At 39.6% G+C, this 69,908-nt stretch overlaps 9 protein-coding genes across 12 annotated transcripts; 4 read left to right on the forward strand and 5 right to left on the reverse strand.

Annotated features, from left to right (window-relative positions):
• Positions 1-406: 406 nt before the first annotated feature.
• LOC104112205 (late embryogenesis abundant protein Dc3-like) lies at positions 407-1,385 on the reverse strand. The gene is made up of 2 exons (XM_009622063.4): positions 1,227-1,385; positions 407-1,070 (listed from the first exon to the last, which is right to left on the reverse strand). Exons 1-2 carry the CDS (start codon positions 1,278-1,280, stop codon positions 624-626), a joined length of 501 nt encoding a protein of 166 aa, XP_009620358.1. The 5' UTR covers positions 1,281-1,385; the 3' UTR covers positions 407-623.
• A 4,711-nt stretch (positions 1,386-6,096) lies between these two features.
• Positions 6,097-6,618, reverse strand: LOC104112216 (uncharacterized). The gene has a single exon (XM_070199164.1). The coding sequence runs from the start codon at positions 6,616-6,618 to the stop codon at positions 6,097-6,099; it is 522 nt and encodes a 173-aa protein (XP_070055265.1).
• Positions 6,619-8,845: 2,227 nt separating this feature from the next.
• LOC104112217 (uncharacterized) lies at positions 8,846-10,157 on the reverse strand. The gene is made up of 2 exons (XM_009622080.1): positions 9,932-10,157; positions 8,846-9,795 (listed from the first exon to the last, which is right to left on the reverse strand). Exons 1-2 carry the CDS (start codon positions 10,155-10,157, stop codon positions 8,846-8,848), a joined length of 1,176 nt encoding a protein of 391 aa, XP_009620375.1.
• Positions 10,158-15,142: 4,985 nt separating this feature from the next.
• Positions 15,143-16,353, forward strand: LOC104112206 (uncharacterized). Its single transcript, XM_009622064.4, has 3 exons — positions 15,143-15,540; positions 15,641-15,715; positions 15,807-16,353. Exons 1-3 carry the CDS (start codon positions 15,484-15,486, stop codon positions 16,119-16,121), a joined length of 447 nt encoding a protein of 148 aa, XP_009620359.1. The 5' UTR covers positions 15,143-15,483; the 3' UTR covers positions 16,122-16,353.
• A 403-nt stretch (positions 16,354-16,756) lies between these two features.
• On the forward strand, positions 16,757-19,826 carry LOC104112208 (zinc finger CCCH domain-containing protein 39-like). Of its 3 annotated transcripts, none has more exons than XM_009622066.4 (3): positions 16,757-17,739; positions 18,201-18,294; positions 19,320-19,826. In XM_009622066.4, the coding sequence occupies exons 1-3, from the start codon at positions 17,130-17,132 to the stop codon at positions 19,408-19,410; spliced, it is 795 nt and encodes a 264-aa protein (XP_009620361.1). In that variant the 5' UTR covers positions 16,757-17,129; the 3' UTR covers positions 19,411-19,826. The 3 variants fall into 3 exon arrangements, with proteins under 3 accessions (XP_009620361.1, XP_009620362.1, XP_009620360.1); XM_009622067.4 differs by lacking the exon at positions 18,201-18,294 and having other exon boundaries at positions 16,813-17,484; positions 17,557-17,739; XM_009622065.4 differs by lacking the exon at positions 18,201-18,294 and having other exon boundaries at positions 16,821-17,739.
• Positions 19,827-20,479: 653 nt separating this feature from the next.
• LOC104112209 (PHD finger protein At2g01810-like) lies at positions 20,480-23,642 on the forward strand. The gene is made up of 3 exons (XM_009622068.4): positions 20,480-21,010; positions 21,123-21,372; positions 21,575-23,642. Exons 1-3 carry the CDS (start codon positions 20,713-20,715, stop codon positions 23,235-23,237), a joined length of 2,211 nt encoding a protein of 736 aa, XP_009620363.1. The 5' UTR covers positions 20,480-20,712; the 3' UTR covers positions 23,238-23,642.
• LOC104112210 (uncharacterized) lies at positions 23,501-26,035 on the reverse strand. Of its 2 annotated transcripts, none has more exons than XM_009622073.4 (3): positions 25,897-26,035; positions 25,042-25,755; positions 23,501-23,953 (listed from the first exon to the last, which is right to left on the reverse strand). In XM_009622073.4, exons 2-3 carry the CDS (start codon positions 25,747-25,749, stop codon positions 23,672-23,674), a joined length of 990 nt encoding a protein of 329 aa, XP_009620368.1. In that variant the 5' UTR covers positions 25,750-25,755; positions 25,897-26,035; the 3' UTR covers positions 23,501-23,671. The 2 variants fall into 2 exon arrangements, with proteins under 2 accessions (XP_009620368.1, XP_009620367.1); XM_009622072.4 differs by having other exon boundaries at positions 25,042-25,784; positions 25,897-26,033.
• On the reverse strand, positions 25,800-28,322 carry LOC104112211 (uncharacterized). Its single transcript, XM_009622074.4, has 4 exons — positions 28,145-28,322; positions 27,542-27,773; positions 27,094-27,352; positions 25,800-26,235 (listed from the first exon to the last, which is right to left on the reverse strand). Exons 1-4 carry the CDS (start codon positions 28,237-28,239, stop codon positions 26,162-26,164), a joined length of 660 nt encoding a protein of 219 aa, XP_009620369.2. The 5' UTR covers positions 28,240-28,322; the 3' UTR covers positions 25,800-26,161.
• Positions 28,323-29,005: 683 nt separating this feature from the next.
• LOC138908492 (uncharacterized) lies at positions 29,006-29,551 on the forward strand. Its single transcript, XM_070199165.1, has one exon. It carries the CDS (start codon positions 29,006-29,008, stop codon positions 29,549-29,551), a length of 546 nt encoding a protein of 181 aa, XP_070055266.1.
• Positions 29,552-69,908: the final 40,357 nt, after the last annotated feature.

Raw genomic sequence — 69,908 nt, forward strand, 5'->3', positions numbered from 1 at the left:
CAAATTTTGGATGGGAAACGAAATTAACCAAATTTATATCTACTTTTTTTTCCTTCAACCCTGGATAATTTGAAATGAAACAAGAGAACCAACGACAAGTCCTCGTGGAATCTGCACTGCCGATTTGGTACGTAGTAGACGATCACAATGACGATATATTTAGCAAACAGAACTGGTAACAACTAATGACATACCCGAAATTTGCCGTGCAAATTGGTGGCTCCGCCACGCAACGCTGATCGACTGCATATACGTAGCAGTTCAACAATCTTGTACAACCTACTCCGAGGTAATTTACTAAGGTGAATTTGACGTCCCCATTTACTGCATGAAAAATAATATAATCTAAACACTTTCCGGAAAATAATAAATTAAGAAAAGCAAATTGAAGGGATATCAAGATGTCTTAACTCGAAATTCCACGGTATCGATTATACAGACCACATCACATGGATTACATTTTTAGCAGCTTGATGTCGAGGTCACAGTTCAGACTACAAAAGCTAAAACCTTTTTATTATTACATAAACCTTTACCTCCTCACAGGGAAGCAAACTACAAAGCAAAAAACAAGCTAAACACAAAGAGTACAGGAATCCCTCAAGAAAGAAAGAGATCCAAGTCTAAAGTTCTCTGCTTTTTGTAGCAGTAGGATCTTCATCAGTATCGGCCATGCCAAAGGTATGCTTCACTGCATCAGCAGCACCCTGAGCCATGCTCTTCACTTGTTCTCCAGTCTTTTGAAGGATTCCCCCAGTTTTCTCTTGCCCAGCTTGTGCAGTTTCTTTTGCAGACTCCATCATTTCTGAGGCCTTCTCTTTTGTAGCCTTAGCTGCTCCGCTGGCCTTCTCTTTGGTTGCCTGAGCTGCTCCGCTGGCCTTTTCCTTGGTTGCCTGAGCTGCTCCGCGAGCCTTCTCGTCGGTTTCCTGAGCTGCATCTGCTGCCTTATATTTGGCGGTGCCTGTCTTATCGTGAGCCGTTCCTTTGGCCGACTGCGCCGTCTCAGAAGTCTTGTCCTTTGCTGCTTGCGCCTTGTCCTTCATGCTTTCCATTGTTTGACCAACCTTCTCCTGCACTCAAAACAAAAATATTAAGAACCACCAAAAACTTCATAATTCGTCAAAAATCTATAACGATAACTAGATAGAATTACATGGATATAAAATGGTTGTTTAAGTTCTTCTGAATCAAATATATATTATTATAGAAACTAAAGGGAGAGATACCTGAGTTCGGCCCTTGGTTTCACCAGCTCTGTAGCTCTGTTCGTGGGAAGCCATTCTTAAAGTTACAAAAGTAAATTGATATGGATGTAAGTGCACAAAAGTAGAGAGAAATAGAAAGATCAATGAATATTGGTTGAAGTGAGATTGGAGCAATAGTTTTGCATGGTTTATAAGGACATGGTCGATTGTTACATTGTTGACACGTATCCTGTTAACTGACGCGTGTAAGGCACGTGTCACCGTTTAGTTAGCTTCGGTTCATTCCATGAGGATCAATACCAATGACGAAAATGATTACGGATAACTTCCTGCCTGTTTCCATGCATTAGAAGGTTGACATCCTTTTACGTTTGGTCTATTGCTAAAAAAGTGGGAATTGATAGTTTAAATTATTTACTATTCCTATATTTTTGAAGTTGTTAAATTAATTTACTACAATTGATTGTCTTTTATTAACGTACGTACGTTAAAATCTTTGTATACGCAGTATATTTTGAATTAATACACACTGAATTTACAAATTTGCAGGAAAAAAAGTTGATTTTTGTTCCAACTTATAGGTGTAAGACTTATGTTATTAAAAAAACTTTTTAAAAAAAATATTCGTTGTGTTTTAATTAAAAGCAGCTTGTCAAAAATATAAAGGAAATATTTATAGTTGAAAAGCAACGATAACTTAGGAAGTAGGATTATGATGGAAATTCTTCTCTAGACTTCTATATTCACTTTTTCAGACATTAAGAGTCCATTTGGACATAAGAAAATTTCTTTTTTTTTTTTTTTTTTTTCCGAACGCTTTTTTTCGAAATCAGCGTTTGTTTATAAAATTTTTAATTTTCACTTGAAGATACATTTTAGAATTTTTTAAAATTTTAAAAAACTCCAAAAAGTTATTTTTTAAAATTTTTACTCACATTACTCATAAAACTTAAAAAACAACCCAAAATTATATTCATGTCCAAACACAACTCTAATTTTCAAATATCATTTTCACTTAAAATTTATTTTCACTTTTTTTTTTTGAAATTTTACAATTCTTATGTCCAAACGCCCACTAATTAGGTAGCTTTGAAAGAATGGAAAATGGCTATATGTGTCCCCGTACTATCAAATATTAGTTATATATATATATATATATCCTTCATTATACTATTCGACACTTTTTATCCCTATCGCTACCCATTTAAATATATTTACCCCTCAATCTAACAGACCTATGGACCCAGCCTTCCTATTACACGTGGTTTCATCTTAAGCCCCCACCCCTTTTTTTATTTTCGATTTTATAAAGCCCCATCTTAATATTTATTACCCAAATTAATACCTCTTAATAACCCACCCCAAGATCCATCCTAAAGGTTATTAAACACTTGCCGACGCCACCGCCTCAATGACCGCCAACATCTCCACAATGAAATTTCTCTCTTTCCTATCTCTTCTATTTTCATCCCTCCAACAACCTTCTTGCTCTCCCGCGATGAAACTTAAGACCTCTCATCACCTTCAACATGGACTATCATCGGAAAATTTGATTTCTATACTCTAATTCCAACTTCTTAGAAAACACAGAATATCTACAACTACTAAACAAATTATAATCGCACTCATTTCGTTCCGAAATAAACCCATACCGAAGTGATCAAATCAAAATCTTAAGATTCTTCAAATTCTCCACGATGAATCTGTGTCTCCATTAATACAATTATTTTTTGTATTCACCAAAGAGGTATTATAGAAAAGGAAAGAAAATAGAGTTTGGCGTATATAGAACTTTGAACATTTGTACGATTTAAATAACTTTGTTTTGAATATGAAAAATCAAGTAGGCAAGTAGCTAAATAAAGCACCAAGGAGGAAGAGAAGATCAATTGAGAAGCTACCATATTTAGTGAAAAAAGAAAGCATATTATGTGCATTATATATTTTCCTCTGTTGAGCATTGAGTATAAATGAACGGAGTGGAGGAATACGATCAAGGCCTTTAAAATTTAAGATTGGAGCTAATTTGAACCTCAAGTACTGGAGCTACTCTGGAGATTCAATTACTGGGGTCTTTGGGGTGGGTTATTAAGAGGTATTAATTTGGGTAATAAATATTAAGATGGGGCTTTACAAAATAAAAAATAAAAAAAGGATTGGGAGCTTAAGATAAAGCCACGTATAACATGAAGGCTGTGGTTTAGGGGTCTGTTAGATTGAGAGGTAAATATATTTAAATGGGTGACGACATGGGTAGAAAGTATCAAATAGTATAATGAGGGGTATATATAATTAATATTTAATAGTACAACAACAATAACAACCCAATAAATTCACACAGTGGGGTCTGATGAGGGTAGAGTGTACGCAGACCTTACCCCTACCCAGAGAGTAGAGTGGCTGTTTTCGAAAGACCGTCGGCTCAAAAGGACAAAAGAGACAATATATCAGTACCATCAACAAAACTATATGAAAAATAGCAACATCATAAGAATCAGAAAATAGATAAAAAAAAAATAACAAAAACCAGTGAATAAGGCCCGGTACTATGAAAAACGAAAGAATAGTGTGGACACAACAATAATCACTAGCAGCCTAGGACAAAACCTTATCAGACTAGCCTCCCACCCGGACGAACCTTATCAGCTACCTCCTAACCTACCACCCTAATGCTCGACCACCACACCTTCCTATCAAGGGCCATGCTCTCAGAAATCTGAAGCCACGCCATGTCCTACCTAATCACCTCTCCCCACCCTAGTGTCGGGGTCCAGATGACAAGTCCGGCTAAGTGCACGCTGCCATGCCATGATTTTCTTCTCGGATTTGGCATTCTATGTAGCAATGGCGTCCACTTGAGCTCCAAAATCAGTGATGGAAGTACGCACCCCCGCCATCTCTTGCTCTAAAATGCTCATTCTCGTTTCCCATTTGCCGCCTGAAGGTTCCCGACACCCTGCTTATGCGGTGGAGAAGCAGCGACATCCTCACCGTGCACCTCATTTCCCTCGTCAGGCGCATCAGATTCCTCACTATCCGCCTCAGCATGCCCAGCAAGTTCCTTCTCAATTACCACTTTATCAGCCTTGAATTTCTGTTCGCGTTTGACTTTCCCATCCGTGGCCCTGTTTTCCGGCACTCGTGCCTCATGGCATAACCGAGTGACTAATGAGGGGAAGAAGAACCCATACCTCTGCACAAGACAACGAATGGTCATCTCATTTTGAATGACCTAAGCCACATCAAAATCGTGGTCATTGATGAAGCACCAAATCAGAGCAGCCCGGGGACCATTCACCTCAGTGGTGTTGCCTGAAGGCAGCAAGCTATTATTGACTATGTAGAGCCAGCACTTCCCTTCAAAAGTAAGTGAAGCCGAGTGAAATTTGTGCTATTCTTTTTGCCACACTACCTCCTTGTCAGGTACACAAATGGTTGCAAAGAACATGCACCACATGTATGGTTTTCTGCTGTATGTGGAGTAGTAGTCACCTGTATAAGGGTCTTCCACGTACTCCGACAAATGATACGCCCTTCGGATGGCCTCCTTGGAGAAGTCCACTCTCTTTCTCCAGACTGTGCAAACATGGTCTTCATGTGCCGGACAGTTTGCATAAAACTCCCGAACAACCATTAAGTTTGCCTCATCAGGTTCTTCAAAGAATACACCCAAGCCTCGCCTGACCAATTCATTATACACTGTGGGACAGTCATTTTGGAGAGACCCAATATCAATTCCCCTTTCCGGTATGGGCTTTTTGCTTGCCTTGTTTTTAAATCGTTCTTGGGCTTCCCATGAGACAAATTTGTTTTGATCATACGGGCGAGCGGATACAGAATCTCGCGACCGGGACATGCCCGCTTGACTACTTGTGGAGGCACCTGCAGTTTTTCTTTTCTTGTAGGGTGCCATAGTACCCGTAACAAGCCTCCAACTATCAACTAATGAATCACTTGGCGAACCAAGAGAGGCTACTCAGACTTCACCTTCACAGTTGATCACCAAAATCACACCCTCAATCTCATTGTGGCATTTACACAAACACTTAACATGCACAGCTGGTCCTAACCTCCCACAAAGCAATTTTAGCTCTAGCTGGACTATATAAGGATACCTCGCTTTCACTCCTAGTAACTATCTGGTATGTTTCCATGCTGTAACTCAACCTTCACCCACATGAGAAGGAGAACAAAAATAAAGAATCAAAAATAAATTGCTACACACAAGCAAAATAAAACAAAAAAAAAAAAATAAAAGAGAGAGAAAACATCTCACTAACCTGAGGTGTCTCTGAGGAAGAAAGCTCGTGAGGATAGGTGAAGGGAGAAGAGTAGGGGGGTGTTTTGGTATTGATTTTACAGAGGGGAGATGAGAGAAGGAGGGGGGAGTTAGGGTTCGTTTAGTGTAGGGGGAGGAAAAGGAAAAATTTAGAATTGGGGGTTTTGAGGGGGGTCCGAAATTAGAAGGAAAAAGGAAAACTTACCTGTGCGCGGTCGGGTCATCCCGTGCGCGGCCGCGAATGTTTGGTAGTATACTAGTGAATGTGCGCGGTCATGTGCGCGGTCAACCCTTCAGGTGCGTGACCGTGCACATGCCGCATCGGCTGACATTATCTTTTGTGCGACCATATGTGTGAGGTGCCCCACCAGGTGCACGGTCGCGCACAGATACATTCAAAAGGGGCCTTTTAAACACCTCAGTTCCAACCGTCCGCAACATGTACCTTACTGCACCTACCACGTAGTAATATATACACTAATTTCTATCTATTCTACGCTATAAACAAAAGTGAAAAATCTAACTAGTAGAAGAGTTAGAGGTAGTTCTGAGTTATACTCGTTAGCTTGACTCAACCGGGCATCCTCAACTGATTTTGATGCTCGAGGATTGCTAAGCAAATCCTCTAGCAAGATACGGTTTTAGCCTGTGCCCACTCACTTTGAAGCTCTGTGTTCCGTCAATGTTCTGAATCTCAGTTGCCCCATATGGTGATATATGTTTCACCACATACGGTACCGTCCATCTAAACTTAAATTTTTCGGGGAACAATCTGAGTCTACTATTGTACAGTAAGACTCTGTCCCTTTCATGAAACTCCTTCGACTTAATCAGATGATCATGCCACCTTTTAGTCTTTTCCTTGAAAATCCGCACATTTTCATATGCGTCCAGTCTAAACTCCTCCAATGCATTCATCTGTGCCAACCTATATTCACCTGCAAGACTAAGATCAAGATTAAGCATCTTAATTTCCCAATAAGCTTTATGTTCTATCTCAACAGGTAGGTGGCATAATTTTTCATACACTAGCTTGAACAGTGAAGTCCCTATGGTTGTTTTGAACGCAGTTCTGTACGCCCATAGAGCTTCTTCCAACTTTACAAACCAATCCTTACGAGAAGCACTAACCATCTTTTCCAGATTCGTTTAAGTTCACGGTTAGCCACTTCAACTTTCACACTAGTTTGGGCATGGTACGGGGTTCCTGTTTTGTGTGTGACCCCATACTTAGACAGCAGTGCAACAAACTGCTTGTTCACAAAGTGTGACCCATTGTCACTGATAATCACTCGAGGTGTCCCAAAGCGGGTAAAGATTTTCTTCCTTAAGAACTCACACACCACCCGGGCATCATTGGTCCTAGTAGGGATTGCTTCGACCCACTTAGAGACATAGTCAACAGCTACTAGGATATACTCATAAGAATGTGACGATGGGAACGGATCCATAAAGTCAATGCCCCACACATCAAAAATTTCACATACCATAATGGAGTTGAGAGGCATTTTGTCCCTCTTGCTAATATTACCTGCCCTTTGACATTTGTCACATGCAGCTACATACACTCTTGCGTCTTGTACAAAGTAGGCCAAAAGAAACCGGCTTCCATGACTTTTGCTGCAGTGCGATTTCCACCATAGTGTCCTCCAACTGATCCATCATGGCAATGAGACAGAACGCTTGCCATCTCTCCTTCAGGCACACATCTTCGAATTACACCATCTGCACACAATTTAAACAATCAAGGGTTATTCCAAAAATAACTTTTTGTCTCACCTTGAAGCTTCCTTCTTTGATCACGAGAGAGGTCACGAGGTAACCATCCACCAGCCAAAAAGTTGGCTACATCAGCATACCAAGGTGGCCTTTCGGAGACCGCAACAATGGAGAAAATCTGCTCATCAGGGAATTCTTCCTTTATTTCAACTGTTTCAACCGGAGGTCTCTCAAGTCGAGATAGATGATCCACGACTTGATTTTCTGTGCCTTTCCTATATTTAATCTCCAAGTTAAACTCTTGGAGCAACAACACTCACCGCATCGGACGCGACTTGGACTCCTTCTTACTCAACTGATATTTCAAGGCTGAGTGATCCGTGTGTACAATAACTTTACTCCCCACCAGGTATGATCTAAACTTGTCAAAAGTAAAGACCACAACAAAGAACTCTTTTTCAGTAGTGACATAGTTGACTTGAGCATCATTCAACGTCCTGCTTGCATAGTAGATGGGCCTAAAATTTTTATCTTTTCTTTGCCCCAGAACTGCCCCACAGCTATATCACTAGCATCACACATTATCTCAAATGGCTGGCTCCAATTAGGTGTCACCATAATAGGAACACTTACAAGCTTTTCCTTTATCAATTCGAAGGCTCTTAAGCACTCCACATTGAAAACAACCTTGACATCTTTCGCTAGCAATGCAGTCAATGGGTTGGTAATGCTGGAAAAGTTTTTGATGAACCTCCTATAGAACCGAGCATGTCCCAAGAAACTCCTTATGCTCTTCACAGAAGTCGGTGGAGGGAGCCTAGAAATCACATCAACCTTCGCTCTATCAACTTCAATTCCTTGTGCAGTTACTTTGTGGCCTAAGAAAATTCCCTCCTTTACCATGAAGTGAAACTTCTCCGAGTTAAGGACCAAATACGTGGCTTCACAACGTTCAAGCACGAGCTCCAAATTCTTTAGGCAGTCCTCAAAGTCATCACCAAAGAGGGTGAAATCATCCATGAATACTTCTATACACTTTCCGTTTAAATCAGAGAATATAGACATCATGCACCTCTGAAAAGTGGAAGGTGCATTACACAACCCAAACGGTATCCTCCTGTAAGCAAAAATACCTGACGTGTAATGTGGTCTTCTCAATATTTTCACGGAGCAATGTGTATCTGATTATAGCCTGAGTACCCATCCAAAAAGCAGTAACATCCATATCCAGCCACTTTCTCGAGCATTTTTCACTACTGTCATGCCCTCCTTCTTAGGTACAGCTTGTACTGGACTAATCCACTAGCTATCAAAGATAGAAAAAATCACTCCCCTATCTAGCAATTTGATGATCTCCTTGTGAACTACCTCCTCCAAATTTTTGTTTAGCTTGCATTGGGTCTGCACCACTGGCTTGCTATTTTCTTCCAACAGAATTTTGTGCATGCAAATGGCCGGACTAATTCTTTGAATATCAGCTATACTCTATCCCACGAACTTTGTGTGCTTTTTCAGCAGCTCCACCAGCTTTCACTCCTGTGTACCTATCAAGTCCGCAGAAATAATCACAGGAAAATTGTTAGTTTCAAGAAAAAAAACATATTTTAAGTGAGTGGGGAGGACTTTCAATTCCACATTAGGCTTAGCAGCTTCCTCTTTTAGTTTCCTCCTCATCAACCACTTGATCCTCAGTCTCAAGAGCTTCTGCCTTTTTCTTTATTTCAGGATCTTCATTCTCCACTGTGCTAGACTGAGTAATACACCTCTCTATAGTATCCCCCACAAGCTTGTTGAACTTGTATTTTTTATCCAATTTTCCAACAATGTCCAGCTTGAAACACGAGTAGACGGACGCCTCATCACTGGGGTATTTCATCATCCTCTTCATCTGAAATACCACTTTTTCGTTGCGCACTTTAAGCATAAACTGCCCTTCATAGATATCAAGGATAGCTTTGACTGTACATAAGAATGGCCTCCCTAGAATTAGAGGTGCCTCCATGTTCACCTCCATATCCACCACAATAAAATCTACGGGGAGCACAAACTTTTCCACCCTCACTAAAATATCTTCAATGATTCTCTCAGGTAGAATGATGGTTTGTTCGGCAAGTTGTAGGGAGACTGGAATTGATTTGATCACTCCAAGCTCACCTTCCAGTTTCCTAAATACAAATAGAGGCATTAGATTTATAGACGCACCAGAATCACAGAGGGCCTTATCGAATGTTTCACTCCCCAACGAGCATGGTATAGTGAAGCTTCCTGGGTCCCCACACTTTTGGTAAATTTTATTTTGCGAGATGGCACTATAGTGGGCGTTTAGCTTGACCACTGTTGTTTCCTCTAATTTTCTCTTGCTAGACAGGATTTCCTTTAAGAACTTGGCATAAGCAGATATCTGAGTGAGTACCTCTGTGAAAGTAATGTTCATATAAAGTTGCTTGAGCATCTCCAGGAATCGCCCAAAACATTTGTCAAGTTTCTCCCGCTTTATCTTTTGAGGGAATGGTAGAGTTGGCATATGTCTACTTTCTTCAATCTCCTTTTGTACCCCGCTACTCTGGCTCTTTTGCTCTTCACTCTCTTTCTCTGCTATGTTTCAATCTGCTTGCTAACCACCTCAGGTCTAGCTTTCACCTCTGGGTCAGTCAATACTTTGCCACTTCTCAGAGATACAACTTTGATTATTTCCTTTGGATTTTTTCAGTGTCAGAGGGAAGAGTACCGGGAGTCCTCTCAGATAACAAATTCACAATCTGTCCCATTTGTCTTTCTAAATTTCGGATAGTCATGCCCTGATTCTCAAAATTTTCATTTGTTTTGTTGATGAATGCCTTCATGAGATATTCCATACTTGACTGAATTTGCTGTGGTGGATGGTATTGCTGCTTCTGGTGGTTCGGAAAACCTAGTGGTCCATGACCCTGGGTCTGAGATTGTTTTGCTGCCATGAGTTCATGCTCCCATTAGGTGAACTCCACGAAAAATCTGGATGTCTTTGATCCATAGCCTTATAGTTGTTCCCACCTTGGTAGTTTTCTCTATTAAAGTTCCCCCACATCATTGACTTTCTCAGCTGTAGCTTGACACTCATGTGTAGGGTGCCCCAATCCACAAATGTCATATCCCACCGACGATTCTACTTGGTTCCCCACAGCGTTGACTTTCTCAGCTGTAGCTTAACAATAACTGCAATTTGAGCCTGCATTGCTACCGACGATTCTACTTGGTGCACCCCTACTGATCTTCTTCGATCCCCTTGGTCAGTGGACCTTTGTTCTGCGTCTTCAGATAGTTCATTCAGAAGAGTTACAATCTCTTTGGGAGTTTTCTTCATCAAAGGACCTGCAACCGCACTATTCAACAATCTCTTTGATGACGGGTTTAACCCGTCCCAGAAGTACTGGAGTTGCATCCATTGCTCCATTCCGTTATGAGGGCACCTCCACAATAGCTCCTTAAATCTTTCCCATGCCTCGAACACTGTCTCCCCTTCACCTTGGCTGAAATTGTGAATCTCTTTCCTCATCTGTCCAGTCTTAGTCGCAGAGAAATATTTATCTAAGAACTTGGAAGTCATCTCTTCCCACGTACGGATTGATCCTGTAGGCAGTCTTCTCAACCACTGCTTTGCATCATCCTTAAGTGAGAACGAAAATGCTCTGAGGTAGATAGCATCATGTGATGCTCCATTGTAGCGGAATGTGTTCATAATTTCGTCGAAGTCCATCGGATGGTTGTTGGGATCTTCATTGGGTTTCCCTCTGAATATGTAATTATTCTGAATGGTCTATATGACTCCCTGTTTGAGTTCAAAATTATTGGCATCAATGGGCGGGAGCCTCATGCTAGACTGTTGTTGGTTGTACACCGATCTGGCATAATTTCCTATAGACCTCCCAGGCCTAGGGGTTGCATTTTCAAATTCATCTTCGATCATGGTTCGGTTGAGATTGAACCTTCTATCCTCGTCGATTGTTTTATTCGCAACTCTACGGGCTGCTTCAACTGCTAACCGTGCTTCCTGCCACTGAGCTGCCTCTCTCGCAGCTAGGTTCACCTCCTCTTCGTTGTTCACTATTGTATTCTGTGTTGAAGGCTGACCCAACAGTAATCCGCTCGATCCTTTCTCCCTTCTCAACTGCCGTAGGTGCTTGTCTAATTCTGGATCGTATGGCACCAATTCCTTGGAAAAAGATCGAGTCATATACTGCTAAACTTAACCCGTTGCCTGCACACAGATAAGAGGAGCGTAAAAAAAGAAAATAAAATAAAATTGCTCCTAATTTAGCACCGAAAATTAATTCAAACACTATTAATCGCCAATCTCCGGCAATGACACCAAAATTTGACGAGCGCGAAACTGGTATATAAAACTTAGGCTCGCTAGGCAAAGATAGTATAGTATTAAATCGTCTCCACATGGATTGATTTAAATAATATTCTAATAAATCTTCACCTCAACACTATTTAGGATAATAAATCTTTGATTTATGTTATTATCGACCACTAATAACACTAAGATTATTGATTGTAAGAAACTAATGGCAATCTAATGACTAAGTAGCAACGATTGAATATCAAGGTGAGAAGTAAGGGCTGTGACAAGATATGTGATCAACTATTATTCTGGGTAACTCTGTGTTAAGTTCACTCTTAAATTCTATTGACTCCTTCGATTTTAACAGATGATTAGGCTATCTTAGGGATTCAAATTCTTCTTCCGAATGAATGAGAGTTCCCTTAATCAACCTAATAACAGGTCCTATGAACATATGCACAAATACAGTGAATGAATGATCTTTCGAAGAAAGCCTCTCGACTATTCATCTAAACTGGGTTAATAGATAACTCTCTAAACTCTTTCGATTACCTATGAGAGATGTAAAATCAACCCAAACAATATGGCACAATGCGAATTGCAGCAACACTTCTCTTTCGATTAAAGTAGAACCACAATTCGCTTTGCAATTCAGTTAATAACTCATTCAATGAATTTGAGAAATTAACAGAGAGTAAAACCCAAAACAATAGTCAAATCACAATATCCGTCAATAACCCTAAGAAATATTATACCATAGTGGAGAAGTTATTCATCACAGGAGTATTAGAAGAACAAGAAGACATTACAATTCCCCAAAATCAAGCAAACTTCCGTATTGAATGAATTGGATGGAGTATTATGAGTCTCCGTGTTTCCTTGCCTTCTTTTCTCCCAAAAGTTCCTCTAAAAATCCCAGATACCGTATTTTTAGACGAGCTAGGCTTCATATAGGTCAAAAGGAGTCGCCTCCGAAATCACGAAAATAGGCTTGGGAAAAGTTTTCGGAACTGGACATGTGCGGCCGCGCACTTGGAGGTGTGACCGCGCATATGGTCGCGCACCTCTGGCAGTATACTGCTTTACTTGCGCGCTGGAGGGGTCTCAGGCGCAGTCGCACACATGGGTGAGCCTCCTGCTCAATTCTTCGTTTCTCTCGCTAAGTGCACTATTGTCCGTTGATCCCCGAACACGATCCTAACTTAATCCTTTGGCTTTTACTCAGACTTCAAAGTTCCAAAATAGCTCGAATTAGCTCCACGACCTCATCGTAACTCGGAATCGCTCCTACAAGGCATAAAACACACACTCAACGCCAAATAATACCATTTAAGGCTCAAATATTAGTAAAGTGCAGCAAATTAGAGTGCAATTAATGACAAAAAATACGTAATTATAACCTACCATCATTAACGCCGCTTTGCGTCTCATCAATTAGAACAAATATTTAATAATAGAGAGACATATACAACCCTTTTCCATTGAAAGAAATCTCCGAAGAATATGAATTGAAGCGCTCTAATTGACAATAATTGGATGAATGTCTTCGGACAGTAGAGCATGAAAATCCACTTATAGTCATTGCAAAAAATTTCTCTTCGTTGTTTTCATGTAATTTAGACTTAATAATGAAGTCGATAACAATTCCGTGGTTAGGTTTTGACATTAATTTATTTGGAAAAATTACCGAGTTAAAAAAAGGTTTTGACGGGACCTTTACACAAATAGACGGTCATATTTATTGTTTACTTTTTCTAATTATATACATAGATTATACCTTGATATTACACAATAATACACATATAATATATAAGTCATGTATATATTATACTTTCACCGGCTATTTTTAATTTAAGCGGTTGAGTGGATTGTTATTTGGGTAAATTCTGACATAGTTTAATATAATCAGCGTTTTAAAAGGCGTTTTCAGGGCGAGCTCTGAGGCGAGGCGTACCAAAAACGCCCCGAGGCGATGGTGTGGGGCGAAAGTCTCAAGAGGCGTACACCCAACAATTCGGGGCATACGCCCGGCGTTTGAGGCGCGTTTTTTTAGTGAGACGTAAGTCCCAGAGACTTTTTCAAATTAAAACAAAATTTGTTGGATAAGTCATTCATATAATACCCAAATTTTCAAAAGTCAGCTTGGTAATTACTCAAAAGTTTTAAAAAGGAACTGAAATGTATTAAATTTAAAAGTCAAGATTGAAGTCCTAATTCATGGTCTTTCACAATTCTTTATCTTGTCCGCTAGTCTGCTAGTATCTCCCAAAAGCAACAAATATTCAATTTTTTTTTTAACAAATACAAAGAGAACTTCATTCTCCTTCATAACAGCAAGTTCAAAGTTCAAATTGCAGGTTAGTCATCCTTTTTGTTCCTCCATGTAGAAAATTTTATTCTTTTAGACTCAAGTTACTTTAACTTGTAAGTAGAGTATAATAGATTGTTTTGACTAGTTTTTTATGGGGATGACGCGCGCGCGCACACACACACACACACACACACACACATATATATATATATATATATATATATATATATATATATATATATATATATATATATGCAATTTTACCTGTTTATAAATATTTACTGTAATTATATTATTTTATAAAAATATTAAAAATTAAATACCTATGGGGCTTACACCTCGCAAAAAAAATATAATATATATATATATATATATATATATATATATATATATATATATATATATATATATATAGTTTTCTTCAATTTTATACAATTTTACCTGTTTATAAATATTTACTGTAATTATATTATTTTATAAAAATATTAAAAATTAAATACCTATGGGGCTTACACCTCGCTGAGGCAAATGTAATATATATATATATATATATATATATATATATATAGTTTTCTTCAATTTTATACAATTTTACCTGTTTATAAATATTTACTGTAATTATATTATTTTATAAAATATTAAAAATTAAATACCTATGGGGCTTACGTCTCGATGAGGCAAATATAAAACGCCTCGCCTTACGCTCACGCCTTTTAAAACACTGATTATAATTAGTAGCTGAGTTAAAAAAAGGTTTTGACATTAATTTATTTGATATCGGAACCGACTGCCGTGACGGATTCATGGACGTGCCCAATTTTGCTTTCAAGTTTTATCTAGTTGAGGATTGAGATCTGCTTTTTATTGGTCGTTTATATTTCCCCTTTTTTGGGTGACTTATTAGCTCCTACTTTACCAGTGCTAAATTACCTACAAAATAAAAAAACAACGGGGCATTGCTCTCCCTGTCATGTTTCTTTCTTTCTTATTTCACGACGAGATGACAACTTTTGGGAAGAATTCTAATGACGTTAACTTTTACTTCGAAATTGTAAAATGACAAAAAAAAAAAAAAAAAAGCTCTCTTTATCATTTCAACTGAAATAAAAAGAGAATTTTGATGTACAGTCAACGTAACAATAGACCAACGGCCAATGTGAATATGTTGTAAACGAAAATGAAATTGAACTTATTTTACTGAGAGTCAACAAGTTTGTGCTATCCTTTGACTCTGCACAGACTGTTGTACATGAGAATTACCAAGAAAACATAAACTATAAAGAGAAAGGACAAATAAGCTAAGAGAAATTATTGGCTTGTTAGTCTTTATAAGGCTCTTCACCGAAGCATTTGGTCAGTAACTATATTTCTCATCAAAACTCTCCCCAAAATAAACGGATGAATAATTCTTTTGAGACATTCTTGTCCGAGCAAAACCATCCGCCACGCTAGGAGAGATCAATACTTCTTGCATTGTGCCATGTGTTAGAATATGCATTCATTGAGGTAACCAATTGTGCATTTTTGAAGCTTATAAATTCACCAATCCAACCATTTCAAAATCCATTCCGTTTTTGCATTTTGATCAACAATTACTACTGCTACTTCTAAACATAAACAAGTTAAGCAACAAAAACCAATTAACATGGCAAGCCAAGGACGTGACAACCTTCATAGCATCCAAATCCCCGGCCAAGCCCAGGTTTTCGTTTAAATTCTTAACCTTCCTTTACCCATATGAAGCTCTGCCTTTTAATTCTTTATACTAGTACTAACTTTTTTTTTTTTTTAATTAATTGTAGATGAGAAGGGAAGACTTGTTGAATCAACCATCTGACATCCATAACCAAAGCCAAGCAACCAACTTGCTTCAAGAGGTTAAGACTTCTAAATTTTCTTGCTGATTAATTAAGAGATTAAGATGGAAATTGAAAGAATAATTAAGTTGTGATGTTATTAATGTTTCAGACGGGGACACAAGTGAAGAACATAGCACAAGGAGCAGCAGATATGGCTCAAGGAGCAGCAGGAAGTGCAGTGAACATGGCTCGAGGAGCTGCAACTGGTGCAGCAAACATGGCACACGGCGCAGCTGATGCAGTCAAGAATACTCTAGGAATCAATCCTGATTCCCACAACACCACTGACACCAAATATTTCAATCATCCCGGCACCATCAATTACAATGATGCAAATGCTAACACCACTGTTCCAGGCGATACAAATTATCCTGGCAGCTTGAACTTTCCTACCAACTCAATCAATCCCAGCACCGGCATTTAAACTGTCATTCGAGAATTCTTGTCATAGTTTTGATTATTGCGATTCATAATTTTTCTTCCCTGTTTTGTTTTCTTCTTCTTTTTTTTTTTACGGGAGATTGCAGACTGGAGGAGGCATGTTCTTCTAATCTCAATCCTCCATTCCCTGGTATAAAATAAGCTTCAATTTTTTCCCCCCTGAAAGAATACGTTGTCAAGTTGAAAAATGTTGATTGACCTACTAATTTTATTTATATCCTTGTTAATTTATTTGTTTAAAGATGTACCTGACCTGCAACGTTTGTTTTTATTTTGAACCTTGCTATATTTCCTCCTTCGATCCCCCCTCCCCACAACAATCACAACATTAATTATACTAGTACAACTCAATCACAAGTTAACTAGTTGGGAACAAAAATAGATTTAGATTAAGTGATGGAGGGCTTTTGACAAAATAATAGTGATAAAAGTAACAACACAATTATGATCTATGAATTTGCAAATTTACCTGTTAGGAAATCTCTTGATGATAATGTGGTCACGGCGGATTCAAAAGCAAGATGACACTTTTAATATTCAATAAAGGCTAAACCATAAGTTACACGTATAATAGTTGTGATATTAAATACTAATACTAAGCCTCAAGTTATACTAGTTGCTTAGATTGATTTAAGAAATTTTATTAGTCTCTTGGTATTAAATATTGCTCAGTTTTGACAAAGAAGACCCTTTATTATTCCAAAGCAAATGGTTAATGGTAGAATGATATGAAGAAGACCTCTTCGACGTCGTTTTGGTCATCTAAGAAAGAGGGAAGAGTATAATAACACCTGTTCAGTCGATTTGCCACAGTCCCACTACCGATCGCCTCATTTCGCCCATGTTAACAGTCATTCTCTATGTTTCAAATTTTTATTCCTTTTTAGATAGAAGTACAGTTTAGCACAACGACCATCTGGGTCACTCGATTTTAAACTCCCACAAACGCGATCAAGCAAGTTTTTCTGATTTTTTCAAAACCCGGGTGAGTATGCCTGCTAATAATTTTGGAATTTCCTATAAACATGAGGATGAGGAGAATTATTCTAACCATTGGCCTCGGTTTATCACGAGTGGCCAAAAATGTGGGATTAATTCTAACGCCGAATATCAAGCTTTTAAGAGACCCAAAATGATGAATTCAAAAATGGGGCTAGAAGACAACAGGTCAAATGTGGCTATGACCGTTGGTCCTCAACCACCATGCTTACAATTCAAAAGGTGGGGTAGCTGCAGTTATGGCGACGAGTGTCGTTATGCTCATATTACTGGGCCTTTGAAAGGCATTAGGGTTGAGGATCAAAGAAATCTCAGTAAAGTGAAATCATGTCATTTTTTCGGTAGTGGTAAGGAGTGTCCTTATGGAAATAAATGCCATTTTCTTCATGAACGTAATCAAAAACCTGAGGGGGGCGTAGGTTTTTGCAGGATCAGCTCTGCGATAAGCATTGCGACTATTGGGCGTGAAGTGAGAAACAACACTTCTTCTGATGCTGTGGATTTACGTATCAAGTTGCTGAAGACCAGGTTTTGCATCAATTGGGAAAGGACTGGTACCTGTGCATATGGTTCAAAGTGTCAATTTGCTCATGGGAAAGCAGGTTTTTCCACAACTATTAGTTCATTATTGAATGCTTATGCCCCTGTTTTTTTGTTCAGTATTTGATTAGTTGCTTGAGTTGATTTTCAAGTTGGTTAGTAGATATTCCATGTCTTTGTCCGTAAGCTGTTTCTGAAAATACTTTTATGTCAGTTAATGATTTATTACGAACAACATGTGAAAGTTCTTTCATTATGTATATTAGGTGTTGGATTTTTTCCTCAAACCTTTTGGCACTTCCAAAATGATATGCATAAAGCAAATTGTCAAGAGTCATTTTGGTGATCTGAATAAGAAGCTTAGGACACATGGTTAATGTGCAATTTCCTGGTTTCCAACTTCTATTTTCCGATCTCTAACAGGCACCTTTTTCTCTTTAAATTTCTGTTTAATTTGTTTTTGTACAAGACATTTTGGCGACAAACATGCTAATGCCAAAGTACCTGCCTGTTTATATGTCAGTTGATGAACTTTTATTGGATGCCAACTATAAGGATGGACATGTATTACGAGTCTATGTTCAAACATGTCATGGACACTCATGTCTGTCTTCCAAGTAATCACTTTAACCTGCTATCTATTTATGTAAAAGATCACACTAAGCTGCATATGCTTTCTGCTCTCAGCTGATGATTTGATGCTGATACTTGATTCCCATATAGCAGGGGAAGATTCAAATACTGCATTGAATTGCTATTGAAGCTTTCTCTTCTAGAAATTCCTTGAGCTTATTTAATACAACACATAATGATGCAGTTTATTGTTGGATATTTCTAAAAAGAAATTGTCTGTTCTATTCTTTGATTTCTGCCAGACCATTTTCTTCTTTTCGTTTCTGTTAGGCATGTTTTTTGTACCATACATATTGGTGACCGACATTCTATTACCAAAGTACCTGCCTGTCTAAATGTCGGTAGATATACTTTTAATTGGATGTCAACTATAAAGATGGACATATATGCTGAATCTATTTTCATACATTTCATGGACAGTCCTGTCTATATGGCTTCGCCCTGCTATCTATTTATCTGAAAAGATCACCAGATTAAGTTGTCTCGAGTTTCTGGCCTCAGCTGTTGACTTGGTGCTAATACTCGATTCCTTATAGCAGGGGAAGATTCAATTATTGCATTTAATGGCTAGTGAAGCTGCTCTTTTGGAAATTTCATGAGAATAGTTATTAACACATGTTGCTGCAGTTTTTTCTTGGATATTTCTAAAATGAATTGTGACTTCTGCTGCCAGAATTTATAAGGTGCTGACATTGTAAATTGCTGTGTGATTAGGAGGTGGAGTCTTAAGTTTTGGTCTTAGGTGTAGAGGATTAGAATGGTTTTTGTGTTACAAGTTTTTATGTTTGTTAATTATGCAATGTGCTGTGTTTAGACCTCAGTCAAAAACCTATATCTCAGAATTCCTGAAGATGCTATTGTGTGAAATTCAGCACTTCAACATAAGATGGTAGAGCCATGCAACAATTTTTCTTTCTATATATGCTTTTTTTCTCTTTATTTTTTTGATTGTATTCATCTTGTTTTCCTTAGACCATTTCTAATTTGTGATGCTTCTCAATATTGACAGAACTGCAGACTCTTGGATCTTCCAATACACTGGAGTCGTTGGGAAGCGCTGGCATTTGTGCTCCAGCCAAAAATGCAGCATCCGAGTGTAGATTCTTATTCAAGTGGACTAACGTACAGAAGATCAGCCAGATCTATGCTGACTGGATTGAAAGGGTACAGCTTGTCCCGTTATCATCACACACAGTGGAGAACTGAAGAACCTGAACTTGTGGAACTTTGATCAATTTTTGAAGTGGTTAATTAGGTGACCTTTTACGTATGCAGGGGCGACAGTTTTGATAACTCTTTAAGTTCAAAATGCTGCTTGCTTGATGCATAGCACTTCGTTTTTAATTTGAAGAAACCTGCCTTGTTTTTGTCTTGTGAAGTGAATGTATAGTGTCACAAATCAGAATTGGCTCATAGGTTCAGCAATGTATGGTGAATGATGCAAGTCAAAAGTACAGTTTCTACAACAATAGGTTCAGCAAAGATATACACATCTACCGGAAGAGGACTTCGTGAATGTGGGATGTCTTGTTGTTTAGCACTGTCCATGGAGTTTTCTATTTTTCCAATTTTTCCTAGTCTCATTGATCTTTTTTGATTGCATCCTCAAATTTTCATAGTCCTTTTGGAATCTGGAAGCTTAATACTTAATACATTTCTTTCTTTTTCTTCTGGGAAAGAGCTGTCCAAGATTGCAATTACAAGCTTTTTCAATTGCATTCAAGGAGTTAATAGGCCCTCAAGATGGGAATGTAATAGACTAGAGCATTGATAAAGACCATGACTCATCCCAAAACAAGCCAACACAGATTAATCATCTTCCCAAGTTTCACAATTTCACATGCATGATTAATCATTTCTTTTTATATGTTTTATAACACATCAAACATTAATCAACAGCCTTTAGGTCTAAGTTAAAAGCACACATAAAGAAAGAAACAAAATTTCCACAATTTTTTTATTAACTTCAACTTCAAAAAACTCTTTTTTCTTTCTTCAACTGAAAAGTCTGAAAAACTTAAGCATTGTTATTCCCCCCCCCCCCCCCCCCCCCCCCCCCCAAAACCCTGGTTGGGAAAGGTCAGAAACTCTCACGAACACGAAACAAGTATTGTTCCAAACCACGTGAACCAAAAAAAAAAAGTGAAAACAAAATCAAATATTCAAAACCTGTTGAACCTCATTTACCACAGTACCCTTTTAAAAAACTTCAAAACCCCACATTCAAACTTACCTCACTCTGCATTTTCCCAGGGCTAAATATGTAAACTCAGAAGTGGCATCATCAATATAGAGCGCCAAAACGTAAAAGAACATAACCATATAATCTCAACACACTCCCAAAATCCAAACTGACATTCTCAACAATTTGGCCAGAAAAACGACTCAGTGTAGTTTCTGCCATGGCTTCATCCACCATTATTGAAGCCTGTAAGAGTAGAAAGAGAAACCGAAAGCCATTTGTATTAGAAACATTCGCAACAGGAAACTCCATTGACGGTTTTTCAGGACCTTTTAAAGACAATATCCGAATGTTCCTCCAAGAATTTTCTAATATTGAAGATTACACTGTCTCTGGTTTTCCAATTTGGTCCACTTGGTTGATTTCTAACTCAACCGGTGCAGTTTTCCCACTCTACACCATTGAAGAAACCACTCAACTCTCTCTTAATCCTTTCTGTGATCACTGCAAATTCTCTGGTAAAATAAACTGAATACTCAAAATTTTTTATCTGCAAATTGGTTATTAATTTTGTTTGTGCTTTTGTTTGTTTGTAATTATTATTGATTTTATTTTTTTGGGTTGTTGAAGGCTGGGGTCACCATTATGTGTCAAATAGAAGATACCATTTGGTAATACCGGCAAATGAGAACTGGGAAAAGCCATTGGGAAGTGATTCTTTTGAAATCAGTACTCACGTTTTGCATGGTTTGATTCACTGCAATGGTTATGGCCATTTGGTGTCCATTAATAATGGCGTTGTTAAAGGGGATTCAAATTTGCTCTCTGGAACTGATTTCATGGATTTCTGGGATCGTCTTTGTACTATCTTCAAAACCAGGTATCAAACATCATACTGATTAATCTTAATCCTTTTTCATAGTTTTCCTGTGAGAAATTGTACTAACAATACACACTAGTAAAATTTGAAGTAAACAAAGCTATATTGCTAAAACATTGAGTAGTATTATTTGTAGTGTTTTTCCTTAGTACATGGAGTTGAAGAACCGTTTCTATCATTATTGTTATTATCATTTTGGCAGGAAAATTTCAGTGAATGATGTGTCAAAGAAGAGAGCTATGGATTTGAGGTTGCTTCATGGTGTTGCATATGGACAATCCTGGTTTGGGAAATGGGATTACAGATTTGGATGTGGAAGCTATGGAGTGACAGAGCAGAAATATGAAATTGCTGTTCAACTCCTAAGCTCATTAGGACTTGATAAGATTTTGAATGATTTCAAAAAGGATAATCCGAAAAGACTGAAAATCAAGCAGATTATCGGTACCTACAGAGAATTGAGTGAAGTTCCATTGATCACAATCAGTGACTTGTTTCAATTCATGCTTGCTTTTAAGTCTAAAGCTCCATTTCATAGTAAAAAGAAGCTTGAAAGTAGTGATGATTATTGGTGTGATCCTGATATAGGAGAGAAAAATAGGCCAATTAGTATGGATACATTTGTGAATTTGATGGCTAACAATGATTGTAGATGGCCTGCTAGAAGGCTAGAATTTGTGCTAATAGTGATTGTGAATTTGCTGAAAGAAAATCAAGAAAATGTGAACAGAAATTATGGGATGACAAGGCAGGACTTGAGAGATGAGGCAAGAAAATGCATTGGTGACACTGGTTTGATTGATTTTGTGCTGAAATCTATCAGATGTTTTCAATTGGGAAACCAAATTATTCGTCGATCTATTAACCCAAATACTAAGTTATTAGAATTCACTATCCATGAAGCTGCTAATAAGGAAGCAGAATCAATAAGTTTTCCAGTTTTGGACAAGGATTCTGGTTGCAGGTGGACTGAGAGGAAGGTGAAAAAAGCTGCAGAGTTCATTTTGAAAATCTTGAGAGCAGACAATGGTGATGGTGCAATGTCTAGGCAGGAGCTGCGTGACAAAGCTAGGACAACTATCCGTGACACCGGGCTGATTGATTACGTGCTGAAATCCATTAACAAATCCATGTTGGGAAACAAGATCATTTTTCGATCAAAAAATCCGTCTACTAAAAGAATTGAATTTGCATTTGAAGATATTGTCGATGCAAGCAGAGTTGACAACATTGAGTTAGACTTCAATATTGATCAAGATCTTGAGTACTTGTATGAAACAGTGCTTTTGAGTTACCCAGGATCAGACTCAGTGAGTTTGGCTACTCGGGTTGTCTTGGACAGCAAGAAATTTGTTAAAAAGTGGAAGCTTGAGAATCAAGAAAGCCAAATAATGGCATTAACATGTAAAGTCTTGCCGAGTTTCGACGAGTTAGAGAGTGAGTTGACTCGGCCATTGTCACCTGGTGTGGTTGTATTTGTTCCTCCTTGGATTACAATACGTGAGCTTAAGGGGGTGGCACAATTTGCATTAAGGGATACTTATTGCATAATGCAAAACTTTGTAGTAACACAAATTGGTGGTTTGAAAGGAATAGAGGATAAAAGGATGCTATCTTGCGCAGTGGGCAGAGATGCACACGTTTGGGTTAGAGGGCGTGGGCTGGACTTGGATACTGAACTGAGGTATGAAGGTGGGCCCATAAAGTTAAAGGTGGATTGCATTTGTGGGGCCAGGGATGATGATGGGGAGAGAATGGTAAATTGTGATGCTTGCCAAGTATGGTTCCACACAGTGTGCACAGGCATTGATGATCATGAGGAGGTACCAGCAATTTTCTTGTGTGAGAGTTGCAGAAATTTTTAATTTGATATAAGATATTAGTAGTACAAACTGAATTATCAAATCTAACACTATAGATTTATCAAAAATATAAACATATTCATGAATTATGTTGACTGGATTGGAAGGGTGCAGCTTGTCCTGTTATCACTCACGCGCAGTGGAGAACTGAAGAACCTGAACTGGTGTTTATTAGGTGACCTTTTGTGTAAGCAGGGGAGAGTTTTGGTAACTCTTTAGTTTAAGATTCTGTTTGTTTGATGTATAAGCACTTAAGTTTTTAGTTCTCGAAGAAACATGGCTTTGTTATCGTCTTGTGAAGTGAATGTATTACTTTCACTAATCAGAATAGGATAAACCAAATTACTAAAGAATTACAAATGCTACCATGATTTGATCACTACACACTATACTTGCATCTCTATATAATTTAATCCGTAAATATGTTTTGGGTGTCTTTATGCATTCCTTTCAACTGATTTTGCAAATTCCACAGTTGACCTAGCCAAAGCATCCATTGGGTCGACACATTTCTTCAGAAGAGGATCGTCTGGAGGTAACAGGTCACGCATGTCATCTGAGGCAATTATGATAGTGTTAACTGCCCTCACTAGGAGAACCTGTAGCGCGATTCTTAACAAATTCTGTGCCCCTTCAATGTCCTTCCTGTTTAAGGCTTCCACTGCAGGGATTACAGTGTGTTCCATGGTCGCCTTATCAGGCAACACAACTTCAAAACCCTACACTCAGTAAGAGAGGCATCAGATATTGATAATCAGTCATAACTCGAAATAATAAATCAAATCGTCTAACACATTAGTGTCATATCCAAAACTTAAAAGCTTCATAATTAGGGAAATGATAAGAAGATTAAAGCACTGTCTTCCAAAAACCTATCCCAGCATCTTTCATTGTGATACCTAAAAGAGTGTGCTTTCCTTTTTGTCTTTGAGACATGCCCCGAATTCAGTCCATAGCAACAATACACAAAATCTTGCTTAACCAACATGCCTACATTAGACAGATCTATACAATTGAATGTCAAAGAAGCAACCCCATGGAGAAAAGTTCGAAAATGGAACAGAAGCGGCAGTAAGAAAGAATACAAGAAAACAGGGAAAGGTTCCTCACTGCAATTGCTTCTTTGATTACTTGAAGTGGAAAAAGGGGAGCGGGTTGGTCACTGAAAACTAACTTTTACTCGGTTCTGTTTTCTGAATGGCACTAAACATACTTGGATTCATGCAGGGCCGGCAGTCTACAAACTGAGGGACTAGAAAATCCTATGAACTTGCAAAATACTGCTCTATAGCACCGAAGGAAAATAAATGAAATGAAACTGCTGAAATATTGGTATCCTATACACTATCACATGAAGAGGCGCATAAGACTACGTGCCGGAATGGTAAAAGATGCTGAGCCGAATAGTTTCATTGTAATGGTTTTTTGACAAGGATCACAGGAATCTCATCTTGACAAGTGGGATTGATATATCTCAGCACAACCAGATCGATAACAAGGGATGCTAAATGGATATTTCCTATCTCATGGCACTCAAAGCACAGGACTGACAGACAACTTATCCAATAACATACCATCCCCCAGACCCCAACAGTCCCAATTATCGAACATAAATTCTTGAAGCACCACAAATTCACAAGTTAAATGGTTGTTAAAACAGGGTAAATAATGGTTGGTAACACAGACGATGGGAAACTTGGGTGTTTCTTACACTAGTCACATACTGAAACAAGAGAGACATTTTCAGATTGTTGAAACAATCACATAAAAGTATGACATAAATAGTTCCAAGAACCACTATCAATACCTCATTTTGAAGCTTCTCCTGATAAACTCCAGCACTCAAAGTTGCATCAGAAGCTAGAACTCCAATTCGCAGAGTACTCCCAGCTTCTAGTGGTCGCAAATTTAATTCTTTGAGCTCCTTGGCCACACACTCGCCCATATGAAGGACAGGAACTGAAGAACCTTTTGCAACCTCATCATACCAAGAATGTGATATGTGACAAGGCATGACAATGCATCGAGCGCCAGATTTCTCAAGAAAGATCCTTTTGTCACTTAGATTTTTAACAACTAAAGCATGATCCTTTTGTAAGTTCTCATTTCTACCAACGAGTAACAAACTAGGTCCCCTTTCATGGAATGAAAGCTCTTTGTTAAGAACTGGATCAGAACAAAGAACAAAAGGAAGGCCATTGCCTCCATCTTTGGAACTCCATGTGACAAGTTTTCTCACAAAATTGAGAGTGGTTCCAATGGATAACCCCCCAATGATCCCTACCGCATTTTCTTGGGTGAGCAGAACAGCAGAATCAGGACGCTTTAAAGCGGCACCTAAAGGAGAATTCTCCGTTGTATGGGCTAAATTGCTGCTTTCTTCAGTTTGTGAGATTATGGATGAAGGTGGTGTGGCCAGAACTGAACCTTTTCTGGTTCTGTTATGGCTATGGTGGCTGCTCATACGAGTCAATGTACATGTTGAATAATTCAATGAGTTTAAAGACATCATCATTGTTCTCTACAAAGTTCAGGCCAACTCTGTTAGACCTAAGAGAATAAATCTTTCTTGTTGGTTCAAAATGTACATTAACTTAGCAAAACTGCAGAAGGGGTAGTCCTCTTAGATCTGATTTCAATGTAAAAATTACCAATCTTTTACCTGAAAAAGAAATCTTGGATTTCTCAGAAAATCTTCCTTTACCCTCAAGGTAGAGAAGAGGACTTCTGCAGCAAATTTAGAAACTACCCAACATCAGCTAGATTTACACTGGCTAGCCATTAGAAGCAAAAAAACACCTCTGCAAATGCAAATCTTCTGATGATTCTGCTAATATCAGCTTCCATGGATGTAGCACACTCCTCTAGTTGGGGGGCTGGGGTGTATGGAACTCTTAAGTTCGAGATTCTTTGTACCAGAGAAGAATCTAATCTAAAAGGCACCAACTTTTCCAAGTCAGTAACAAGCTTTTCCCAAAAAGAAATTCAGAAAATGCAAAACCTGGTATGAAACGAAAACTCAATCACTTTTCTTTGTAATTGAGAAGAATACCTAGTTGGAAGGAAATATATGCAAGTGAGTCGGCTCCAGTAATCACTATTCACCAATCAATTACTTCAAAGGAATCTCTTTTTATGTTTTATCTTTCTCTATCACGCTTTTCTATTGCTGAACAAATAATTATTCCATGGAACGAAACAAAAAGACAGAAATCCTTGTTACCTAGTGTAGGTTGGTGCTTGTCTTTCTGGGTCCCCCCATATGATTCATCACAAAGTGCAGGCTAGTCCCACAGTAGTTTCTTTATTGAAAATATCACTCTTTCTTTGTTAAAGGAGCAATGATAATCTTATAGAAACAATATTAATTACCATGATTGAGGTATGAAAATTAATACACCTATGACTGTTACAAGTGCCGCTGACTCAGCATTAAAATTGCTGTGATATAATAATTGTACGAAGAAATGTATGAAGCTGGGATGATGGCATGATGCGTCAGAAATGTTCCAAAATATATATATTTAAAGAAAAAACTTTATGATGTATAGCTGTTCTATTTCATACTGTTTTTGGACAAGCTACAATAATGCTGATATGGAAATGGACGATTAGAAGTAAAAGAAGAAGAAATTTGACGTTTTTCTATCCTACTGTGAAATAACTGTTCAATGACACTCCTACAGGCTACAATAATGTTGAAACCCCACAAGTAACATCTCATTTCTTGGAAGCCAGGTGACGGGAATTGAGATTTGAGAGCATGGGAACAAAAATATGCTTATAAAAATGTATTGCAACCTAAATATATGACAACGTTAATAAAAAAAAGGTGATGAAATCAGCTAGCAAATCTAACTCTGCTTTTGTTCATTTCTGAGAGAGGCCTTAGGTTTGGAGAAGCGAATCAGCTTTGTGACATCTGCTCTGATAGAAAAGAAGGCAGAAAGCAAAGCAATTAGCATGGTTGGGTATATGACTACACTTTTGGAATTCCTAAAAAGGACTTGCTTCTCAAGCCCCCATGTGATGAGAAGGACCCCAATAAGACTGAATCTCCCTGATTTCATTAGTCCAAAAAATGCTCCTGCCACTGACAAATAACTTCCTACTATAACCTGTGACATCCAAAACCAAGTATCATAAAGCAGAACAATTAAAGAAGAACAACTCGGAGCCCGTAATTCATTCAACAGTTTATATATCCTATTTGCAGTATAATTTTCTGATAAAAGAAATTCAATTAAACCCCTTGTCCGAACTAACTCCACCCTTGCCCAAAGAAGCAGCATAAATTGATAACCAACCTCTAGGTTTTGGAGGTCATGTGTTACAGGAGATTGCTTCATGTTGGTGAATTTGTAGATTTTCAGAAGCTTGTCATAACTCGGGATGGTGTTGTTCTTATAAATGGCCTTTACTACGGCTCCTGGGTAAAGCAGGGCTTTTACCAAACCTCCAGGAATAATTCCATTTGCATATAACAGAGATAGGGACACCTCAATAGGTGTGGTACATGTACCAATTCTACATGGAAATCTGCAAAGCATTACAATCAAAAGTCATAAATTGTTCTTGAACTTGAGTAACCATGCTAGCATTTTTCACAAAATGTTTAGACTCGAATTCACAAAATGATTAACGTACATTTATTGAAGGGAGAACCAAATAATAAGGCGAATCTACCGCATCCCCATTATTAATATTGTTTTTGCTTCTTTTAATACTTGTCCTAATCAAGAACTTTTGTTGAGCTTTTATCAAATTAATCTAAGAGAAAAGGCATTGGGCGTCCATCTGAAAAGGTAACATGTGCTCAAATTGACAACTGATTCAATAAGGGAAAATATCGCGATCCCTAACTCACGAAATATTTGGTGCAGAAGCAAATGAGAAGGTATTATTAGAACCTGAAAAGTGGGACTTGGAACAGTATTAGAAGAAAGTATAGCCGGGAAGCGACGAAATAGACGTCCCGTGCCCATTTCTTTGACGCAGACGCCATGCCAATTGCCAGAAAGTGTTCCTGAAAGGGCCATAACCTTTATTCGACTAAGGAAAGAAAAAAGAAAAGAAAAATGGGAAACCACTTTTTTGTGGGCCATTAAGACCCTGAAGGGCCCATCTCCCATCACTTGCGCTGCCTCCATCATTTTCCTCCTCTCTCTCTTTTTTTTTTTTTTTTTTTTGTGTGTGTGTTGGGAAAAATAGTCAATTTCTCCTATATTATTTAAAATTAAAATTAAAATTTTTGGTCTAGTATTATCCCATTAGAAAATTATTTTGTTTTTACCCTTGACCCCTAATAAAGTTTCAACATGAGAGAGAGTTTTAAATCATAGTAAGAAATTGACAAACTTAGTTCTTCTCTATTGGATCGTCTGGTAGTGGCTATGGTGAGGTACACGGTGGCTTCGGCTGTGGGGTTAGGAACGGAGGAGGCACTTCACTGTTGGATTTCGCTAGAGCTTTTGAGTTGGTGACCGTGAACTCTATTTTTTTCAAAGAAGGAGGAGTATTTGATTACTTTCCGGAATATGGTGGCTAAGACTCAGATTGATTATCTTCTCTTCTAGAGGTGTGATAAGGGGTTGTGCGGGGATTGTAAGGTGATCCCGAGTGAGAACCTCGCGACACAGCATAGACTCTTGGTGATGGACATCGGTATCTTGATAAAGAGAAAGAAGAGGTTTGTACGGGGTCAACCAAGGATCATGTGATGAGCCTTGACTAAGGATACTGCGCTGGAGTTGGAGGGGAAGTTGGCGACGATGGGAGCCTGGAAGAGTGGTGGAGATGCTAGCGGTAAGTGGATGGCGACGGCGGATTGTATAAGGGAGGTGACAAGAGAGGTATTAGGGGTCTCGAAGGGATACTCAGGTGGGCACCGAGGCGACTGTTGGTGGAATGACGTGGTCCAGAGTAAAGTGGAAGCAAATAAAGCGGCTTACCTTAAGTTAGTGGAGAGCACCGACGAGGAGCAGATGAGAGCGAACATAGAAAGGTATAAGGAAGCTAGGAGGGAGGCGAAAGTAGCAGTCACGGAGGCTAAGACGACTGCGTTTGGGCGGCTGTATGAGGAATTGGGGGGTAAAGGTGGGGACAAGAAGTTATTTCGGCTGGCCAAAGCGAGAGAGAGGAAGGCTCGTGATCTGGAGCAAGTGAGGTGTATCAAAGACGAGAAAGGTCGTGTATCGATGAAAGAAGCCCAAATTAAGCAGAGATGGCAGTCGTATTTTCATAGACTTCTGAATGAAGAGGGAGACAAAAACATCAAGTTAGGGGAATTAGGGCACTCCGAGAGTCACCAAGACTAGAGGGATTTGCACATGGTATTTATTGATCTAGAGAAGGCATATGACAAGGTCCCTAGGGACGTTCTTTGGAGATGCCTGGAGGTGAAAGGTGTGCCGGTAGGCGTATGACAAGGTCCCTAGGGACGTTCTTTGGAGATGCCTGGAGGTGAAAGGTGTGCCGGTAGCTTATATTAGTGCAATAAAGTATTTGTATGATGGAGCTAAGACTCGGGTAAGGACTGTGGGAGGGGACTCAGAGCCTTTTCCGGTAGTTATGGGGTTACACCAAGGATCTGCGCTCAACCCATTCTTATTTGCTCTGGTGATGGACGCACTGACACACCATATTCAAGGGGAGGTGCCATGGTGTATGTCGTTCGCTGATGATATAGTTCTGATTGATGAGAAGAAAGACAGTGTGAATGATAGACTGGAGGTATGGAGGCAGGCCCTGGAGTCTAAAGGTTTCAAGTTGAGTAAGACCAAGACGGAATATTTGGAGTGTCAATTCAGCGAGGGGTCGGGGGAAGCATTCGTGGAGGTGATACTTGACTCGCAAGTCATCCCTAAGAGAGAGAGTTTCAAGTATCTAGGGTCAATTATCCAGGGAGACGGGGAGATCGACAGGGATGTCACGCACCATATCGGGGTGGGGTGGATGAAATAGAGGTTAGCGTTTGGAGTCCTGTGCGACAAGAAGATGCCACTGAAACTTAAAGGTAAGTTCTATAGAGCGGTGGTTAGACCGGCCATATTGTATGGAACTGAGTGTTGGTCAGTCAAGAATTCTCATATCCAGAAGATGAAAGTAGCAGAAATGAGGATGTTGAGATGGATGTGTGGGTACACTAGGTTGGATAAGATTAGGAATGAAGATATTCGGGAGAGTGTGGGCGTGGCTCCCATGGACGTCAAGATACGGGAAGCGAGGCTTAGATGGTTCGGGCACGTGCATAGGAGGAGCTTAGAGGCCCCGGTTAGGAGGTGTGAATGGTTGACTTTGACAGGTATGAGAAGAGGTAGAGGGCGACCTAAGAAGTATTGGGGCGAGGTGATCAGGTAAGATATGGCGCAACTTCAAATTTCTGAGGACATGGCCCTGGATAGGGAGGTGTGGAGGTCGAGCATTATGGTTGTAGGTTAGGGGGTAGTTGAGCATTTTTCCAGCTAGTCTGATAGAGTTTGGTCTAGGTCTGCTAGCGGTTGTTGTTCATCACATGATTTTTATTTCCATAATTTATTTTTCAATTTTATTATTGACATACTTATTGCCCTTCCACTTATTTGTTGTCTTTTACAGTGCTGATTCTATTATTTGGTTTCTGTGTTGTTACAGATCTTTTGTCTCTGAGCCGAGGGTCTCCCGAAAACAGCCTCTCTACCCCCGGGTATGAGTAAGGTCTGCATACACTCTACTCTTCCCAAACCCCACTAGTGGGATTACTACTGGGTTGATATTGTTGTTGTGATTCTTCTCTATCAAAAAACTTGAACAGGTCAGATTGGAGGTCAGTTAATCACAAAAGCAAATATGAGAATATGAGATAAAATTACTAATAACAAGGGTAGGAATAGAACAAAAATCTAACGGAGGATAAAATTGAACAACTTTAAATAATATAACAATAACTTCGCCTCAATTTTAAAAGAGTTAGGGGTTGACTATATGAATACTCACGACTGTGTTTCTCCATTTAAGCTCAATTCATATTATCTTTATACCAAATAAAATAAAAGTAAATCATAAATTAAATATATGAATAGTAATAATAATATTAATCGCTCTCTATATTTTTACTTGTTTTATGACTAAATCTGGACCTTTTCCTTTTTTTCTTTTCATCCGCTTCCATCATTTTCCAAGTATTTTTTTTTAAATAAAAAGGAATTCAATGTTGTAATGACAACCAAATCCTCAAAAGAACTAGGCTGCGTGCACGGAATTTTTTTCCTGTTTTTTGAAAATAAAAAGGAATTTTAGGTTCAAATGATAATCAAAATCTGAAAAGAATTAGGCGTGGACGGAATCTTTTTCCTTGGAAATTACGTAAATTTCAAGGGACTAAGACGTTTTCTTATTCTTTTTACAATAAGGATAAGTCCTAAATAATCATTGTTCTTAAAACTTTAAAATATTCAATGTTTCATTTAAATCTTATGCTGTTGGGTGTAACGACCCAACCGATCGTTTTGAGTATTACAATATTGTTTCCCCATTTACTGCTCTATTTATGCTTTACAATTGTTATGTGACTCGCCGGGGTGATTGGTTCGGGTCCGGTGAGGTTTTGTAATGAATTGGAATACTTAGTTCTAAGGTTTAAAGCTTAAGTTAAAATAGTGATCGGATGTCGACTTATGTGTAAACGACCCCCGAAATAGAGTTTTGAAGATTTCAATAGCTCTGTATGGTGATTTTGGACTTAGAAGCGTGTTCGAAAAATTATTTGGAAGCCCGTAGCTAAATTAGGCTTGAAATGGCGAAAATAAGAATTTAAGTTTGGAAGTTTGACCGGAGAGTTGACTTTTTTGATGTTAGGGCCGGAATCCGATTCTGAAAATTTGAATAGGTCCGTTATGTCATTTACGACTTGTGTGCAAAATTGGAGGCCAATCGGACTTGATTTGATAGGTTTCAGTATTGAATGTAAAAGTTGAAAGTTCTTAGTTTCATTAAGCTTGAATTGGGGCATGATTCGTGGTTTTAGCGTTGTTTGTTATGATTTGAGGCTTCGACTAAGTTCGTATAATATTTTAGGACTTATTGGTGTATTTGGTTGAGGTCCCGGGGGCCTTGGGTGAGTTTCAGATGGTTAACGGATCGAATTCGTGCTTAGAAGAAAATCTGAAAGTTTCTGCCATCTGATACAATCGCACCTGCGGAAATTGGCTCGCAGGTGCGAGCTCACATAAGCGAGCATGGCAAGCGCAGAGGCGGCGTTGCACCTGCAAAGGTTCGATCGCAGAAGAGGAAATGAGGGGGGCCAGGCGGCTTCGCGAAAGCGGACAGCTTCTCGCAGAAGCGAGTCCGCAGAAGCGATGAAGCCGCAAAAGCGAAGGAATTCTAGCATCTGCGAGACCGTAGATGCGGCTAAAAATCTCGCAGAAGCGGAAACCCCTGGACAGTACAAAAACATAGGGGTTTTGATTTTTTTTTTATTTTTGGGCATTTCAAACTCGGGATGGGCGATTTTGAACGAGGTTTTCGCGGGAATTCTTGAGGTAAGTCACTTGTGATTATTTTTACTCCATAATATTGAATTATCATCGAATAATTCGACTAGATTACGTATTTTTGAGGTATAAATCGGGGATTTGGGCCTAGGGATTTGGAAATAAGATTTGATTATTTGGAGGTCGAGTTGATATCGGATTTGGATAATTTTTATATGGCTGAACTCGTAGTTGAATGGGCGTTCATATTTTGTAACTTTTGTCGGATTCCGAGACGTGGGCCCCACGAGAGATTTTTGAGTTAAATTTCGAATATTTGTTGGAAAATTTATATTTTCATATGGAATTTATTCCTATAATTTGTATTGGCTGAATCGAATTAATTATGACTAGATTCGAGCTGATCGGAGTCAAAAAATTGAGGGAAAGACATTCTACTTGACTTATTGAGCGTGATTCGAGGTAAGTGGCTTGTCTAACCCTGTGTGGAGAAAATTTCCCTAGGATTTGATACTGTTGTAATATTTTGTGATATGTGAGCGCCGTCTACGCGAGGTGACGAGCGCGTACACTGGCTAAATTTGGAAATATTGGTTCTTACTGAGTAATCTTCTTTAAAATTCTTTAATTGAGTTGCCTTAGTATATGTAGTGATCATGATTAGCCTAGTATCATATGTCTACGTGCCTTAACTCTTACTTGCAATATGTGCAATATGTTTAGTTGAATTACATGCTTTCCTCGATTTGATTTAAATCTTTAACTGTAATATCTCTGGCTGAAAATTTATTGTTCCTCCGATTACTTGCTGCATATTTATTTTGGGACTACGAGGCGGTTCCTCGGGAGATCCCCCTGTACTGCATATTTATTTTGGGACTACGAGGCAGTTCCTCGGGATATTCCCCTCTACTGCATATTTATTTTGGGATTACGAGGCGGTAACTCGGGAGATCCCCTTGCATATTTACTTTTGGGACTACGAGACGGTATCTTGGGAGATCCCTTGTTGAGCATTTACTTTTGGGACTACGAGATGGTATCTCGGGAGCGCTCCCTATTGCTTACCTCTATTTGCTGTGTTGTTCACTCCTCAGTTATTTCATTATATTATTATATCCTTTGTCTTAATTTTTCTATTATTTCTAGTAGGGTCTGACCTGACCTCGTCACTACTCTACCGAGGTTAGACTTGGCACTTACTGGGTACCGTTGTGGTGTACTCATGCTACTCTTCTGCATATTTTTTTGTGCAGATCCAGGTACCGCTTACCAGCCCCGATATCAGTGAGCTACCTGTAAATGAAGACTTCCAGCTTTCCAGGTATATCTGCCAGCGTCCGCAGACCTCAGAGTGTCCCCCCTCCTTATCATGTTGTTTCCTTGTTTTAGTAGACTCTGATGTATAGAGACATTAGTATTTCTCTTAGAAGCTTGTGACTTGTTTCTACCGGGTTTTGGAAGATTGTAGTTCTTTGACTTGCAGTTTTTATTTATTACAACTATTGAGGTTTCAGTTTCAGACTCTTATTATGTTATTCCGCAATTTGTTAGGCTTACCTAGTCTTAGAGACTAGGTGCAATCGCGACATCCTACGGAGGGTGAATTGGGGTCGTGACACTGGGCTTATATAATTTTTTTTAGAACTTCCGAATTAATCCTTATGACAATTCGCAAGTTATAATTTTATAATTTCCCTGCAAGTCAGGCGGGATTGATCTAACTATGGTTAATTTAGTAAGTAAATGACTGGGACCTCAATCATGTATGATCATCTCAAACATGTGTTTGGCGATTTAATTAACGCCAACTTAATGAATGTCGTTACTGCTGCCAGGGCCGGGACGGAAGATGAAATTAACGTTATTTTGGTCTTTTAGATATTTTTCTCTCATAAACCTTATTTTGATATAGAGGTGGTAAATGGGCGGGCCGGATCAGATATGAATTAATAAAAAACGAGTAACATAAAAACAAATAAATTATCAAACCCGACTAATATTTAATACAGATAGAAAATGAGTTTACCGGCGGATAATATCCGTGGTTTCTTGAATATGATCACTTTTGAGAGAATTTCTAGTTTTTCAAACTTGAAAAATTTCACTTTGAGTCTTTGCAAATGTAAAAGTTAAACTCATTAGTCATTCATTGATTATCCATCTTTGTTTGAGTGGATAATATGAATCTTATTCATATATATTTGACTCACTTTTTAAAAAGTTCATTATGCAATTCATTTTTTGATGAAAAATATGAATGAATAACTATTTTTTTAATCCATTTTGCTATCACTATTCCGGTATAAGTTATCTCAGATTGAATCTGGTTTAAAATAATGGTAGTGGAATTGCTGTACAAAATTACACCTGCTATAGCCAAACGTCTATCGAACAATGTATAAAAATGGTTCCAAAATGTCTAAGCGGGACCATCGCCGGTTTCTCCCACCGCACCTCCGATTTCCATTTTCCTATTTTGACTAGTAATTCCTTCTGCGCCTTTTTTCTATTGCAGCACCGAGCTCAAACAGGCTCTCGGCCTGCATTTCCACTTTACGTACTCTAATGACTAATCACTTTTATATAATTCTAAGGGCGGGGTGGTAAAGTCTTTTGGGGCACGCTATGATGAAATCACTTTAGTATCTACAACTTTCGTTATCAAGAATTAAAAGGATGGCTGCAAATTGCATAAGTGATAAGCCGCAAGTTCGTTTTTTAAACTATCCCGCCTCTGCGTGTTTGACCAAAAAATATAACTTTCGGCTAAACTATTAAATTTATGTAATAATGAGTTAAATCTAGTTAAAGATAATAATTCTAAATGCAAATCTTGAAAACGTGTGGGAAATGGGGACAAATCCCATAAATAATTAATGACAATAAGTGTAAAATATCCTTAAAGTATGAGCAATACTGGAGGTGTAACTAGCAATAAATAGCAATAAATGATATTTAAATAAATAGGGAGAATGATTCACCCAATAATAAATGGATTAGACGAATGTTACTTCTGACAATGATGAGTGACAGAAAGATCCAAGATTTGTTTAAACAATCCTCAGATCTGGTGGAAAAGTGTGGATTGACATGAGTAAGAATCTTTATCAAAAGGTAATCTTTGTATTTTCGCAAGAGAGAAATAATCTTCTTCTGAAAAGTGTTCTTATCAAAATGAATATTACATGCCCCTAGCATTGTTTCTTCTTTATATATATACGTGACATTTTTCTAAGAAACCATAATAGTATAAGTGCAGAGAATATCCACTAGAATATTCTCTTTTAATATCCTATCCTGACAAACTAGCCGTTACAGCTCCTATCATCAATATTCAACCTCGACCTCGACCCTTGTTGACATCTCGATTACGGTTCTTGTCGACATCTCGACTATGGCTCTTGTCGACACTTCGGCCAATGACTTTGCTGCTACTTGGGTGACCTCGACCGATTCTTTCCTTAATGCTATATTACGCTAAATATCCTTAGGGCGGATTTTGGCCTATACAGTTAGCCCCTCCGCTTATTAAGGCCGACACCAGACGACCTTGATGAGCGAACTTTGCGTAACGTGATCGAAGTGTTTAGACGAGATGAATGAGTCGTGATGGTTAAGGTGAGTAGGCAGCGTGTCCCATTGTGAATCGTAAGTTTTGGGGTTTCAAATCCCACGAATCAAGGTGACGTCATGGCGGCTGACGTCATTATGGCGTAATTTCCCGAGACGTTGCTTCGTTTCGCGCGCGCCTCCTGATAGGGCATGCCGCTTCGGTTATAGTGCCATGTAATGATGGCTAGTTTCTTGGTTTCGATGCCTGCACCCTTATAAATAGGGGTGTGTGGGTAACGTTTTAACATTTACGAAATTTCTTGTACCCAGCAAACGCTGCATCTTCTTCTTCCTCCATTGTTTGAAACTTCTTACTGGTTTTAACGATTCTCGATGCTTCTAAAATTTCCTTACTCGAACATCTTCCCTTAATTAACATGACTAAGGCATCCTCTGCTCCTAGTATGGCAATAGATCCTACCCCTTTGGCGGTGCTGATACCCCCTCACGCCGATAAGATCTCTATCGCCGCTGAGGAAGAGAACTTCCCTACGGTGGAGGAAATATTCCCCGTAATGAGAAAATTAGGTTCGATTTCTCGAAGATGCCTGAGGACGACCCTGAGGTCCCGGAATCAACGATGAAGGAGATCGATCTCGCCAAGCTTAGGGCTAAGTTCAAAATTCCTGCCAATATCGATCTGATCCCAGCGGAGCCCGATGTGGTACAAATACATCGCCCCGGGTATTGCGCATTTTATGCTTATCCTTTCTACGTTGGCTATTCCTTTCCTCTTCTCCCCTTGACAGAGGAGTTTTGTCTCTATTACGGTGTTTGCCCGGCCCAACTCTCTCCCTTATCCGCATGCTTACAAAATTCGCGGAATTGGCTGGGGTCGAGGTCACACTCCGCCACCTGATGTATCTTTTCGCTCCCAGTTTCTATAATGGGACGATGCTGCACCTCCGCCACCGAGGAATTAAGTGCCTAGTGGTGATGATGGACGATAAGGCAAATCGTCATTTCTGGCTCAACTACTTTTTTCATCAAAACCAAGGACGTGGTGGCCAACACTAGCGGATTCCCTGAGATTTTGCCCGTTTGTTTGCCTGTTTCAGTCGTAGCCTGACATTCCGTCCCTTCTTCGTGCAGCCGATACTACGCCCCCTCTTCTGGTCGGGGATATTCATGACTGGGTCTGTCAGGTTCTGCCTCACACAATGGGGATTCGTGAATGGCCGGCCTTTCTCAAGAGGTTCGGGCCCGCGTCTTCCGCGAACGATAAGTTCATCTATGTTTTTTTTTTATTTTTTATTAATTTTTATATCTAGACTGTTCTGGCCTCATGGTCGCTTGCTCGTTATAGTTTTGAATACTAAGTGACAGTCTCTTAATCTTTCTTTTTCAGCCCGAGGACCTTCGAATAGACTGATGGCCCCTCCTCCTTCATTTCGTAAGAGAAAGGCTGCTTCTTCTTCGGGGCCTGTTCCCATTATGACCGCGACCAGACCCGTCCGATTGTCCGCTTCTATTTCTTTTTCTACCTCGGCTAGGTATGGCCGGTCGTCGACTACATCTGCAGTAGAACTCCCGACTTCCCCTTTGCATCATCTAGTGGACGAGGATGATGAAGAGGAATCGTCGCCGAGTGGAGGTAACTTGCTTCCCCGTAAGAGGAGATCAGTGATGGAGGATTTCATCATCTGAGAATCGGCGACCAAAGAGTTTAGAGGTAACACTGAATTGCCGCTTGTGATTCCGCCATCGTCATAAGCTGAAGAGGGTGCACCTCTCCCTAAGATCGTGATGAGATTTGAAGGGCCATCGGCGAGAGTCCCTGACGACTTGTGGCAGGACAAGCCCTCAGCCTCGCGACCGACCAAGAATCTTTCTTCGAGGGCCGACTTAAAAGGAAAATGCGTAGCCGAGGAAGGTTACGAGACGAGCTTTGACATGGATGCCGAGGAGGTAAGGATGATGGGGGAAGGGCTTACCCGACTCGAGGTGAGGTTGGAGGGGACCCGAATAGCTTTGTGATGTGTATTATGACTTGCGTGTGTGGTCGAGTTTGGTTTTCGGACGATTTAAGATCAAATTGGAAGAACGATTCTTATTTAAAAAGCTTAAAAGAAAAGAGTTGATTGGAGAGTTGACTTTAGAGCAAACGACTCCGAAATAGAATTTCGATGGTTCCAATAGCTCCGTATGGTGATTTTGGACTTAGGAGTGTGTCCGGATATTTATTTGGAAGTCTATAGTTAATTTTGTTTAAAATGGCGAAAGTTGAAATTGGAAGGTTTAAAAGTTTGACCGGGACTTGACTTTGGTGATACAGGGGTCGGAATATGATTCCGAGAGTTGGATTAGCTTCTTTATTTCATTTGGAACTTTCATGAAAAATTTGACGTCATTCCGGGTTAGTTTGATATATTTCGGCATGAGTTTTGGAAGTTGGAAGATGTGGAAATTTATGAGTTCGATTTGTGGTGTGATTCGTGGTTTCGATGTTGTTTGATGTAGTTTGAGGCCTCGAGCAGGTCCGCGTTACGTTTTAGGACTTGTTGGTATGTTTGGTTGAGGTCCCGAGTGGCTCGGGTGTGTTTCGGAGTGAGTTTTGAGCGAGTCTGGCCATTTCGGCACTCTGATGTTGTTCTGGAACTTTGGAAGTGCGGGGGACACATTTTGGAATGCTGAGGAAAAGGAAACATGTGGACCACAAAGGAAAAGTGCGGACCACAGAGGTAATGTGCAGACCGCAGAGGAATTGTGTGGACAGCAGAATTCCTCTCGCGGCCGTAGAATTGAGATTTCTGCAGATTAGATGGTCCGATTTCGGAAGCTTAAATCTTTTGATTTATCAGAAATTTGGAGATGATCTAAAAATAAAAGTTGTAGCCCTTTGAGTCTAGTTTTCAGAAAGGTAAACCAATTATCATTTGGACATATGTACCGAACGTTATGGCTAATTTACTAAAGCTAGGTAGTGTAGTGGTTGCTGAAGTGCGGCCGCATAATTTGGATTGCGGCCGCAGAGACCTTAAATGTGCGGACCGCACAAAATAATGTGCGGTCAGCACTTTAGAAGTCAGATGTGGTACCATATAAATGAGGTTTTTATCTCATTTTTTATTTTCGGACTTTTGGAGCTCGGTTTGTGGCGATTGTTCGTGGGATTTTCAAGAAAATCATCGGGGTAAGTGATTCTTACTCGGGTTTGGTTAATATACAAGAATATATCATTGTTTTCATCATTTAATTAGTATTTTGAGATGAAAATTTGGAAAAAATTATAGAAATTTCATAAAACAAATTTTTGGGATTTGAATGTCGATTCGGAGTCGGATTTGACTGAAACTAGTATGGTTGGACTCGTAACGGAATGAGTGTTAGGATTTCATAAAAATTCTGTCAGGTTCCGAGATGCGGGCCCCGTATTGACCTTTGGTTAATTTTTAATGTAAAATTTTAAGTTGATATTTTGTTATCCGGAATTGTTTCCGATGAATTTTAATGAAGTTATACAACTAATTTGGTTAGATTTGAGCTGTCTGGAGGTCAATTCAAGAAAGAAAGCAATTTTGGAATATCGACCTAACTTCAAAAAAGTAAGTATCTTGCCTAACCTTGAGTGGGGGAAATTACCCCTTAGGTATTGAGTTGTATGTGCCATTTGTGTAATGTGAAAGCCGTGTACACGAGGTGACGAGTACGTACTCGAGCTTATATGTCCAAATTTTATTGGTTTATGTCATAGTCATTTTTAAGTATTAAATTAGAAATTCCTGGCACTTATTAAATCCTTATTTGTCATGCCTTGTTCTCTGGTTGTCGAATTTGTTTTATATGATAAATATAACGACCCGACCGGTTGTTTTGAGAGTAATAGCCCCGATCCCCTATTAACTGTCTCCCCCAAATATTTTTCTACTATTGTGACTTGCTGGGATGATTGGTTTTGAGTTTCGGAGTGTTTTGGGACACTTAGTCCCTAAATGAGAGCTTAAGCCTTAGGATTTGGACCGTAGTCAGAACTGTGTGAAGACGACTCCGGAATGGAATTTCGTCGGTTCCGTTAGCTCCATTAGGTGATTTTGGGTTTAGGAGCATGTCCGGAATATATTTTGGGGGTCTGTAGTAGATTTAGGCTTGAATTGGCGGAAGCTAGTTTTTCGGCGATGTCGGTCGATAGTGGAAATTTTGATATCGAGCTCGGAATGGAATTCCGAAAGTGGATGTAGGTTCGTAATGTCATATGTGATTTGTGTGTAAAATTTGAGGTCATCCGGACTAGATTTGATGTGGTTCGGCGTCGTTTGTAGAATTTGGGAAACTTTAAATTCTTAGGTTTGAATCCGTGATTAATTCATGATTTTGGTGTTGTTCGACGTGGTTTAAAGGCTCGACTAAGTTCGTAAGGTATTTTAGGATTAGTTGGTATGTTTGGTTGAGGCCCCGGGGGCCTCGGGTGTGTTTCGGATGCTTAACGGGTGAAAACTTGGACTTAGAGGAATTTCTGAACTTTGTTGGTTCTGGCGTTTTCGCACCTGCGAAAAAGAGACCGCAGATGCGCGAGCCGCACATGCGGAGATGGAAGTGTAGATGCGATAAATCGAGAGTTGGCCTGGGGTTGCAGGTGCGAGGAAGTTTCCGCATCTGCGATGCCCGCAAATGCGCAAGGATGTTCGCACATGCGCAAGATGCGCAGAAGCGGAAGGGACTCCGCAGGCGCGAGGGCGCAGATGCGGCCCTTTCGTCGCAGGTGCGAAGGCAGAGGGGGTAAGTGAGTTGCGCAGATGCGCACATTTTCCGCACAAGCGCACCCGCAGGTGCGGAAATACCTGGGCAGTGATTAAAACCGAAGGGTTTCGCGATTTTTATCATTTTTGGCTTTGAAAACTCGGGTTGGGGCGATTTTTGAGAGCAATTTCAAGGCATTTCTTGAGGTAAGTTCCTTGTGCTTATTTTTGGTCAATAATCTTGCCTTGCCATGTATTTTTCCACCTAGTTAATGTGTATTTAAGGTGGAAATTGGAAGTTGGAGACTAGGGATTTGGGAGTTTGAATTGTGGATTGGAGGACCATTTGGTGTCGGATTTTAGTAAATTTGATATGGTTAGACTCATGAGTGAATGAGCTTTCTAGTTTCATGAATTTTGTCGGGTTTCAAGACGTGGGCCCTGGGGACCGGGTTTGAGCCAATTTTGGGTTTTGGCCTAATTTTTTAGTTTTTCTTATGGGATTTATTCCATTAGCGCGTATTGATGGTATTGTATTGTTTTGAATAGATTCGGGACATTGGGAGCCGGATACTCGTGGTAAGAATGTGATGTCAAGTTGATTTGAGCGGTTCGAGGTAAGTGGCTTGCCTAACCTTGTGTTGGGGACTTTCCCCTTAAGATATCTTGATATTATTTGGTGTGTAGGCGTCGTGTACGTGAGGTGACGAGTACGTACACGGGCTATTATTGCAAAAATCATGTTTAACCTTTTTAAATCATAAATTTCTTCTCTTATTAATTGTACTAATATGTTTAATTGTGTAGTTTAGACTAGAAAAGCATGCTTACGTGTTTTAACTGCCTAATTGACATTCTGTGCGTCATGTTTAGTTAAGTCCTTATTTGACTTATCTATGTCCAGTATAAACTGTATAACTCGATGTCATACCTGTCATTTCATCTTGCGTTGCATATTTAAATTGGGACTACAGACGTATTCCGGGAGATCCCCTTGTACTGCATATTTACTTTGGGACAACAGACGTATTCTGGGAGATCCCCATGTACTGTATATTTACTTTGGGACTACGGACGTATTCCGGGAGATACCCCTGTACTGCATATTTATTTTGGGATTACGGACGTATTCCGGGAGATCCCCCAGTACTGCATATTAACTTTGGGACAACAGACATATTCTGGGAGATCCCCCTGTACTACATATTCATTTGAAACTACGGGACGGTATCCCGAGAGAGTTTTCACTGTGTTTACCTTGTTTTGAGCCGAGGGCTCCCTTAACTGTTAAATTTTCGAGAATTTCTTTAATTGTGTTACCGTAAATTCTACTTATATCTTTTACTGTTTAATTTATTATATTTACTCTGGTAGGGCCTTGACCTGACCTCGCCACTACTCGACCGAGGTTAGGCTTGACACTTACTGGGTACCATTGTGGTGTACTCATGCCCTTCCCTGCACATGTTTTCGTGTGCAGATCCAGGTGCGAGCTATCAACTTCGGGGTTAGTACGTGCTGCTGATTCTAGGAGACTTCAAGATACCTCTGCTTGCGTCTGCAGATCTTCGGAGTCCCCTTCTACTCCCTCGTCTAGAGATTTTCCTTATTATCTTCAGACTTTTGTATAGAGCTACATAGATTATAGCAGCTTGTGACTTAGTGATATTCCGGGTCTTGGAAAATTATTTTGTATATGCCGAGTGGTACTACTCTTGGCTATTTAAAATATACTGTTTATCTTAAAAATGTTGTGTTTTCTTTATATTTTCCGCAAATGTTAGGCTTACCTAGTCGTAAAGACTAGGTGCCATCACGACACCTTACGGAGGGTTAATTTGGGTCGTGACAATAAATTAGTGTGATTGCTACTTTGAATTTTTATGTGAATTCCGTGTGCTTGTTGAGTTGACTTCTCCTAGAAATAATTACATTATGGGTTTTTCATCTGCAAATGATTTATTAAATAAGTTTAAATTGAGACATTAATATATTTATCGAAAATTTGGATTTAAGAAGCGGTTGTTCTTGCTGAGTTATTTTTCCATCGTTGCGGTTGCATATTTACTTTGGGGCTACGAGGCGGTACCTCGGGAGATCCCCCTGTCTTGCATAATTACTTTGGGACTACGAGGCGGTACCTCGGGAGATCCCCCTGTCTTGCATATTTATTTTGGGACTACGAGGCGGTACCTCGGGAGATCCCCCCTGTTGAGCATTTACATTTGGGTTTATGAGGCGATACATCGGGAGCGCCCCCTGTTGTTTACCTCTATTTGTTGTGTTGTTATCTTTCTGTAAATTCTCATTGTTCACTTCTCAGTCATTTCATTATATTGTTATATCTCGTGCCTTATGAATTGTCCGTGCATTTGTGATATGAAATGTGGGCACGAGGTGCCGCGAGTAAATGATGATAATATTGACACGTGAGTTGTCCGTGCGGTTGTGATAGAGATATGGGCACGAGGTACCTTGAAAATATGAAAGTGGGCTAAGACCCGTAATTTTTATGATTTTGAAATGAGATGTCATATGGTGACTTTTATTTGAAAAACTTTATTCGAAAGATATTTATCTGAAGGAATGATATTCAAAAGATATTTTATTTGAAAGAATTATATTCGAAATGTTGTATTTAAAAGAATTACATTTGAAAGGTTTCTATTTAAAAGAATTATATTCGAATTGTTTTATTTAAAAGAATTATATTTAAAAATATTTGTTTGAAAGGATTATATTGGGAGATATTTTTTTAAAAGATTCGTATTCGTAAGGTATTTATTTGGAGGAAGTATATTCGGGATATATTTAATTGGAAATGATTACATTCTAAAGATTTTTATTTGGAAAACTTATAGATAAGATATATATTTTGAAGGGATTGGTTAATTGGTGGTACTTGTCTTTATTATTCGTGTGAGAAATATTTATGATGTTTTTGCTGCTTTGTTGTTTATATCACCAGTTGATTATTGTTGTTATCACTACTATCTGTTTTCTATTATCTTTGTATGCCGTATTGCACAGGTTATTTGACTAGTGATTGTCTTGACTGTATCTCGTCACTACTCCACCGAGGTTAGTGTTGATACTTACTGGGTATCGACTGTGGTGTACTCATACTACACTTCTGTACAATTTTGTGCAGAGCCAGGTATTGGAGATATCGGACTCGGGAAGAGTTAGTGTGTTGATCGCAAGGATTCAAGGTAGAGCTGCTTGGTCGTTGCAGTCCCTTGGAGTCTTTCTATTTTATTGTACTGTCAACTCTTATTCGAACAGTATTGTATATTCTATCCTTGAGATCATTACATGTATTCAGTTAAAGTTCGTGACTCAATATTACTAGTCTTGGGAGGTTGTTATATTTGTTGTCGCTTTTGGTTTCGACACTTGTATTTAACTTATTTATCAAAAACAAAATGACTTGAAATGTAATTGTAATCGGCTTACCTAGTTTTAGAGACTAAATTCCATTGCGACGCCTGTGGTGGGATTTTTGGGTTGTGAAAAGTTAGTATCAGAACTCTAGGTTCATAGGTTCTACGAGTCACGAATGAGTTTAATAGAGTCTTGCGGATTGGTACAGAGACGTCTGTACTTATCTTCGAGAGGTTACAGAATTGTTAGGAAACTTCCACTTCTTTCATTCCCGTCGTGCAAAATTTGTTGATTTTGGAGTTTGAGCCTTTGTAGCTCTATTCTCTCACAAATGGTGAGGACACGTGCTACAGAGTCAGATGAGAAGATACCCGCATATACTTCTAGGATCGCAAGAGGCCGGGGCCGAGGTAGAAGCCAAGGTAGAGGCTGAGAAAGGGCACGTGTCGCAGTTAGAGCACCTGTCAGAGCAGCAGTTGAGGAGCCACCAGTAGCTCCAGTTGGGACTTGGGAGACAGGTACCAGAAATACCTATTGTTACCCCCGGACTTCAGGAGACTTTAGCACAGTTCCCGAATATGTTTGGTACATTAACTCAGGCGGGATTGATCTCCGTTTCACCAAATATTTTACAGATAGGGGAGGAGCTCAGACTCCTACCGCCCGTACTCCAGAGCAACAGGTTCACATTGGTCAGGTTTTGGGTGTGGTGCTGGACCTGCCGGTATAACCTATTTTTTCGGTTGAGCTTGAGGTCACGCCAGAGACGCGAGAAGAAGAACAAAAGAGACTTGAGAGATTTAAGAGGTATAGTCCACATACTTTTAGTGGAACAACTACTGAGAATGCCCATGGACTTCTAGAAAAGTGTCACCGTATTCTCCGAACCATGGGTATTATGGAAGTGAGTGGAGTTGCCTTTACTACATTTCAGCTGTCAGGAGCAGCGTATCAATGGTGACAAGTTTATGAAGAGGGTAGACCAGCCGATGCAGTACCACCACTTGGGCTCAATTTTCAGAGATGTTTTTTTTGAAAGTGTTTGTTCCCTAGACTCTCCGGGATGTGTGGTGTACAGAGTTCGAACAGTTACATCAGGGTACTATGATGGTGTCAGAATATGCTATTAGGTTCAGTGAGTTATCCCGTCATGCACCTACTTTGGTTCCTACAGTTAGAGAACGAGTCCGCAGATTCATCGAAGGGCTCAATTAAAATATGTATGGCTTGGGAGTTGCTGTCTGATACTCCATTTCAGCAAGTAGTGGAGATTGTCGGGATGTTAGAACGTGTTCGAAGTAAGGAAAATGAGTCTAAAGAAGCCAAAAGGTCTCGGAACTCTGGAAGATTTAGTGGATTCTACTCTGCAGCTATGACTCATCATGGCGAAGGCTCTGGCAGTCAGTCAGCCCAGTCCACAATTCAGAATACTCGTAGTGCTCCAGGTAGTACTTTTAGTGTACCACCGGCACAGGGTTCTTACAGTGGTTATTCAATTTATTCGGTACAGACTCAGTACGAGCAGTCACGACCTCAGAGGGGTTGTTATGAGTGTGGTGATACTAGGCACATCATGAGAGATTGTCCCAGACTTGGGAAAGGCAAATTTCATCAAAACACTCAAGCTACAAGCTTTATTTGAGTTAATACTCCACGTGCACAACTAGTTAGGGGTGGAGGACATGCGGGTAGAGGGCGCCCAAGAGGGGGAGGCCCAGCCCGCTGATATTATTGCTATGAATTGGCTGGGGCTGGTACTCCATTTCAGCAAGTAGTGGAGATTGCCAGGATGTTAGAACGTGTTCGAAGTGAGGAAAATGAGTCTAAGGAAGCCAAAAGGTCTCGGAACTCTGGAGGATTCAGTAGATTCTACTCTGCAACTATGACTCATCATGGCGGAGGCTCGGGGAGTCGGTCAGCCCAGTCCACGATTCAGAATACTCGTAGTGCTCCAGCTAGTACTTTTAGTGCACCACCAGCACGAGGTTCTTACAGTGGTTATTTAATTTATTCGGTACAGACTCAGTACGAGCAGTCGCGACCTCAGTGGGGTTGTTATGAGTGTGGTGATACTAGGCACATCATGAGAGATTATCCCAAGCTTGGAAAAAGCGAATTTCATCAAAACACTCAAGCTACAGGCTTTATTCGAGTTAATACTTCATGTGCACAGCTAGTTAGGGGTGGAGGACATACGGGTAGAGGGCGCCAAAGAGGGGGAGGCCCAGCCCGTTGATATTATTGTTATGAATTGGCTGGGGCTGATACTCCATTTCGGCAAGTAGAGGAGATTGTCAGGATGTTAGAACATGTTCGAAGTGAGGAAAAGAGTCTAAGGAAGCCAAAAGGTCTCGGAACTCTAGAGGTTTCAGTGGATTCTACTCTACAGCTATGACTCATCATGGCGGAGGCTCGGGCAGTCGGTCAGCCCAGTCCATAATTTAGAATACTGGTAGTGCTCCAGCTAGTATTTTTTATGCACCACCGGTACGAGGTTCTTACAGTGGTTATTCTAGTTATTCGGTACAGACTCAGTACAAGCAGCCGCGACCTCAGAGGGGTTGTTATGAGTGTGGTGATACTTGACACATCATGAGAGATTGTCCCAGACTTGGGAGAGGCGAATTTCATCAAAACACCTACGATACAAGCTTTATTCCAGTTAATACTCTACGTGCACAGCTAGTTAGGGGTGGAGGACATGCGGGTAGAGGGCGCCCAAGAGGGGGAGGCCCAGCCCGTTGATATAATTGCTATGAATTGGCTGAGGCTTATACACCAGATGGTGTCGTTGCAGGTATGATTTAATTTATAATAAAAGGAGCACTATTCTTATTTTGATTCGATTCCGATTATCGAGGTGAAATCTCCATTCATGCTCATTATATGGTGGATTTGGGAATTTGTACTCCACTCCCGTGTTTATCCATGTTGGGAAATTTTATAGTGTTAGCCCATGTCTATTATTCTTGTTTTTTACACTATTGTGGGCTATGAGTCCAAAAGTGGCTTTCTATTACTCAATACAGTGAGTTTTGATGTAATTTCGGGATAATTGATTTCAATCTTATGAATTTAATGCCCTACCGGTATGGGGGTTTATTATGTATTTTGATTTTGTTTAACGAAAATTATTGAAGAGAAGAAAATGAAAAATTTTAGTTTGCACAATGTGCATATTACTTGTGACTTAGAGTTGAGGATGGGATCATCGCATTTTAATATGATGTGAAATGTTTAAACCGGGCTACAAGCCGCGGTGGAAGTTATATCAGGATGAGATCCTTGTGGTTAAATTCACGTATTTTAAATTCTCCCTTTGTGAAATTTAATTTGTATTATAGTACTGAAAGGGAGTCATGTCTATTAGGCTTATTTGATAATTCTTATATGTGTTTCTCGATGCATAATTTGTCATATTCGTGTTGTAATTATTGAGTTTTAGCCTACGAGGTGCCCAGGTGACTCGTTAAGTTGGATAAATAATTATGAGATCTTCATGCCTCACATATTGCTGTCACTGTTGTGAAAATTTGAAATGAGGGTTTGATTAATATGAGGTTAAATTATGATGCTAGAATTAATTATGAACATCTATTATGACCATAGATGTGGTTATGTGCATACGTATTATGTGTGCGTACGCACGAGTTGCTATAGTCGGTTGAGACTAATACCGTGTGTTGATGTGAAAAATCAGGCCCTTTAAAAATGTTTGGAGTGTAAGAAATTTGATTTTAAAGTTTATAAGTATGGATGAAAAAAGTAATCTTCAACTGAGATGGCGTTGTCGGATCCATGTTAAATTTGCGGTGACATAGAATCACATGCGAGTATGTGTATAGTAAATACACTCAGTAAATTAAAGTCCTCAGAAAGATTCTTGGCACGTTCGAGGATGAACGTATGTTTAAGAGGGGGAGAATGTAACGACCCGACTTGTCATTTTGTGAATTAGCGTCTTGTTTAGAGACTTAAGGTCACGAGCAGCTTTGTGATGTGTATTATGGCTTACGTGTGTGGTCGAGTTTGATTTTCGGACGATTCAGGATCAAATCGAAAGAACAATTCTTATTTAAGAAGCTTAAAAGAAAAGAGTTGACCGGAGAGTTAAATTTTGAGCAAACGACTCCAAAATTGAATTTCGATGGTTCCAATAGCTCCGTATGGTGATTTTGGACTTAAGAGTATGTCCAGATATTTATTTGGAAGTTCGTAGTTGATTTTGCTTGAAATGGCGAAAGTTGAAATTGAAAGATTTGAAAGTTTGACCGGGACTTGAATTTGGTGATATCGGGGTCGGAATGTGATTCCGAGAGTTGGATTAGCTTTGTTACGTCATTTAGATCATGCATGCAAAATTTGACTTCATTCCGGGCTAATTTGATATGTTTCGGCATGAGTTTTGGAAGTTGAAAGATTTGGAAATTTATGAGTTTGATTTGTGGTGCGATTTGTAGTTTTGGCGTTGTTTAATGTGGTTTGAGGCCTCGAGAAGGTCCGTGTTATGTTTTAAGACTTTTTAGTATGTTTGGTTTAGGTCCCGAGTGGCTCGGGTGTGTTTCGGGGTGAGTTTTGAGCGAGTCTGGCCATTTCGGCACTCTGATGTTGTTCTGGAACTTTGGAAGTACGAGGGGCACATTTTGGAGTGCTGAGGCATAGGAAAAGTGCGGACCGTAGAGGAATTGTGTGGACCGCAGAATTCCTCTCGCGACCGCAGAATTGAGATTTTTGCAGATTCGATGGTCAGATTTCGGATGCTTATATCATTTGATCTATAAGGAATTTGGAGATGATCCAAAAATAAAAGTTGTAGCCCTTTGAGTCTAGTTTCTAGAAAAGTAAACCAATGATCATTTGAACATTTGTACCAAAGGTTATGTACAATTTACTAAAGCCTGGTAGTGTAGTGGCTGCTGAAGTGTGGCGCATAATTTGGATTGCGGCCGCAGAGACCTTAAACGTGCGGACCGCAGAAAACAGTGTGCGGTCAGCACTTTGGAAGTCAGATGTGGTACCATATAAACAAGGTTTTCATCTTATTTTTCATTTTCGGACTTTTGGAGCTCGGTTTGTGGCGATTGTTCGTGGGATTTTCAAGAAAATTATCGGGGTAAGTGATTCTAACTCGGATTTGGTTAATATACATGAATATATCATTGTTTTCATCATTTAATTCGTATTTTGAGATGAAAATTTGGAAAAAATTATAGAAATTTCATAAAATATATTTTTGGGATTTGAATGTCGATTCGGAGTTGGATTGTAGTGAAACTAGTATGGTTGGACTCGTAACGGAATGTGTGTTCGGATTTCGGAAAAATTCTATCGGGTTCCGATATGCGGGCCCCGCATTGACTCTTGGTTTACTTTTTAATGTAAAATTTTAAGTTGACATTTTATTATCCGAAATTATTTTTGATGAATTTTAATGAAGTTATACAACTAATTTGGTTAGATATGAGCTGTCTGGAGGTCAATTCAAGCACGAAGGCGGTTTTGGAATATCGGCATAACTTCAAAAAGGTAAGTATCTTGCCTAACCTTGAGTGGGGGAATCACCCCTTAGGCATTGACTTGTATGTGCCATTTTGTAATGTGAAAGCCGTGTACGCGAGGTGACGAGTATGTACTCGGGCTTATATGTACAAATTTTATTGGTTTAATGTCGTAGGCATTTTTAAGTATTAAATTAGAAATTGCTGGCACTTATTAAATCCTTATTTGTCATGCCTCGTTCTCTGGTTGTCGAATTTGTTTTATATGATAAATTGGTGTGATTGCTACTTTGAATTTTTATGTGAATTCCGTGTGCTTGTTGAGTTGACATCTCCTAGAAATAATTACATTATGGGTTTTCCATCTATAAATAATTTATTAAATAAGTTTAAATAGATACATTAATATATTTATCGAAAATTTAGATTTAAGAAGCGGTTGTTCTTGTTGGGTTATTTTTCCATCGTTACGGTTGCATATTTACTTAAGGACTACGAGGCGTTACCTCGGGAGATCCCTCTGTGTTGCATATTTACTTTGGAGATACGAGGCGGTACCTCTGGAGATCCCCCTGTCTTGCATAATTACTTTGGGACTACGAGGCGGTACCTCAGAAGATCCCCCTATCTTGCATATTTACTTTGGGACTACGAGGCGGTACTTCGGGAGATCCCCCTATCTTGCATATTTATTTTGGGACTACGAGGCGGTATCTCGGGAGATCCCCCTATTAAGAATTTACATTTGGGTTTACGAGGCGATACCTCGGGTGCGCCCATGTTGCTTACCTCTATTTTTTATTTTGTTATCTTTCTGTAAATTCTCATTATTCACTTCTCAGTCATTTCATTATATTGTTATATCTCATGCCTTGTGAATTGTTTGTGCATTTGTGATATGAAATGTGGGCACGAGGTGCCGCGAGTAAATGATGACAATATTGGCACGTGAGTTGTCCGTGCGGTTGTGATAGAGATATGGGCACGAGGTGCCGTGAAAATATGAATGTGGGTTGAGACCCGTAATTTTTATGATTTTGAAATGAGGTGTCACATGGTGACTTTTATTTGAAGAACTTTATTCGAAAGATATTTATCTGAAGGAATGATATTCAAAAGATATTTTATTTGAAAGAATTATATTCAAAATGTTGTATTTAAAAGAATTACATTTGAAAGGTTTCTATTAAAAGAATTATATTCGAAGGGTTTTATTTAAAAGAATTATATTTGAAAATATTTGTTTGAAAGGATTATATTGGGAGATATTTGTTTGAAAGATTCGTATTCGTAAGGTATTTATTTAGAGGAAGTATATTCTGGATATATTTAATTGGAAAGGATTACATTCTAAAGAATTTTATTTGGAAAACTTATAGATACGATGTATATTTTGAAGGGCTTGCTTAATTGGTGGCAGTTGTCTTTATTATTTGTGTGAGCAATATTTATGGTGTTCTTGCTGCTTTGTTGTTTATATCACCAGTTGATTATTGTTGTTATCACTGCTATCTGTTTTCTATTATCTTTGTATACCGTATTGCACATGTTATTTGACTAATGAATGTCTTGACTGTACCTCATCACTACTCTAACGAGGTTAGTGTTGATACTTACTGGGTACCGACTGTGGTGTACTTATACTACACTTTTGCATATTTTTGTGCAGAGCCAGGTATTGGAGATATCGAACTCGGGCAGAGTTAGTGTGTTGATCGCAAGGATTCAAGGTAGAGCTTCTTGGTCATCGCAGTCACTTGGAGTCTTTCCATTTTATTGTACTGTCAACTCTTACTCAAACAGTATTGTATATTCGATCCTTGAGATCATTACATGTATTCAGTTAGAGTTCACGACTCAGTATTACCAGTCTTGGGAGGTTGTTATATTTGTTGCCGCTTTTGGTTTTGACACTTGTATTAAACTTATTTATCAAAACAAAAATGGCTCGAAATGTAATTGTAATCGGCTTACCTAGTCTTAGAGACTAAGTTCCATCACGATGCTCGTGGTGGGATTTTTGGGTCGTGACAGGTGAGCAGGGGGGGTTGAGGCCCAATATGCCGACCTTCAAGCCCAAGTGATTGCATTGCGCGCTGAGCTCGAGGAGTGTCAACTCAAAGCGAATGCTCTGATTGGCGAGGTCGCCGAGAAGGCAAAGGGTTTGTAGAAGGCGAAGTTAGACCAGTTGTCGGCTACGAGGAAAGCGGAGGTTTTGGAGATCGTGATCCGCATTCTCCGATCTGAGCGGGAGAGTGCTCTAGGGACAGCCAAGCTTAGAGAGAAGCGGCTTGATGAGCGGATAGAGGAGCTGGAAAAAGAGGCTTCAGGCCTTTGTGATCGAGTTGCTGCTCTCGAGGCCGAGAAGGCACAGTTTTTAGCCTAGTCATCTTCTTCCCGTACTTCTACTTTCCTGATGTTCTGCGGGGATTTGTACGAGGAATGGATTCACGCCGAGGCCTAGCTGGATATATTTAGGGATCTGATGGGGGCAAGACCTATTTTTGAAGCCGACTTCGAGGATGCTCGTGCTAAGGCACGTAGAGCTTGATTTGCTTGTGGCTATGATCCCGCTACACCGGAGGCCGATGATGATGAGGAGGGTGCGGGCGTGGATCAAATTGAACATGATGCTTGGTACGAGGATGAGTATCCCATTGGCGATGGCGGTGGCGAAGAGGCAGATGGTGACAGCATGGGCGATCGAGCTGGTGGTACTGCTGGGCCACACAGTGATTAGTTGTTTTTCTTTTCCTTCTTTTTTGTTTAGCCGCAAACTTGTGTGTATTTTTTGTAGGCGTGTATTCGAGCCTTTGTAAAAATTATTCTGAGTATGAAATGTTAGTTCTGTTATTCGTACCTGATTCTTTTTCTTTTGTTCGGGTTTGTATGCTTTTTTGATTTTGTTGCTAGGTTGCCTTAGTGATAATTACTTTGTTCGAGTAGGTTGAACGAGGTTGAAACAAAACCTAGGTTTGATTATGGCCGAGGGCCAGTAGGTGTTGGTTCGAACGAGGTCGAACACACTGCCTATTTAATTACGGTCGAGGGCCGATTAGGTGTTGATTCGAACGAGATTTTATATAACCTGTATTTAGTTATAGCCAAGGGCCGACTAGGTGTTAATTCAAATGACGTCGAATGTAACCTGTGCTTAGTTATGGCCGATATAGGCATTAATTCGAATGAGGTCGAATGTAACATGTGCTTAGTTGTGGCCGATTGCCGATATAGGCGTTAATTCAAACGAGGTCAAATGTAACCTGTGCTTAGTTATGGCCAAGGGTTGATATAGGTTTTAATTCAAACGAGGTCGAATGTAACCTGCGTTAATTGTGCCCGAGGGCCGATATAGGCATTAATTCGAACGAGGTAGAATGTAACCTGTGCTTGGGGAAAACAGAAATAAACTCATGTATTTATGCTTTGTTCATATACTTGGAGATATTTACATATTTTCCGGGCGTCGCCTGGCATTTCAGTCCCAATCTATCTAGTCCCTTCATTGGTCGAACTGGAAAAATGTTGAGAGGTCGAGCAATGAACTGGCCGTCTGGAGCTTTCGTCTGTGCGCACTTCAATCCAGGAGTATCCCCATCATCTCCTCGTTAAAAACCTCCCAAGAAAACCCAATTGGGACAAAACTCGAGTGAGCGAAAAAGAGTGCGACTTTGGGGTCCTCATCCTTTAAAAGTTGAAGTACTTGAGATGTGTAATATTCCAGTTGTTTGGTAGTCGCTTTCCTTCCATTGTGTCTAGTGTGAATGATAATTTGTTTGCTACTATCGTGATATTGTAGGGGCCGTCCCAGTTTATTCCTAGTTTTCCTTCCCGCGGGTCTTTGCTGGCTTGTGTTTTGGCTTTAAGCACGTAGTCCCCGACTTTGAGTGGTCTGATCTTTGCCTTTTTGTTATAACAACGTTATGCTTGTTGCTTTTGGGTGACCATTATCACGTAGGCCATATCTCTTTGTTCCTCGACTTCGTCGAGTTCCTACATTCTACTGTCGTCATTCTAGGGTCCACTTTCGCATGAGTATCTTAGGCTGGGCTCCCCGACCTCGACCGGTATTACTGCATCAGTTCCATAGACTAACGAGTTTGGCGTTTCTCTTGTACTCGTCTTTGGTATTGTTCGGTAGGCCTAGAGTACTTTTGGTAATATTTCCGGCCATAGTACCTTGGCGTCTTCGAGTTTCTTCTTCATGATGTTCAGTATTGACTTGTTGGAGCATTCCGCTTGCCCATTGCCCGCGGGGTGGTAAGGCATTGACAGTATCCTTTTGATTTGGTTTTTTAAAAAATTCGGCGACCTTCTTTCCTGCATATTGGGGTCCGTTGTCGCAGCTGATTTCTTTGGGGAGCTCGAAACAACATATGATATTTTTCAATATGAAGATGATCACTTCCTGTTTGCGTATTTGGGCGAACGCTCCTGCTTTTACCCATTTAGAGAAATAGTCAGTTAAAACCAAGAGAAATCATACGTTACCTCGTCCTGTCAGGAGAGGCCCACAATGTCTATTCCCCATTTGATGAACGGCCAAGGGGAAGTTACTGAGTGTAGGTGTTCGCCTTCTTGGTGGATCATTGGGGCATATTGCTGGCATTGCTCGCATTTTTTCACAAAGTCCGCGGCCTCCTTTTTCATGGCGGGCCAGTAATACCCTGCCCGTATGAGGCATTTGACTAGAGCTCGATTGCCGGAGTGAGCTCCACGGTGGCCTTCATGTACTTCTTCACGGATGCGCCGCGTTTGATTTGGGCCTAAGCATTTCGCCAGAGGGCCGCTATATGTCCTTTTGTACAGGTCGTTGTGGATGATGTTGTATCTGGCTGCTTGCATTCGTAGCTTTTTGGCCTCTTTTTTATCGTTGGGGAGTATGTCGTCCTGCAAATATGTGTGATGACCCGATAGGTCATCTTTAAATTTAATAAATTATTTCTGTGTTCTAAGACCTCAAATAACACTATTCATTATTCCTCGACTTGGGTGCGCAGTCTGTATAAATTTCCGGAAAGTTTTTATGTGAAAAATTGATTAAAATGTGAAATTGAGTTTTAAAACTCAATTGGGTTGACTTTGGTCAACATTTTGAGAAAACGGACCCGGATCAATATTTTGACAGTTCCGGTAGGTTCGTATTGTGATTTGGGACTTGGGGAGTATGCCCGAAATTGAATTCGGAAGTCCCTAGCTCAAATTATCGCCATTTATCGAAAAACTAGAAATATAAAAGCTAAAGATTTCCAAAGTTTGACCGTGGAGTTGACTTTATTGATATTGGACTCGGATTGAGATTCCAAAAATTGGAATAACTCTGTTATGTCATTTATGACTTGTGTGCCAAATTTGAAGTCATTCCGGATTCATTTAACATGTTTCGACACAAGTTTTGTAAATTAAAAAGTTCGAAACTCTTAAGTCTGAATCGAGATGTGAATTGTAATTTTGATATTATTTGACGTGATTTGAATCCCCGAGTAAGTCCATATTATGTTTCGGGACTTGTTGGAATATTCGGACGGGGTCCCAAGGGGCTCGGGTGAGTTTCGGGGTGGTTTCGGACCATTTCTAGGCCATTTTTAGCTGCTGGTTTTTAGCTACAGCAGTGTGCTATGCGATAGCGGGTAGCTGCCCGCGATCGCGATGAGTAGAATGGGAATAATTGACCTGTGCTTCGCGATCGCGGATGACCTTTCGCGATCGCGTAGAGGAAACTTCTGCTGCACTAACCAGACTTTGGAAGGTTTTATCTCGCAATCTATAAAGAATTTAGAGATAATTTAAAAATAAAAGTTGTAGCCCTTTGTGTCTAGTTTGCATAAAAGCAAACCATTTGGAATTTTGATTTGTGTACAAAAAGTTATATTTGGTACACTACAGGCTGTCCGGGAAGATGTTTGGAAATCGCGAAGAAGAAATTTGTGTTGCACAGGGCTGACTTTGACACCTTATATCTTGAAATATATAAGGAATTAGGAGATGACCAAAACATGAAAGTTGTGGATCTTGGTGTCTAGTTTTCAGAAAGATAAACCATTTGTTATTTATAGTTTTGTAAAAAAGTTATGACCTTTATACTAGAGGCTGTCCGGAAGAATTGGAGAAGGCTGTTGGGAAAATTTGTTCTTCGAGATCGCGGGAGAATGGCCACGATCGCATAGAGTAAAAAAAATGCTGGAAATTTTTTTTGCTTCGCGATCACGGGAGTTTGGCTGCGATCGCATAGGGTAAATGACTGGGCAACAGAATTTAAGTTCTGAAAATGGGATTTCGCCCCTTTTTTGATTATTCACGATTTTGAGCTCGGGTAAGGCGTGTTTTGGGCGATCTTTATGTGAAAATATTGGGGTAAGTGTTCCTTATCCTATTGATTATATGTCATGATTCCATACTCATTTACATCATGAATCCGTGAATTTATGGAAGAAAAATCAGATTTTTATAAAATCTTCTAAAAATGTAAAATTAATATTTGAAGGTCAATCCGATGTCAGAATTCGATAATTTTTGTATGGTTGAACTCGTATCGGAACGGGTGTTCAGATTTTGTGAGTTTTTTAGGGATTCGAGATGTGGGTTCCACTATCGATTTTTATAATGAATTTCGGATTTTAATCCGAAAAATTAGTAAATTCATATTGAATTAATTTCTACGATTTGTATTGAGTATATTGAATTATTTATGACTAGATTTGAGACTTTCGGACACTAATTCACGAGGCAAGAGTTTATTGAAATCTTGAATTTGGTTGCGAAGCGAGCTAAGTATCGTGATTAAACTTGACTTGAGGGAATAGAACCCTTGAATGATTTGTTATATGAAATTCATGTGAACGACGTATTGGCGAGGTGAAGAGTGTCTATACGTCGTCAAATTAATTGTTTGCATAATTATTTGAAATCATAAATTATTTTAAGACATGAATTAATTATTATATTAATTATTTCTCTCATATTCCTTGCTCAATATTATGCCTTGAATCCATGCTATAATTGTTACATCTTTATTTGACTTATATGACTTAATTGCTACTTGAAATTTAGTATATTAGAAATTAAATTGCTTATTTTCTCCCTGATTTTCACAATTAATTGCTACTTGTCATTTCTTGCTGCTAAATAATTTATAAATATTGTGTGCATTGTTGCCTAATAATATCTTACTGAATGTGGTATTTAATGGAGTATTTTTATTATATTTAAGAGTTGTTAAATTATATGGTTGGAGCGGGTTGCACGCCGTAACGGAAATGAAAAGCAATATATTGGGGGATCGGGTTGTACGCCGCAACAGATTATATTTTAATTTTATATTGTTGGAGCGGTTTGCACGCCGCAACGGAAATTTATTGAAGAATTATATTGTTGGAGCGGGTTGCACGCCGCAATGGAAGTTGATTGAAATAATAGTTGGTTATGGCTGCCGAGTTGGCTTCAACTGTTGAAATGAGTTACTTGTTTTATTACTATTATTGTTGTTATTACTATTATTACGTACAGGTTAATGTAAGTGACCTGCCTTAGCCTCGTCACTACTTCGTCGAGGTTAGGCTCAGCACTTACATAGTACATGGGGTCGGTTGTACTCATACTACACTCTACACTTTTTGTGCAGATTTTGGAGTCGGTTTTAGCGACGTACTGTAGATTGTGCTCGGATTCAGCTACCAGTGGAGACTTGAGGTATAGATTTACGTCGTTCGCAGTTATGAAGTCCCCTTCTACTTTATTTTAGCTGTGTGTTTTCTTTCTGACAGCTTTAATTTATTCACACCCTTGTTTGTATTATTCTAGAAGGTCGTGCACTTGTGACATCAATTCTGGGATGGTATTCAGACATCGCTAGTATTATGGATTATTCACTTTATTTCAGACCTTATTTCTGTAGTTGTTCCTTTGTTATTAATTAATTTTAAAAACAAATTGTTCTAAAATGGCAAATATTATTCTAACGTTGGCTTGCCTAGCAAGTAAAATGTTAGGCGCCATCACAATCCCGAAGGTGGGAATTTTGGTCCGTGACAAGTTGGTATCCGAGCTCTAGGTTACCTAGGTCTCACAAGTCACGAGCAAGCTTAGTAGAGTCTGAAGGATCGGCACATAGACGTCTGTACTTATCTTCCAGAGGCTACAGAGTTTAGGAATAATTCCATTTATTTCATTCCTTATCGTGTGGCATTGATTTAGCTTGAAACATATATCTCATATTCCTTTTTATCCACTCGTGTATGACATTGTGCACTCGGTATCAGTTCTGCGTCGACGGTTCGTGATGCCGCAGATGGACTACGAGGGAGCCAGAGATGCTCAAACATTGCCTCAACGTGTGGTTCCGACTGACACCTAGTGAATCATGTGGGGGTGCAACGGACCTTGGCATCTGGTTGATTTATACGAGCTGTGAAGGTTAATATTATGGATCATCGGACGTTTTGACCTATGACTTCACGCCGAGTGGAGGAGTCCACTATCAATGGATGGATTGCGGTGTCATATGTTATATCAGTTTTGGCCTGAAATGTATATATATGGTACTGAAAGGATCCCCAAAATTTATACATGTTTAAGGCCTGAGATTTTGTAGAGGATAAGGTTGGGACTTACGGTATGTCCGCCTCCTTAATAATCCTATACTTCAGTACCAAAGAAGTTAGAGAAAAAACTTTAAATTTACAGAAGGTCTACTTAGCGTGGACCTCACGGTTGCAGATTTTGGGGTGCCTCGGAGGAAGTACAATGGTTGACGAGATTCTGGACTATGTGGTTCGTGCCAAGATTTGTCTGTATGGAGCTCTACTTTTGTGATCGTTGTGTATAAATAGGGGTAAGCCTATAAAGGGGGAAGACCAGCCAATGCAACACCGCCCACTTGGCTTAGTTCTCAGAAACGCTTTTGAAAGAGTTTATTTCCCGGACTCTCCGTAATGCGTGGCGTATAAGGTTTGAATGGTTATGTCAGGTCACCATGACAGTGTCAGAATATGCTATCAGGTTCAATAAGTTAGCCTGTCATACTCCTACTTTGGTTCCTACAACTAGAGAACGAGTCCACAGACTCATTAAAGGACTCAATTATGATTGTAAAATTTTGTACGACTCGGAAGCTACAGGCTGATTCTTAATTTTCACTATTGGTAGAAATTTCCAGGATATTAGAACATGTTCGGGGTGAGGAAAAAGGGAAACTAAGGAGACCAAGAGGTCTCGAGGTTCTAGAGGATTCAGTGGATTCTACTCTACAAGTATGAATCATTAAGGTGGGGGCTCGGGCAGTCGGCCAGCCTAGTCTGCACATCGTATTACTCGGTGTGCTCCAATAAGTTCTTTTAATGCACCACCGACATGAGTTTACTACAATAGTTATTCCAGTTATCTGGCACAGACTCAATATGAGCAGCCAAACCCGCAAAGGGGTTGTTATGAATGCGGTTATACTAGGCACATCATGAGAAAATTGTCCCAGACTTGGGAGAGACATATTTCATCAAAGCACTCAGGCTACGTGCCCCATTGCAGTTACTACACCACCTACACGACCAGTTAGGGGTGGAGGACGGGCGGGTAGAGGGCATCCTAGAGGTGGAGGCCCAATATTTGATATATATATATATATATATATATATATATATATATATATATATATATATATATATATATATATATTTTTTTTTTAATCTGGCAGAGGTCGCTACATCAGATGGTGTCATTATAGGTACGACCTCGATTTAATATAAAGGAATAATTTCCTTAACTTGATTCGGTTCTGAGTATCGAGACGAGTCCTCCTATTGTGCTCCACTTGTGAGTGAGCTTCATAATTCTATAATCTACTTATGTGTTTACTCCTGTTGGGAGATTCTATGGAGATAACTACGCCTATCATTCTATGTTGGTCACTAATAAGAGCTGCAAGGCTAAATGTGGCTTTCTGTTACTCATTTCGGTAAGTTTTGATGTAATTTTCGAATAATTAATTACAAATTGTGAATTATATGCCCTACCGGTGTGGGGTTCATTACGTGTTATGATTTTGTTTAACGGAAACTATTTAAAAAGAGAAAATGGAAAGTTTCGATTATCACGATGTGCATATTACTTGTGATTCAGAACTGAGGATGAGATCCTCGCATTTTAATATAAATTAATATGTTAAAACCGGGCTACGAGCTGCGGTGAAAGTTATATAAGGACGAGATCCTTGTGATGAAAATTCTTGTGTTTAAGTTCTCCTTTGTGAAATTAAATTTGTACTATAGTAGTAATAGGGAGTCATGCTTGTTAGGCTTATTTGAAAATTCTTGTATGAAATTCTCTGTGCATACTTGCCAAATTCGTGTTGTAATTATTGAGTATTAACCTACGAGGTAGATGCCCGCCCAGGTGGCGTTAAATATGACTCATTAATTCGGGTAAATAATTATGAGGTCTTCATGCCTCGTATCTCGTTATCAGTATTGTGAAGGTTTGAACGGATATTTTTGTTAACATAAAGTTAATTGACCATTATGTAATTGATTATAAACAACTATTAAGACCATATTGACCCAGAAGGGTGCTCCGTTTAGGTGGACAAAATAGTATGAGGAGAGCTTTCAAAAGCTCAAGACAGCTTGGACTACAGCCCCAGTATTGGTATTACTTACAGGTTCGGGGTCTTACACGGTGTATTGTGATGCATCTCGTATTGGACTTGATGTAGTATTAATTCAAGATGGCAGAGTGATTGCTTATGCGTTGCGGCAGTTGAAAGTCCATGAGAAGAATTATCCTATTCATGACTTAGAATTGGCAGTCATTATTCATGCGCTGAAGATTTGGAGACACTACCTCTACGGCATGTCATGTGAAGTATTCACATATCATCGTAGTCAACGGTATCTATTCAGATAAAAAGATCTTAATTTAAGGAAGAGAAGATGGTTGGAGCTATTGAAAGACTATGATATCACCATTTTGTATCACCCTGGAAAGGCCAATATGGTGGCCGATGCTTTGAGTAGAAAGGCTGTGAGTATGGGCAACCTATATTCTAGTTGGTAAGAGGCTGCTAACTGCAGATGTTCAGACTTTGGCCAATTAGTTTGTGAGGTTGGATGTTTCAGAGCCCAGTCAGGTTCTAGCTTGTACAGTCGCTTGGTCTTCTTTATCTGAGCATATCAGAGAGCAACAATATGATGATCCTCATTTGCTTGTCCTTAAGGACACGGTGCGGCACGGTGACGCCAAACAGGTTGCTGTGGGGGAAGATGGAGTTCTGCGGATGCAGGGTCGTATTTGTGTGCCTAATGTGGATGGGCTTCGTGAATTAATTCTTGAAGAGGCACACAGTTCCAAGTATTCTATTCATCCAGGTGCTGCCAAAATGTATCAAGATTTGCGGCAACATTATTGGTGGAGGAGAATGAAAAAGGATATAGTGGCATATGTAGCTCAGTGTCTAAATTGTCAACAAGTCAAGTGCGAGCATCAGAGACCTGGTAGTTTTCTTCAAAAGTTAGAAATTCCTGAGTGGAAGTGGGAGCGTATCACTATGGATTTTGTTGTTGGGCTCCCATGGACTTAGAGAAAATTCGACGCAGTTTGGGTCATTATGGACAGGTTGACCAAGTCAACACATTTCATTCCAGTGGCAGTTACCTATTCTTCAGAGCAGTTAGCTGAAATTTACATTCGTGAGATTGTCTGCCTTCACGGTGTGCCCGTGTCTATTATTTCAGATCGAGGTACACAGTTCACTTCGCACTTCTGGAGGGCTGTACAACGGGAGTTAGGCACATGGGTTGAGTTGAGTACAACATTTCATCCTCAGACAGACAGACAGTCAGGGTGCACTATTCAAATATTGGAAGATATGCTTCGCGCTTGTGTTATAGACTTTGGAGTTTCTTGGGATCAGTTCTTTCCACTTGCGGAGTTTGCATATAATATTAGCTATTAGTCGAGCATTCAGATTGCTCCATATAAAGCATTATATGGATACAGTGCCGTTCGCCCATTGGCTGGTTTGAACCGGGAGAGGCTCGGTTGTTGGGTACCGGTTTGGTGCAGGATGCCTTGGATAAGGTCAAGATTATTCAGGATCGACTTCGCACAGCTCAGTCTAGGCAAAAGAGTTATGCCGACTGCAAAGTTCGTAATATTGCATTCATGGTAAGAGAAAGAGTATTGCTCTGGGTTTCACCTATGAAGGGCGAATGAGATTCGGAAAGAAGGGCAAATTGAGCCCTAGGTATATTGGACCCTTTGAAATTCTTGAAAGGGTGGGTGAAGTAGCCTGCAGGCTTGCATTACCACCTAGTTTATCAGCAGTTCATTCGGTGTTCCATGTGTTCATGCTCCAGAAGTATCACGGTGATCTGTCTCATGTGCTAGACTTCAGCACAGTCCAATTGGACTAAGATTTGATTTATGAGGAGGAGATGGTAACTATTTTAGCTCGACAGGTTCGATAATTGAGATCTAAGAATTATCCTTCAGTTCGGGTGCAATGGAGAGGTCAGCCGATTGAGGCAGCTACCTGGGAGTCCGAGTCGGACATGCGGAGTAGATATCCACACCTTTTCACCAGTTGAGGTAATTTTCTAATTCTGTTCGAGGACGAACGTTTGTTTTAGAGGTAGAGAATGTGATGACCCGATTTCATCTTTAAATTTAATAAATTATTTATGTGTTCTGAGACCTCAAATAGCACTATTCATTATTTCTCGACTTACGTGCACAGTCCGTATAATTTTTCGAAAAGTTTTTATGTGAAAGATTGATTAAAATGTGAAATAGAGCTTTAAACTCAATTGGGTTGACTTTGGTCAACATTTTGAGAAAACAAACCTGGATCAGTATTTTAACAGTTCCGGTAGCTCCGTATCGTGATTTGGGACTTGGGCGTATGCCCGGGAATGAATTCGGAGGTCCCTAGCTCAAGTTATCGCCATTTAACGCAAAACTAGAAATATAAAGGCTAAAGATTTCCAAAGTTTGACCGCGAAATTGACTTTATTGATATTGGACTCGAATTGAGATTCCAAAAATTGGAATAGCTCCGTTATGTCATTTATGACTTGTGTGCCAAATTTGAAGTCATTCCGGATTAATTTAACATGTTTCGGCACAAGTTTTGTAAATTGAAAAGATTGAAACTCATAAGTCCGAATCGAGATGTGAATTATAATTTCGATGTTGTTTGACGTGATTTGAAACCCCGAGTAAGTCCGTATTATGTTTTGGGACTTGTTGGAATATTCGAACGGGGTCCTAAGGGGCTCGGGTGAGTTTCGGGGTGGTTTCAGACCATTTCAAAGCCATTTTTAGCTGCTGGTTTTTGGCTACAGCAGTGTGCTATACGATAGCGGGTAACTGTGCGCGATCGCGATGAGTAAAATGGGAGAAATTGACCAGTGCTTCGCGATCGCGGATGACCTTTCGCGATCGCATAGATGAAACTTTTGCTGCACTAACCAGACTTTGGAAGCTTATATCTCGCAATCTATAAGGAATTTGGAGATAATCAAAAAATAAAAGTTGTAGCCTTTTGTGTCTAGTTTTCAAAAAGCAAACCATTTATAATTTGGAGTTATGTACAAAAAGTTATGGTTGGTATACTACAAGCTGTTCGGGAAGATATTTGGAAATCGCGAAGGAGAAATTTGTGTTGCACCGGGCTGACTTTGAAAGCGTTTATCTTGAAATGTATAAGGAATTAGGAGATGACCACATGAAAGTTGTATATCTTGGTGTATAATTTTCATAAAGATAAACCATTTGTTATTTGGAGTTTTGTACAAAAAGTAATGACCATTATACTAGAGGCTGTACAGAAGAGTTGGATAAGGCTGTTGGAAAAATTTGTTCTTCGCGATCGCGGGAGAATGACCGCGATCACATAGAATAAAAAAAATGCTGGAAATTTTTTGCGCTTCGCGATCGCGGGAGTTTGGTCGCGATCGCATAGGGTAAATGACTGGGCAACAGAACTTAAGTTTTCGAAATGAGATTTTGCCCCATTTTTCATTATTCACAATTTTGAGCTCGAGTAAGGCGAATTTTGGGCGATTTTTACGGGAAAATATTGGGGTAAGTGTTCCTTATCCTATATTGATTATATTTCATGATTCCATACTCATTTACATCATGAATCCATGAATTTATGGAGCAAAAATCAGATTTTTATAAAATCTTCTAAAAATGTAAAATGAAGATTTGAAGATCAATCCGATGTCAGAATTCGATAATTTTTATATGGTTGAACTCGTATCAGAATGGGTGTTCAGATTTTGTGAGTTTTTGCGAGATTTGAGATGTGAGTCCCACTATCGATTTTTAAAATGAATTTGGAATTTTACTTCGGAAAATTAGTAAATTCATATGGAATTAATTCCTACGATTTGTATTGAGTATATTGAATTGTTAATGACTTGATTTGAGGCTTTCAGACACTAATTAGCGAGGCAAGAGTTTATTGGAATCTTGAATTTGGTTGCGAAGCGAGGTAAGTGTCATGGTTAACCTTGACTTGAGGGAATAGAACCCTTGAATGATTTGTTATATAAAATTCATGTGAACGACGTATAGGTGAGGTGACGAATGTCTATACGTCGTCAAATTAATTGTTTGCATAATTATTTGAAATCATAAATTGTTTTAAGACATGAATTAATTATTATATTAATTGTTTCTCTCATATTCCTTGCTCAATATTATGCCTTGAATCCATGCTATAATTATTATATCTTTATTTGACTTAATTGCTACTTGACATTTAGTATATTAGAAATTAACTTGCCTATTTTCTCCCTGATTTTCACAATTAATTACTACTTGTCATTACTTGTTCCTAAATAATTTATAAATATTGTGTGCATTGCTGCCTAATAATTTCTTACCGAATGTGGTATTTATTGGAGTATCTTTATTATATTTAAGAGTTGTTAAATTATATGGTTGGATCGGGTTGCACGCCGCAACGGAAATAAAAAGTAATATATTGGGGGATCGGGTTGCACGCCACAACTGATTATATTTTAAGTTTATATTGTTGGAGCGGATTGCACACCGCAACGAAAATTTAACAAAGAATTATATTGTTGGAGCGGGTTGCACACCACAACGAAAATTGATTGAAATAATAGTTGGTTATGTATGCCGAGTTGGCTTCAACTGTTGAAATGAGTTACTTGTTTTATTTCTATTATTGTTGTTATTACTATTATTGCGTACAAGTTAATATAAGTGACCTGCCTTAGCCTCATAACTACTTCGTCGAGGTTAGGCTCAGCACTTACAGAGTACATGAGGTCGGTTTTACTCATACTACACTCTGCACTTCTTGTGCAGATTCCGGAGTTGGTCCCAGTGGCATACTGTAGATTGTGCTCGGATTCAACTATCAATGGAGACTTGAGATATAGCTGCACGGCGTTCGCAGTTCTAAAGTCCCCTTCTACTTTATTTTCGCTATTTATTTTTTTTCAAACAACTTTATTTAATTCAGACCCTTGTTTGTATTATTCTAGAAGCTCGTGCACTTGTGACACCAATTTTGGGATGGTATTCAGACCTCGCTAATATTATGGATTATTCACTTTATTTCAGACTTTATTTCCGCATTTGTTCCTTTGTTATTAATTAATTTTTTTTTTAAAAAACATTATTCTAAAATGGCTAATATTATTCTAACGTTGGCTTGCCTAGCAAGTGAAATGTTAGGTGCCATCACGGTCCCGAAGGTGGGAATTTCGGGTCGTGACAATATATAATAATACGGTTGCGCCAGTCCCAAGTCAGGTTTATGGTTCTTACCTCAATTTGATCTACCGATGAGTTGAGGAGGTGGACCATATTTCTTTCTCCGGTTGTAATAATTTTGGTAGCTGCGGCTAATTTGGCAAGGTCGTCCGCCCCGGTGTTATGTGCTTGGGGGATCTGGTCGAGTTGACATTCGTCGAACTCGGGTAGTAGCTTGCAGATTTCGGTCTGGTACTTTTGTAACCTTTGCTCCTTGATTTGGAAAGTCCCTGTGACTTGGTTGACCACGAGTTGAGAATCGCAATGCAATCTTAGTCGCTGCGCCCCGTATTTGAGTGCTAGTCTCAGTCCTGCAATTATGGCCTCATACTCGGCCTCGTTGTTAGTCATGTCCGGGCATCTTTTGGAATGGCGAATCACTTCGCCTGTTGGGACTTCGAGCACGAGTCACAGCCCGGATCCTGACGCGTTAGACGCACCATCAGTGTACAGGACCCAAAGGTCTTGTGTTTGGGGAGAAGTGTGGACGGCTTCTTTTTTGATTTCGGGCATTATTTTTGCACTGAAGTCGGCGATGAAGTCTACGAGGACCTGTGACTTTATCGCCGTTCGCGGCCAATATGTAATATCATGCTCGCTCAATTCAATGGCCTATTTGGCCAACCTGTCTGATAGCTCGGGTTTGTGTAAAATGCTCCTTAAAGGAAAAGTCGTGACGACCGAGATGTGGTGGCATTGGAAATACGGTCCAAGCTTTCATGAAGCTACAACCAAGTCCAGAGCCAGTTTTTCAAGATGGGGGTATCTTGTCTCGGCATCGACTAGTGTTTTGCTAATGTAATAGATGGGAGATTGCGTACCTTTATTTTCTTGGACCAAGACTGCACTCATAGCTACTTAGGACACGACGAGATAGAGGAGGAGGGGCTATCCCGGTTCTGGTTTTGAGAGCAACGGTGGCGAGGACAAGTACATCTTTAACTTCTTCAGGGCTTGGAAGCACTCAGGGGTCCATTGGAGGTCGTTCTCCTTTTTGAGTACGCCGAAGAACTTATGGAACCTATTGAAGGATCGTGAGATGAAACACAAAAGGGCGGCAATACGGCCAATCAATCTCTGGGCCTAGTTTTTGGTGGTCAAGTGATCTGGTATCCCTTCGATGGACTTGATTTGGTCAGGATTGACCTCGATACCTCGTTGAGACACTAGGAAACCCAAGAATTTCCCTGAGGCCACACCGAATGCACATATTTCGGGGTTTCGTTTCATGTCGTATTGCCTGAGTATGTGTCATGACCCAAAATATCAGCTGTCGTGATGGCGCCTATCTCAATGCTAGGCAAGCCGACAATCTCAATAAAACACCATATCTTTTAAATTTGAAAACATAATATTTAAATTCAGTGGTAGAAATCTCACAAATATAGAGATAAGTACTCCCAAAACACGGTGTCACTGATTACATGAGCATCTAATATGAATACAAAGTCTGACTGATAAAAACACTGTCTGACAGTATAGAACAACACAAAAACTGAGAGAAAGAGAGACAAGGTCAGCGGAAGTTACCTTGATAGTCTCCAACTGGTAACACACTGAGGTCTAACAGTCGCCATGTCTGGAAGTACCTGGATCTGCACACCAGGTGCAGAGTGTAGTATGAGTACAATCAACTCAATAAGTAACAAGACTAACCTCTGGGCTGAAAGTAGTGATGAGCTCCGTAGGTACAGTCCAGTACATAAATAATGGTGCAGAAATGTAGGCATGCTTTCAAGTTCAATAGTTAAACTCAGTACAAGCAAAAATAGATCAATACTGCATGATATGAGGAATATGAAATCTCAGTGGAAATACCTCATGTACTACTAGTCACAATTCATTCGGCCACTCAGTTTTGTATATGGATAATCCAGCCCAGAGATATTCTATTCCGTGTATATATATACACATCGACTGACAGTCAGTCACTCAGTACCGTATAAGGCCAATCCAGCCCTGGAAAATTTATCCCCAAATATAAATAATACGGACAAGATCCATGTCTAGGGAAATTCATCACAATATGAATAAGTAAGGCAAGTCCATACCCTGGGAAGTCCATCCCGAATATATAATCATCTACGCTCACTGGGGGTGTGTACAGACTCCGGAGGGGCTCCTTCAGCCCAAGCGTGATATAAAGCCGATATGGCCTAGTACAGGCAGCTAGTCTCGATCCATATACTAATAAATCCTATAAGGCCTGCTGCAGGCGGGCAGCCCCGATCTATATAATAACAATAATAATATATATAAAGCCAATATGGCCTGCTGCGGCACGCAACTCGATCCCATAATTATCATCACAATGGACGAATATGACTGAGTGTGAAATGTACATTTTAAAAATAATTAATTCAACAGCAACACGACCCCATGGGTCCCAAAATATCAGCACGTAGCCTAAACATGATCTTTAATAAGAGCCACAGCTCAATTTCCCTAACACGTGAAAAATGTTCAGATAATAACATGATTCTTTAATTTTACAACTTCACAGGATTTATTCAAATCATAATTTCTATGGTGCACATCCACACGCTCTTCACCTATCGTGTGCGTTACCTTGAAACAATTTATATAACACCAAATTCGGGGATTCATATCCTCAGAACCAAGTTTAGAAATGTTACTTATCTCAAACCTTATAATTTCTTACTTCGCTATGCCCTTGCCTCGCGAATCGGTCTCCAAAATCCTTGAATCTAGTCATAATTAATTCGATTCAGTCAATACAATTCATTGGAATTAATTCCATATGAAAATACTAATTTTCCAACAAAAATCCGAAATTTAATCAAATTTACCTGTGGGGCCCACATCTCAGAATCTGATGAAACTTACAAAATACGACAACCCATTCAATTACGAGTCCAATCATACTAGTTTCACTCAAATCCGACTCCGAATCGACATCGAAATCTCAAAAATTTTGTTTTATGAAATTTCTACAATTTTCCCCAAATTTCCATCTCAAAACACTAAATAAATGATGAAACCAATGATATATTTCGTGTATATTGACCAAATTCAAGTTAGAATCACTTACCCCGATGTTTTTCCTTGAAAATCTCTCAAAAATCGCCTCTCCCCAAGCTCCAATTTGTCAAAAATGGAAAATGGGGCGAAGTCCCCCCCCCTTTTTTATAACTTAAAGTTTCTATCCAGGCCTGCCCCCGATCGCTACCCCCGGATGCTGCCCCCGGAAGCTGCCTCCGATCGTTTCCCCCGATTGCTGCCCCCGGACGCTGCCCCCGATCGCTGCCCCCGATCGCTGCCCCCGATCCCTGCCCTTGATTGAAGGAAACCAGATACAGATATCACAAAAGTTCCAGCAACTATTTAAGTCTATATTTCGATCTGTTAACTATACGAAACTCACCCGAGGCCCTCGGGACCTCAACCAAATACACCAACAAGTTCTAAAACATCATACAAACTTAGTCGAAACCTCAAATCACATAAAACAATGCTAAAACCATGAATCATACCCAATTAAAGCTTATTGAAACTTAAGAATTTCCAACTTCTACATTCGACGCCGAAACCAAACAAAATCAATTCCGATTGACCTCAAATTTCTCACACAAGTCATAAATGACATAACGGAACTATGAAAATTTTCAGAACTGGATTCCGACTCCGATATTAAAAAGTCAACTCCCCAGTCAAACTTCCAAACTTAAATTTCTATTTTAGCCATTTCAAGCCTAATTTAGCTACGGGCCTCCAAATAATTTTTCGGACACGCTCCTAAGTCCAAAATTACCATACGTAGCTATTGAAATCATCAAAACTTTATTTCGGGTTCGTTTACACATAAGTCGATATACGGTCACTATTTTAACTTAAGCTTTAAACCTTGGAACTAAGTGTTCCAATTCATTCCAAAACCTCACCGGACCCAAACCAATCACCCCAACAAGTTACATAACAACTGTAAAGCATAAATTGAGCCGTAAATGGGGGAACAGGGTTGTAATACTCAAAACGACCGGCTGAGTCGTTACATTCTCCCTCACTTAAACATACGTTCGTCCTCGAACGTGCCAAGAGTTGTTCCTAACCTTCAAATCTCCATTACACCTTACCACGTACATACCCGGGGGTGATCCCACGTCACCCTATTCTATATAGGCCTGACAACATAACATAAAAAATTATTAATTTAACCTTAGCCCAAAAATCTTGGAGCCCAATTTCTAACATCCAGAATTCTTTTCAAGACCCGAATCTTATATC

Source organism: Nicotiana tomentosiformis, chromosome 3 (genome assembly GCF_000390325.3).
Source record: "Nicotiana tomentosiformis chromosome 3, ASM39032v3, whole genome shotgun sequence".
In the NCBI taxonomy this organism is placed as follows: Eukaryota; Viridiplantae; Streptophyta; class Magnoliopsida; order Solanales; family Solanaceae; genus Nicotiana; species Nicotiana tomentosiformis.

Bases quoted from the DNA above. Each gene is read 5' to 3' on its own strand.
- LOC104112208 (XM_009622065.4), top strand. From the start codon at position 17,130: ATGCCTGCTAATAATTTTGGAATTTCCTATAAACATGAGGATGAGGAG. The intron at 17,740-19,319 runs GTTTTTCCACAA...CAATATTGACAG, and splicing joins ATTTGCTCATGGGAAAGCAG to AACTGCAGACTCTTGGATCT.
- LOC104112211 (XM_009622074.4), bottom strand. From the start codon at position 28,239: ATGGCGTCTGCGTCAAAGAAATGGGCACGGGACGTCTATTTCGTCGCT. The intron at 27,353-27,541 runs GTTGGTTATCAA...TGGATGTCACAG, and splicing joins ATGACCTCCAAAACCTAGAG to GTTATAGTAGGAAGTTATTT. The intron at 26,236-27,093 runs GTTAGATTTGCT...GTTTCATACCAG, and splicing joins CAGAAATGAACAAAAGCAGA to GTTTTGCATTTTCTGAATTT.
- LOC104112205 (XM_009622063.4), bottom strand. From the start codon at position 1,280: ATGGCTTCCCACGAACAGAGCTACAGAGCTGGTGAAACCAAGGGCCGA. The intron at 1,071-1,226 runs GTATCTCTCCCT...TTTTGAGTGCAG, and splicing joins AAACCAAGGGCCGAACTCAG to GAGAAGGTTGGTCAAACAAT.
- LOC138908492 (XM_070199165.1), top strand. From the start codon at position 29,006: ATGGGAGCCTGGAAGAGTGGTGGAGATGCTAGCGGTAAGTGGATGGCG.
- LOC104112206 (XM_009622064.4), top strand. From the start codon at position 15,484: ATGGCAAGCCAAGGACGTGACAACCTTCATAGCATCCAAATCCCCGGC. The intron at 15,541-15,640 runs GTTTTCGTTTAA...AATTAATTGTAG, and splicing joins AAATCCCCGGCCAAGCCCAG to ATGAGAAGGGAAGACTTGTT. The intron at 15,716-15,806 runs GTTAAGACTTCT...TTAATGTTTCAG, and splicing joins CAACCAACTTGCTTCAAGAG to ACGGGGACACAAGTGAAGAA.
- LOC104112217 (XM_009622080.1), bottom strand. From the start codon at position 10,157: ATGGCAGCAAAACAATCTCAGACCCAGGGTCATGGACCACTAGGTTTT. The intron at 9,796-9,931 runs GTACTCTTCCCT...GAAACATAGCAG, and splicing joins GTTATCTGAGAGGACTCCCG to AGAAAGAGAGTGAAGAGCAA.
- LOC104112216 (XM_070199164.1), bottom strand. From the start codon at position 6,618: ATGGTTAGTGCTTCTCGTAAGGATTGGTTTGTAAAGTTGGAAGAAGCT.
- LOC104112209 (XM_009622068.4), top strand. From the start codon at position 20,713: ATGGCTTCATCCACCATTATTGAAGCCTGTAAGAGTAGAAAGAGAAAC. The intron at 21,011-21,122 runs GTAAAATAAACT...GGGTTGTTGAAG, and splicing joins TGATCACTGCAAATTCTCTG to GCTGGGGTCACCATTATGTG. The intron at 21,373-21,574 runs GTATCAAACATC...TCATTTTGGCAG, and splicing joins TGTACTATCTTCAAAACCAG to GAAAATTTCAGTGAATGATG.
- LOC104112210 (XM_009622073.4), bottom strand. From the start codon at position 25,749: ATGATGATGTCTTTAAACTCATTGAATTATTCAACATGTACATTGACT. The intron at 23,954-25,041 runs GTATTGATAGTG...TACTGAGTGTAG, and splicing joins AGGAGAAGCTTCAAAATGAG to GGTTTTGAAGTTGTGTTGCC.